Here is a 72,089-nt window from a genome sequence, read left to right on the forward strand (position 1 = left end):
CCATGCCGACACATTTCTCTCCCGTAACATCACAATTTTCTCTCACACACTGTCTTGCAATCCGAAATACTTCAGTTCTCTGGTCCTCACATCGCTGAATATTGGCAAACTTCCAATCTGCTTCTTCCTTGGCTATGTATCCCTGTTGCCCAGCCTTCCTTCTGGCTATCTTGTACAGTTTCCTGCTACCTCCACTTCTCCAGGATTTCCAGGCCTATTTCTTTGCTCTAATGGCTTTGTCTACTGTATTATTCCACCATCACATTACTCTAGGTCTGGGAGGGACTTTGCACCATCCGCAGATTTGGTCTGTGGCACTCCGTAAGCTGTCCTGTAGGAATTTCCAGCTACCCTCTATGTCCGAAGTCTGTAGCTCCTCCTCCCTCTCATCAAATTTCTTGATGAGCATGTCCCTAAATCTCTGACCATGTGAAGGGTTCTTTAGTTTCCAAATCCTTCTTTTCTGGCTTGGTCTGCTTCTTGGCATCCTTCTGGTCTCGAGTCTAAAGTCACTAATGATTAGTCTATGCTGGAGGGTACATTCCTCACCCAGGAGGGGCTTTGTACTTAAGAGCAACCATGCATCCTGCTGTTTGGTGAGGATGAAATCAATCTGACTAGCAGAGTCACCGGATTGATAGGTTATCAGGTGGCTGTCTGGCTTCCTAAAGTTAGTGTTGCAGATTAAAAGGTTACATGCATCACCAAACTCCAGTAACCTAGTTCCCTCTTTGTTTTGGGAACCAATTCCATGGTCCCCATGTACACCCATGAAGATACTGGATTGCTGTCTGACATGCCCATTGTAAAAAAGAAAAATTCAACTTTCATCAACACATTTGTAATCTAGATATTTAAACATATATTTGCAAAATTGTTTTGATAAGGACATTATCAAGAAACAAAATCAGTGGGTGAACAAAAGAACAAAAACTCTAGTTATGCCTCTCTCTCTCTCTCTCTCTCTCACACAGACACTCATGCACACACACACACACACACACACACACGCACATATCTGATCATTCATTCTTGCTCTCCCATTTCTTGCAGGGAAGAAACTTGTGCAGATTCTTCGGTGAGACAGTGGCAGAAGACGTCTGCATTTTCCAAGATTTTCAAAAGTAAAGGCAAATCTAACTCAATTCACATGAAAGTGATCCCAAGTAAACTACAGAACGAATCAAAAAATAAACTTATTGAGAAAGAGAAGATATCATCAGGAAAGGTAAGCGAGAAGAGATTTCAAGAAAGAATTTCCTATGCCAACATATCTCCTCCATTTCGTGTCTCTTTTGATTATTTTTACATGATATTCTAAGTCTTTTTAAGGATCTACATGTTGTCACCTGTAACAATAATCAGTCTCGAGCATGTATATCAGTCTTAATCAGTCTTGAGCAGTCTTGAGCATAAGCTGATATGTGTGAATTTATAAACTAGAGAAAAAGTGTTCTCTAAATGAAGTAGAATTTACGGCACACTGATATATTTCATAATTTGAATTGAATACTTTTACATCTTGTGATTTTAAGTTTAGTATTTCTGCTTGTTAGACAACATTAAATAGTTATATGTATATGTGGCTTTATGAAGCTGAAGCATGGGAGAAGATACCACTCTTTCTTCCTTATCTTTATAATGCATCAGTCACATATAACGAAGATACTGCACATCAAATCTACACTGTTTCTTGAACAGAGATCTTGGAAACATTTTTCAAGGAGAGTATGACAACCTAGCTACCTTGAAAACAAGAAGACATAACTAATGTTCATATCAATGAATCAGACTAGCACCTGTTTTAGTTTTCAATCTTACATCAACTAAAACACTCTGAGTTTCTACAAATACTAGGTTTCATGTTTTCTGATAATTCCACATAACACTGCAAAAGCTATATCCAAAAGACTATCTTTCCAGAAAATACTCTCTTTGCATCAATTCTTTTTTCTTTAATTTCACAAGTTTTAGCATCTTATACTCTCTCTTGCTCTTTCATTGTCTCCAACCTCTTTCATTGTCTCTCTCTCTCTCTCTTAATTACAGGTTCAGTTGAATGTCTTCAAGACATACATCATGTCTGTTGGTCTCCGGTCCACCATAGTGGGCCTTAGTTTCTACTTCGCCTTCCAGGTTTTTGTTATCTTTAGCAGTATCTGGTTGAGCTGGTGGTCTGAGGATGAAACTGATGTTAATGGCACTGACACAGCTGTTTTCAATATTGCTCCAGAAAATCGTGCCACGTTCTACCTGGGGGTCTATGGTGGTTTTGGAGCTCTGCAGTGTAAGTATTCAATTTTTGTGTGTGGAAATGCTGATGTTGTTATTGCTGTTGGTTAATTCTAGGTCAATCTTGATAGAGCAGGCAGACCTATGATCAAGGACATTCCAACTGTGACCACTTCATCTTGTTATATATATTAAGGACTAAATCATCAAGTGAAACCTTTATTTAACTCATAAAGCACTGGGATTTGCATTTACATAGCATGGACTGCTGAGCACATTTTATGAAAATGAGACTACCATGCACATATAAAAAACAAAAAATAATTAAAATATCTTCTTAGTATAATAATAGTGGCAAGTTTTACATCATCCGAAAAGTCATTAGTTGAACTATTAGTTCTCTTGCATTCTGGGGGTGGGGGTGGGGTATCAGAGCGTTTGAGTGACATTAGACCCTAACAAACACCCATAAATTAAATGCATCTATCTGAGCCACCATTGTAGCCTGTCGACTTGAACCTGGTTTATCAGCATCAAACTCACTTTCATCATTTGGAGTAATGGCGACTATGTCTAATGAATCTTCCATAAACTATTTTCTTAACAACTAATCCATCAACTCCTGTTGAATGGGTGATATTAGTTTTGTCTGTGTTTAGATTATTTTTCTTGTTTAACCATCACTACCATTTATAACTAATCCAAGCAAGATTACTTTCCAACATGCATTTAATGGGCTTTTCTTAATGTCATGAATTGCTATTACAATTATCTTCATTTGGTGAAGAATGTTAAATTTTTTCATGACCATTATAAAATTATTTTAAAGAATTGGAGCATTTTTTTATTTTAACTAATTGTGAACAATTTTTCTGTGGTTTTCTTATAAATTGATTTCCTTTTGCGATGCAATTTGATTTGTGCTGTTCAAAAATCCAAGCTTGTGTTGTGGCTTGCCAATAACCAGGAGTTCAAACATGGTTATGCCTGTCCTTTTATTTAGCTTGTTGTCCAAGTTCCATCAGTTTTCCATTAAAACACATATAAAAGGATACTCACAATAATTTATTGGTTAATGAATATCTACATGACCAAATATCAGATTGGTAATTTAAGTTTAAAAAAAAAAAAAAGCAGGAGAAATGAAATACTAGAAATAGCAGGCAGGACTCCCTCAGATCACTCTAACAGTTGGAAAAGCAAAGTTAGCATACATTGGATAATGTCATCCTCCTTTTTTTTTTCTAATGTTGTCCTGTGTATGCAAAAGGACAGATGATTAAAGTTGCTATGTCTTTCATTGTAAATCTACTTGATCATAGCTGACCTGGAGCTAAACAAGAATAAAGTTGTGGGTGATAAGTCAGTGAAGAAGGAGCCTATACTCAATCACTTGTCCTGAGAGAAATAGCTGTCAAATCTCCATCAAATCTCATCCAACTCACTTCAGAAATTGAGAGAAAAAAGACTTTGGACGTTGTGGTCCAAGATTTCTTTAAAAAGATTGGATGGTTCTTGATCATATAAGTCTACTTGAACTAGAGTTAACCCTAACAACAACATTGTATATTGTGTGAAATATTATATTGAAGAGAGGAAAAAAATGAAAGAAGTTAAAAAGATTTATCTCATTTGTGAAAATATTTGTTCTTACCAGATTTCTTCAACGATTTTTTCTTTCTTTTTTTCTTTTAATTTTCTCATAACCATTTTCTCTTCCCTCAGCATTCTGTGTCCTCTGCTACTCAATAATTGCTGCATTTTCACTTTTGGGTGGTGCTAAGAAATTACATACTCAACTCATTGCAAACATTATGCGATGTCCAATGAAATTCTTCGACACTACACCTCTAGGTCGCATCATCAACCGATTCTCAAAAGACATTGACACAGTTGATATGGTTATTCCGCTGATTGTGCGTCAGATTATTCGCACAATGTTCATTATCATCACTGCACTTTTCTTGATATGTTACACAACACCCATTGTACTAATAGCAATACTACCTCTAGCAGTTGTTTACTATATAATCCAGGTCAGTGCCTCTTTTTCCTCCCTGCCAACCCATGCTAGCAAGAAAGTTGTCATTCTCTCTCTTCTTTTGTTCTGTATACAAATTAAGATAAACATCTTATGCATGATGTCAAAAAATGTATTTATGTAATTTAGTCTTTAAATATAAATAACTTAAATTACAGAAAATTCTTAAATACTCACTTCGGTATTCAATAAATGAAGGAAAGTTAATGAGACTTCAAATTTAGAATTTTGGCGCGTATTTTTATTTTCTCATTTTTTTAAAATGCAAATTTAGAATTTTTTTTGTGCAACTTACTACATTTCACAGCATGCCAGTATGTCATGGCACACTATTTGGGAGCCACTTCTCTACATACTTCTTCATAGGGCTTTTAAAAGGAATTTTATCAGTGGCTACAAAACCTTTTGGAGTTCTTGTTCCCTTCTCTGAATGCTAGTCACCAATAAATGTAAACATACATCCCAGAAAATTTCCGGTCCCAAGTACACTGTACATTTTGCACCACCTCTTCATGGTCCCTGAATCCCTTCCTCTTTTGTCAGAAATCAAATTCTGTATTCATATCAAGAACAACTCATGTATCATTTAAGAACATCCTTATTTGCTTTTGTACTGTTGTACTACAAGACACTCTTCTATTTAAAGTCTAACTTTAGAATATGTTATCATTATTATTTATTCCTCACTGAATGATAACCAAAAGCATTCCAGCCATCTCTTCTTTTTGAATATTATGCAAATATTAGAAATATATTATTCAATATTTCTCTTTCTCAGTGTAACTTGAGGGAGATTTGGCTGTTATTTCTTGTGGCTTGAACAACTGTTCAGAGACTCCCTTGTCAGCTTATTGTAGACTATGCCAATTAATAAGAAAAAGATGAATAATAAGGGGTGATCTCTTGAGTTATTTCAAACTAATTTTTAAAATCTAATTTCAGTGTCAGATTCTTCAGACTGATATTCCAATTAGTTACAAGAGTCCCCCTGTCCTTTGATTTATATCCAGATTTGAACTCTGCTGCAAAATGTTCAAGTTATATCAAAAAGATTGAATGTTGTAATTGCTTTTTAGACACTAACATCACTAAGTGAGGTTACACTCCATTGTAGTGAAATTTGTTTATAAACAACTGAAAATATAGAGTTAAGTTGAGTGGGAAACTCACAAATTTAATTTAATGAGTTCCCATATTATGTTTAACTGGCAAAAAAATTATGCTTGCAGTCAAGAGAATGAATTATTAGCTTTAAGAATTAATTCTGGTTATGAAAGGAGACGTATCTAAAATTCAAATCAATTACAAATTGAATGAGTATATGTAATGAGAGGTGAATCTGATCTTTGGTACTTCTGATAACAGTCTGAACATATTTCAGTTTTATTATATACACTTGATTTGCCTTTTGATGTATTATAAAAATAGTGTCTTTGGAAGATAATCTGTGTTTTGGTGTGTTACAGAGATATTTTATACCAGCTTCCCGGCAACTAAAACGTATCGAGTCAGTGAGCCGTTCTCCCATATACAGCTTGTTTGGTGAGACTGTCCTTGGGGTCAACAGTATCCGAGCATATCGTATGCAGTCATACTTCATTAATCTCTTTGAAGATTTAATTAATGAAAATCTTCTTGCAAACAGTGCTTTACTGATCATCAACAGGTAAGCAGAGTTCTGGAATATTCTATAAATGATCCTATTCTCAATGCATCATCCTGTGCTTTACTTATCTTTTTTATATTTCTTCTGTCATCATTTGTATGAGTGGAAATTGAACTGGTGAGTGTGTTAGATACTAAGGCAATATGACTCTCCCCAAACACAACAAAATTTGTTTTAAGACATGAATTCACATAAAGAATCTTGCAAACCAGGTACAAGAACAAAGAAAAATGTTTTAATTAACTGGGAAACAAACAGGACACTGATCCCATTGGGAAAATGGCCCTGTTTCAAATGTAGACATGATGTAAAGGTGTAGATAGAAGTTCCATTCATTGTGCTCAGTGCAGACTGTGGGCAAGTTAGAGATGCAGTGGAATCGCCAGAAGACTAACAGAAAGTAGAATTTGTTTGTGTCAGATGTGCAGGAACAATAAATAAGAGTATACAGGAAGTGGGTGTTCTGAAATGCTCAGGAAGCTCCCTAGAAGTAGCAGGTACATTCTAGTATCTAGTTGACCTAATTAGCAGTGGAGGAGATGCTCTGAAAATATAGCTGCTAGAATATGAAATGGCTGTAGAAAATGCAGAGAACTTTTACCGCTTTTGGTACCAAAAACGTCAGAATGAGAAGCAGATCAAATGATGCCTGTGTATGAACAGCAATGCTACATAAAAAAAATCTACTGCAGAAAATTTTGTCTGACCAATACAAGTATGATAAAATAGTATATAAAACTATCAAGTACTGAGAAGTTTCATTGCACACTTATGACCTGATCACTGACAATTCCACTGCATTTGACAGTTTTTTTGACAAACCATGTATTAGAAATCTGTTATTCTCAAAACTAGAAATAAATACTTAATTTTTATTGTAATTTTATTTTATTATCTTTAAAACTTTTTTTCTTCAATGTTTTCTCTTCCTTCATTAAGGTGGTTGAGCATACGTATTGATCTCATTGGAAACACCAATATTGTTTGTTCAGCAATCTTTGCCATTGCATTTGGTGCTTCCCATGGAAATATTGGACTTTCCCTGAGCTATGCGTTAAGTGTAAGACAATTTTTTTATACTATCACCATTGTATATCCATCCTTCCAAGGCAAGTTTTTTTTTCATATCTTCAGTATTGTTTGTTCTCCCTTTCTTCCAAGACAAGTTTTTCAAGCCTTCAGCTTTATATTTCCTTCTTTCCTTCTAGTATGACATTTATATTTTTCTTAATGTTGTTGTTTAGTTCTTTGTTAGGTCTTTCCCTTTTTGTTAAAGACAGTATGGTAGGATTTGAGGGAGTTGACTGCTATTTCTAATAATTGAAGCAACTTTTGAAAGCAAGGGCAAACATCCTCTCACCACAGGTGAACTTTTCACCTTCATTCAAAAAATTTGAAATGGGTTGATAAAATCTCTAAAAATCCATACAAAAAAAACAGAAAGTTAATACAGTACATACCAATGAATTCTAAAATTGAAGATAATTTTTATCAACACATATGCATTCTCACCACTTTGTACATATTTAAAATTCATTTTTTCAACTAAAAAGCTTCCACCACTATTGACAAAGAAGCTTCCTTGTTTACTATTTTTTCCTTACAGTTTAATACAGTTGGGGATTTTTTCTGTCAGTCTTAGACTAGCATTAAACTCGTCTATGTTGCTCCAAGCATAACAACCAGGAACATGTGGTTCAAGCATTCAAAATGGCTTATATCCATCTTTCTATTTTGTCCATCCATTATTAAAGAATGACTGAGCAGGCCCACCCTTCCCTTGTTTCACATTCCTGATTCCAGGTTCAGTGCACTTTGCATAAGCCTCTTCTGCTGTAGTCTCAGTTTGATGAATACTTTATGAGCAGAATTTCTTAAATGGAAACTATACTGAAGCCCTTTGAATGTATAATTTATAACCCTTACTTTGGTAGATTGGTGAGATTGATGCAGCACCAAGGTTTAACCTGAACATTATTTGGTCAATGTATATAGGAACAATCATGGACAAAGTAAGAACAAAAAGGATTCCAGTATAAATCCTCCACTAAAGATACCCACTGACCACTACCTAATCACTGGGGCAAGGGATCATGTTGGACCTACCACCCAAACATTTTGGAATCATAAAAGTGATCATGATGATTTTTGTGGTTGTTTAACCCCAGGCTGCCATGACTGAATAAACCTATGATCAAAAGTATTTCACCTGTGACAATCTCGCATTATCCAACGTGTCCTTTTGTAACACAGCAGAGCAATTTGGCTGCTATTTCTAGATGCTTCCTTGGTCATAATAATAATTAATACTGAAATAGCAAGGAGGAGAAATAAAGTTGAATAATTACCAATAACTCTTTATGCTAAAGAACAATAGAAAATGATTTCTATTTGTTTTTTTCAGATAACTTTCTTCCTTGGATGGTTCATACGTGTTAGAAGTGACCTGGAGGCCAACATTGTGTCTGTTGAACGAATACAGGAATACTGCAATATAGAGAATGAGGTGAGTACACAATTGCTGTTAACTATGGCAACGTTGGTGGTGGCTGTAGCTTTTGTTGTACAGAATAGTTTGTAACGCTAACTTAGCTATTGTTTTCCAAGGAGACGGCATTTCTGAACCATTTTATTCTCTAAATCAGCCAATAAACAATCTCATACATTTATGTAATACTTCTTTCCTCACTACCTCAGCAAGTATGGTGAAGGATATGCTTTACTGCACGGGTCAGGATAAGACTGAAATATGTTTGCTGTTGTCTTTCATAATTTCTGCAACAATGACAATAGTATAAGTCATTGGTTAGTATTATTTCTTCTGATAAGGCAGTGAGCTGACAGAATCATTACTCTATGTTCTCAGTTCAAATGCCACCAAGGTTCACTTTTCTTTCCATCTTTTCGGGGTTGATAATATAGGTACCAGTTGAGCACCGAGTTCAAGGAAATCAACTTCCCCACCCCTTGAAATTGCTGGTCTTGTGCCAAAATAAGAAAGGATTGTTTCTGTCTCACCAAATAATTATCACTAATTAGATACTTTAATGCTCTAGACATTAAATATTTTAACATGAACTCAACCAACTACTCAGCAGGTTATAATTTGGGTTTAGGTGTGTTTACGCTATTATCCCATGTTATAGCTTAACCCTTTGCCAGCTCTGATCAGACAGACCAAATGGTGGCATTCAACTGAAATATATGTTAGACTCACCATCCAAATCCTAGTTGCCATGCCAGTTTCAGGATACTGAGAGCAGTGGTCTAAAGGTGTTGTGGGTGAGAGAGAGAACCATCCTGTCTATTATTCAAACACAATGGATCTTAAGACTGTGATTTGAGGAAGATGTTAACAGTTTTTCTAGCAAGCCAAGCAGCCATATTCAGACTCCTTTACTGGTTTGCAACGTGGCATTTAAATGTTACTCTCAGGTTCAGAGTTGCTGTTGTTTAGGGCCACTCACTACTTATGGTTGACATCAGGTAAACTAATGACATTCACCAACATATATACATAGTGAGCCACACATGCTCAGACTGTACCACACACACACACACACACACACACACACACACTCATACACTGAATCTCATACGCACACCTGAAGCACATACACACAACAACCAAACTCAAATCTACAAAACACACTCATAGTATACAACTAACCCAAAGCATCATTTCTGTTTCCAGGCAGCGTGGGTCACAGACCATCGTCCTGACCCTTCCTGGCCACAGGAAGGTAACATAGACTTTGAGAACTTCGATTTACGCTATCGGCCAGGGTTGGAGCTTGTCTTGAAGGGCATCACGTGTCACATTAAAGGAGGCGAGAGGGTAAATATCACCCACACACACGCTCACAACTCTCACCCACCTGATATATTGTCTCTTTGGTTAGTTATGTCTAACCATATCCACCTCCTAATCACTCATCCCTTCCCAAACCCACTGACATCAAATAAGTCCTTCATGCTGCATCCCAGTCACTTACATCTTACCCTGGAGCTAATGTGAGAGCCTCTACATGATCACTCTTCCAGCTAGAAATTGCAGCCAAATCTCCCTCCAATCACACCCTACTGTCAAATAAAAGAACTCATTGGAATACATGGTTCTGGATTCCCTACTCATTAAATGCTCACAGCTGGAGTTCATTTAATCGTGGATCGTTCCAACCATGACTAACTTGGTGCTAAACAAAAACATCTTACCCCAACTCATTGATACACCACTCACATCTCATCCCAGCTTCACTGAAACAGTCCCCTGTACACTCACCAGTACCCAGTTATTTATCTTTTGATCATTTGAAGCCCAACCCCCATCACCCCCATGTCACATTTTCACCCCAGCCTCATTTCAGTCCATCCTAGTTGTCTCATCTCACATTTTCTTCCCCACTAGTTCATCTGGATACAACTCCAGTCATTTCAAGTTTCTTTACCCTAAAATCATCTTAGATACTCTGCCAGTTTTTTAAGTTGCTCTACCTACAAGTCACGCCAGATATTACTCCAGTTGTTTCAAAATACACAACTGTAAAGCCAGTCTAGTCACTACCCTGATGTTTCAGGTTAGCCACCCTAAAGTCAGCCTTGACTTATTCTTGTTATATCGAATTGCCCCACCCTGATGTCAGACCAGATACTATTCCAGTCTTTTTCTAAGTCGTTCCAACTACTACTCCAGTTTGCTACCATACATTCGTATCCAAACACCCTAGCCTCTCATTAACCCCTGCCAGACCCTTCTTCAGCCATTTCATGTCATTCCACCCATGTCAGTCCATAGTATTTCAGCTTCATCCCTCACACTCACCTACATATCCACTCATCCTTCTCTCTACTTCTACCCTTTACCCCAATCACTTTCCAGACGTCTGCTCAATCACAGCTGACTGGAACTAAACAACAAAAACAACGACTGCTCTATTTACCAATTAATTGATGTCATCTGTTTATCTTATTTTTTTAAAATCCAGATTGGAATTGTTGGCCGTACAGGGGCTGGAAAATCTTCTCTCACTGTGTCTTTGTTCCGATTGATCGAGGGAGCTGGAGGAGCAATAGTCATTGATAATGAACCAATAGACAAACTTGGCCTCCATGATTTACGATCTCGAATTACCATCCTACCACAGGTATTGTGATTTTTCCTTTGTTGAGCGTCAGAAAATCCTTATATATTCTGCACACTTAATGATAACAGAAACCCTTTCTTAAATTTTTTTTTTTTATTATATAATTCATTGAGGTTTAATTTATTGGTATTTATCAATACTCGACTCATTGGCATTTAATGATAATTTATGGACATGTAATTGTTTATTCTTCACTGACATAAAGGTAGCAAGCTGGCAGAATCATTAGCATGCCAGGCAAAATGCTTAGCAGCATTTTGCCTGCTTTTTACTGTCTGAGTTCAAATTTCGCCAGGGCTAATTAACTTTGTCTTTTAATCTTTTCAGGGCCAATAAAATAAGTACCAGTTTAGTACTAGGGTTCATGTAATCAACTAGCCCCCTAAAATTCCAGGCCTTATGCCAATAGTAGAAAGGATTGTTTACTGGCATATAATTCATTACTATATAGTAATAGAAACAATATAAAAACAAACAAAAAAAAACCTACAGTTGTCACTTGCAAGTAAGTATAACTTGGAGGCATGTACTATGTTTCACACTTGTTTAGGTGTAGTGCTGAGCAAAGATGAACAGCCTCTTTGCTCTCCATTTGTGATTCTGCACAAGAACATAGGTCAAAGTATGTAGAAAGCTATTTTTGTGAAAATTCTTCTATTTGTCCCCAAAGAAATCTGGTCTCCTAGCTCACCACATCTGAATCTTTGTATTGTTGGATGTGGATGTTATTGAGAACAAGTCCAATGCAACATCCCAGGCCAGCATCAGTACACTGAAGACAATAGATGAGAAAAGCATTCAGGTCTATCAATATTAGACAAGAAAATGTGATCATACAGTCTGCTGCATCCATATTCAGTTGATTATAAGTGTTTTATGGTGGACACATTAAGTAATATCTTTCCTTGTGTTATAAGAAAGAAACTTTCAAGCTTTCATGGCTCTGTTTTTTTTTTTTTTTTCGTTTACCTTAGCTCCAAGCTTTGAGATGTCTCTATTTAGCTGCCTGACCCTGTACATGACAGTTGTCTGCTACTAAAACATTTCCATTTGTGTCTTTCAGGAACCTGTTCTCTTTTCTGGAAGTCTTCGCTCAAATCTCGATCCTTTGGATCAATTCCCAGATGCTGATCTCTGGAAAGCTCTAGAAGTGGTGCACTTAAAACCATTTGTTGAAGAACTTTCTACAAAATTGGATTACGAATGTGGAGAAAATGGTTCTAATCTCAGGTAAGGCAAGCAGTATGTCTCTGTGCTAGAAAGTGGTGGTGTGGGGGACAAGGTCAGAGGTACACAGAAGTTGATATAGTAAGGAACAAGGGTAGCAGGTTCTGTTGTGGACAGAGGGAGAGGGTGTACAGCAGAAAGAGTGGGATAAAAGGAGAATTCACTGGCAGATAAGGTGATAAGAGATGGTGTTGGGGAATGTGGTTGAGAAAAGGAAGTGGCTCCCAAGAAAATATTAATCTATCTAAGTCATCCCAGAGCATGTCCCAAGGCTGGTTCCACACGCTTTCCCCATTCATCTTGATCTTCCATAATGCTTCTCAGCTCCTATGCCCCTTCCATACCAGTCAGTATCCTCCAGCAAGTTGTCGATATAGGTCGTCTTCCTCCTTCCTCTCCTGGCTCTTCCTTCAGTCGGTTGCCAAAAAGGAGACCAACCGGGAAATAATAAGTCATAACACAAAAGCTGGGGTGCGATATGTGCAGTTGCATTCTCATATAGTTACAGCTGTTGAGTGAAGCGATGGACCATACTGGCTTCATTTCTCTCAAGCCTTTGCATGTTTTCTGCATTCACAGACCACATTTCACCACCATGTAGCACAGCTGTTCATACACAAGTTTTAAACAATTTACCTTTCTCTCTGAGAGAGGCTGTGTATTGTTGCCAAAAACAGGTAACAGCTCCCTGAATTTCTCCAGCTGGTTCTTATTCTTTTAAATTGTCTTTCATTCTTGTGAGGTTGAATTTTTTTGAAGGGTTCTTGGTTTATTGTGGTGTTGTTGTTTAAGTTATAGATTGCATTATTGTCTTTTATAGAGACCCTAATCATGACTATGATAATCCTTATTTCAAGGTTCCTAGTTTATGAAGGTTCGATGCATGTGTGTGTGTGTGTGTGTATCATTATCTGCTATCTTATTCATTATTATTGAGGAGACTAAGTTAACTTTTAAGGACTGTTTGTTTTAAAATGTAGGTGAGATTCCTCTTTGCCTGTTTTATAACTTCTACAGGTAATGTTGATCTCGAATTTTTAATGTGATTTTGTTATGTATTTTGTGTAGCGTTGGTCAACGCCAGTTAGTCTGCCTGGGAAGAAGTGTCCTGAAGAAGACCAAAATCCTTGTTCTTGATGAAGCAACTGCAGCTGTAGATATGGAAACAGATGACTTCATACAGAAAACTATCAGGAATGAATTTAAGAACACCACCATACTGACAATTGCTCACAGACTCAATACTATTTTAGACTATGACAAGTAAGTTATTATGATGTATGTAACGTATACCTACATTCACATCTCTCTCTCTCTCTCTCTCTCTCTCTCTCTCTCTCTCTCTCTCTCTCTCTCTCTCTCTCTCTCTCTCTCTCTTTCACTCAGTCCACACACACACACACATTTGAAAGTTTGCATAAAAGGAAAAGAAAAGTCAATATCTTATTCAAAAATTAATTTAAAAAGTCAAAAAATATCAACAAGTTTATAACTACAAAATAACAGTTTTTTCAAAGTAGTGGCCCACAGCTTCCAGCATGGCCTCAAGACAGCTCCAAAATCTGGTTCCTTACTGTATTCTTGGGAAGATCTTCAAATGCCTCTTTGATGATGCCCCACAAATAGTAATCCAGTTGGGAGAATTAGTAGGAGGCCAGAAATTGGGGCTAGGGAAGTCTCTAGAAATTCTCTGACAACTGCTTTTGACTCTTTCCAGAGGTATGGCAAGGAGTCCAATCCTGCTGCCACACATATGGCCTCTCAGCATCAACCCTCTTCAGTCAGGGTTTGACCACAGTTTCTAGCAGCTTCATACAACTGCCTGAATCAAGCCTGCTCAAAGATGTGGGGATCAATTCTGGCATACAGTTGCTCTCAGAACGGCTGTGATGTCCCTTCATGCTGGCCATGGCCTTGTAGTCTCCAATGCAGTTGTCCATGTAACTTAGTCTTTACAATGTTCATAGAGCGTTGAACAGCACTCATGATGTTGGCATTTTGATACCCAGCATCAATCATCAAGATACAGACAGCTCTTTTCCTATATTCAAATGGCTTCCAATGCCTTTTTTTTTCATTATTATTATTATTGTTACTTTTATTTTCTATTGTATTTTCACACATTTTATTGTTGTTATATTTGTTTTCTTCTATTTTCTTTTACCAGAATTATGGTTCTTGAACATGGAAGGGTTAAAGAGTTTGCTTCACCACAGACATTGAAGAAAAACAAACAATCTTTGTTCTACGCACTGCTGAAGGATGCCAAGTTGGTATAAAGGTTGTTTGTATTAAAACATTATATATGAAACCATTCAAAGTCTTCCTTTTATAACTGGTTTCTATCACTGTTTTTGTGCAAAAATTTTGGGATTGTGGGAAAACCTTTCATTCTAAATTGCTTGCAACAAGAAGTATGGTTTACAGATATTTTCCTTATTTAAAATAAAAAATAAATAAAACTCGTGTAAATAAAGGAAGGTAACTGCTTTTTTTTTTTTCGATTTCTCTCCAATTCGCTTTTACCTTCTTGCCCCTGCCACTTCTCACAAACAATTTCATTCTATTTCTTCACAGATACAGTTATCATCATATCATCATAAATATCATCTCAGTTTGTATTTTTGTATTTATGTTACACATACACACACACATACACATTATTCAAGTGTTCAAATGGGAGAAAAAACATGCAAAACTACAGTGAAGTCTATGAATCCATTTGAAAATGTTGCTTGTCATTGCTTGATATTTACCATCTGAAATGTATGGAGAGGGTGCCATAGCTGAAAGAACCACTCATGATTGGTATGCCAAGTTCAGAAATGGAAATTTTGACCTCAAAGACGCACCTTGTTCTGGCCGTCCAGTAGATTTCTTTGAAGAGCGATTAAACCAACTTTTGCACGAAAATTCTTGTCAAAAGACAAGGGAACTGGCAGAGAAAACAGAATGCTCCCACAGTGCTATAGAGAAGCATGTTCACTCGATGGGAAAGGTTCAGAAGTATGGAACATAGGTTCTGCATGCTTTAAGTGACAACAACAAAAATCAACGAGCCACAATCTCCGCTAGTTTGCTTGCTTGTCACCACTCAACTCATGGACACAGGCAATGATTTCTTTACTGAATCGTTACTGGCGATGAAAAATGGTGTTTGTACATCAATATGAAGCAGTGTAAGGAATGGCTTAGCCCCGGTAAACAAGCGACACTGCGTGTGAAACAAGATCATCCGCATAAAATGAAGTTGTGCGTATGGTGAGACTGGGAAGGGATTATCCATTATGAATTGCTTGAACGGAACCAAACGGTCAACGCGGAACTCTATGTTCAACAGCTGGAATGACTCAACACGGCTATTCAAGAGAAAAGACCTAATCGGCAACATGGAGTTCTTCTACTGCATGACAACGCCCACCCTCATATCGCCAATATGACCAAGGAAGCCATTCAAATGCATAGCTGGGAGGTGCTGCCACACCCTCCGTACTCTCCTGATTTGGCTATAACAGATTTCCACCTCTTTCGATCTCTTTTAAATGCTATGTGTGGAGTTTCACTCAATACTGATGCAGAATTGAGAGCTTGGCTGGATCAATTTTTCAAGTCAAAATCTGGTGATTTTTACCAACGAGGTATTGAAAATCTTGTAACAACAAGGGTGAATACATTATTGATTAATTAGTTGTTATTTTCTATTAAACCTTTTAAAAAATTTGAATTTTAAAAAATGGCAGGAACTTAGTTGCCAACCCAATACTTAACTAACTTCTTTTATTTCAATTGTTTTAAGGACTTCTTTGATATCACGAAGACTTTCCAGTCCTGTACTATGAATGCAGCACCTCTTCTATAATTGCATTCATTATTTTCTTTATAGTATAAGTTGTACCTAGTGTAAGCTATGGACACATAAGAGGTGCAGCAATATCAGAGGAAGGTTGACAGGGAAAATAGTTTTTGTGTGTGGAAGATGCACAGGTACAATAACCACCATAAATGTACCAAAAATAGACTCCATCAACTGTCAGGGAGGTAAGTTAGAGGTAGTTGGTAGCTTCCGTTATCTAGATGACTAAGTTAGTAGCAGAAGTGGATGCCCTGAGAGCATAGCTGTGAGAATAAGAACAGGCTGGGCAAAGTTCAGAGAGCTCCTATCTCTGCTGGCAACAAAGGGCCTCAAAGTGAAAGACAGATTATATGATGCCTGTGTGCAAACCGGTATGCTACATGGCAATGAAACATGGGTTGTGACAGCTGAGGACATGTATAGGCTTGAAAGACATGAAGTCAGTATGCTTTGTTGGATGTGCAATGTCAGTGTGCATGTATGACAGAGTGTAAGCATCTTGAGAGAAAAGCTGGGCATAAGAGGCATCAGATGTGGTGTGCAAGAGAGTCAGCTGTGCTGGTATGGTCATGTGATGCATATGGACGAGAACAGCTGTGTAAAGATGTGCCGATCTCTGTGGGAGGAACCTGTAAAAAGCACCTTTCGAGCATTGGGCCTCACAGAGGCAAAGTGGCTGATGCTGTGGCATGTGAAAAGCTCCTTTCGAGTGTTGGGTCTCACAGAGGCAATGACCGAGACATTTGGCATTGTGTTGTGCTTGAGAAGAAGACCCATCTTAAAAATAATGTGGTCCCAGTTTTACTGCACAACCCATGCCAGCATGGAAAGGAGATGTTAAACGACGATGACGATGACGAGGAGGAGGAGGAGGAGGGAAAAAAACCCCCAGAGTGATCACTGTTGAAATCTCTTTGATCACATTATCTGCTCAATAAAGATTGACATTTGCTTTTGTTTAACTCAAGTCACCCTATGTTACCTCTATGTTGTTTAACATAGGTAAATCATTCAATTTCTCTTTAATAAATCACACCTCTTTCTCTTCTTATTCTTTGGTAAACATGCTTGTTTCTTCATCTTTTCTTAATCCTTTTTTATCATTCTCATATCATTTCCATGCTTCTATCCTATACCCCTCTCTTTTTCCCTTCTTAATTCTGTCTCCCTTTTCTCTTTCCATCTCTGTCTTTATTGTGCTTTTTCATTCTCTTTTTACCTTTCTCAGTTTTCTTTTTCTCTCTTGATCTTTCTATCTCTTCTTTTGTCTTTTCTTCTATTTTTTCCACTCTTATCCCCTGCCTCTCTTTGCTTTTTCTGTTCCCCTTTTTCACCACATTTCCTTACATTTTCCCCCTTTTTACCTCTTATTTCTTTCCACTTTCTCTCTTACTGTTTTCTCGGATCCCAAAAGCCCCTTATTTATATCTTTTTCTTTACTTCTTTCTGTTCCTCTTTTTCTCTCTCTTCTGCCTTTCTATTCCCTATTCTTCCCCACACCTTTTCAATTCTTGCTCTTTCTCTTTAAACACCAACCCCATTTATTTATTTTTCATTTCACTCTTTCTCTCTCTCCTCATTTTCCAATATTGCACAATCTTCAACCTATTTTTTTTTTGTTCCATTTTTCCACACCCTCTACTCTCTTCTCATTTGTTCACTATTCTTTATCACTATTTCTCTCTCTCTCTCTCTCCTTCCTCCTCCCTCTCCCCCTCTCACCTCTCCATCCTCTCTCTTCTCTTTCAATTATGTCATTTGGGTGCTTTTCCTTACTGTCATTCACCTCATATTCTACAAGCTTATGGCAGGAGACAACTTTCAAGCATTCTGTGAGTCACCGCTTTGGGTAAATATTAGAGAGTTTGTTATTTTTTCTCTCACATTTACTTTAGTTCACCGTAACAAACCTCTAAGTGGTCTGTTTGTATTTTTTTTTTATCTGTATATCTAAATAGCCATTTAGAGGTCAGCTTGTAAATCTCTCTGTCATTTTAGATGTTGGCCTGTGTGTCTCTCTATCTAGTTAACTATCTTTCTAGCTACATGTCTCACTAGCTTACTGTCTATCTGTTTGTTTATCCGTCACCTTGTCTGTCCATCTATGTACTTCTCAAGCCGTAATCTGTCTGTATATTTGTTGAGCTAAAATATTTTATCCAATGTACTTATTTATCTGTATATCTTTCTATGAATTCATTTCTCTGAATATCTTGATTATCATATCTACCAGTCAATATTACATTCCGTTATTTTGATATGATTGTGTGTGTGTGTGTGTGTGTGTGTGTGTGTGCGCGTGTGTGCGTGCGTGCGTGTGTGTGTGTGAGAATTGTTGCTTGTGCCTGAAGGGAAGAAGGTTGATTCTCTTATGTTAAAAGCATTCATTGTTGATGTTATGGTATTCATACTTCAAAATTTCATGCATGATCCCCCACCCACTTTGCCACCACTCCAACCTGAATAAGTTTTTTTCTCTGGACACCAATTATATGCATTATATGAATATTGTGTATAAAAGACACATGCCTCCCTAAACTTATGCTGGATTCCTTCATTGAACAGATACATGTGCATTAAACATATTCATGACACCACATGGTTCACAGAATTCATGACAGCACATGATCCATGGAATACATATACACACAGACTTATGAATCTACCACCTCATAAACTTACAACACCATGGACTGAATTTTGGCATCAAAATATGTGAACCTCCACAATTATGTGCACATACTGTTGTGTAGAGAGTTAGGGAAAATCCCAGTTGATTCTTTCTTACTGGTGAATAAATATTATGATACCAAAAAAAATTTCCAATTTCCAGTGGCAGTGAGACACGGGCTGTGAATACTGAGAATATGCAAAGGCTTGAAAGAAATGAAGCCAGTATTCTCCACTGGATGGGTAATGTCAGTGTGCATAGGCAACAGTGTAAGTGATTTGAGAGATAAACTGGGTATATGAGGCATCAGATGTAGTCTGCAAGAGAGAAGACTGCACTGGAATGGTTGTGAGATGTTTATGGATGAGGACAGTTGCATCAAGAGGTGATGATCTCTAACTGTGGAGCGAACATGTGAAAGGAGTAGAACCAGAAAGACAAAGTGGTGAGAAAGGAACTTCAGACATAGGGCCTCACAGAGGGGCTGACAAGGGACCGAGTCTTCTGGCTATTTGCTGTGCTTGAAGAGACATGACAAGCTAAGTAAAATCATGGTTGTCCATGCATACAGGCATGTCCCCTACAACCCTCTTCAGGTGAGTGATCCTTAGCTTGCAGGCTCATGAGTGCTGGTGCCCCATAAAAGCACCCAGTACATTCTGTAAAACGGTTGGTGTTAGGAAGGGCATCTAGCCAGAGAAACCATGCCAAAACAGACATGGAGCCCGGGCAGTTCTTCAGCTGGCCAACTCCTGTCAAACCATTCAACCCATGCCAGTATTGGAAACAGACATTAGATCATGACAATGATGATGATGAGATATATATATATATATATAATATATATATATTTATATATATAATATATATATATTTATATATATTATATATATATATATATATATATATATATATATATATATATATATATATATATATATACATACATGTATAGGGACTTGAAGATAAATTGAGACAATTTTTACAATGCATTAAAATGGTTATAAATACTAAAATAATGGTAGTAGACATTTATTACAACAAGAACATTTATCACTCAATATGGCCACCCTTTTGGACAATTAGTGCATCTACACGAGAACGAAAGTTTTTTGCTGCTGTCACAACCAACCCCCACCTTTTTGATTTTGCATGTCACACATTTGATGCAGGTCTTCAAACTGGTGACACTCAGATGTGGTGAAAATCCTTGATAAGTGCAATGATCACCCAAAGAGGTTTAAATCAGTCTTGGCTATTATTGCATTGTCAGAAACAATAATCACATATTGCTCCATATGTATGTCAGGGTATGCATTTCTATTTATCTGTCTATCGTTTTGTTCACTCAGTCTACTTTCTGTTTTCCTCACCTTCATCACACCCTCTCTAGCTTTTTCTCTCTCTATTCTCTATTTTTCTCCTAATTAATCTCTTTCCCTCCCGCTGTCCCCTCTATCCTCTCATTCTTTTACCTCTTCTCATTTAATCACTGTTCTTTCTCCTCTCTTTAAACCTTATATTGCGCAATACTGACATGTTATAAAGGTCATTTAAAATTTTGAGGTTATCTGTTCTCAGCCTTGCATAATTTATGTTTAAATTATGCAACTATAACTTAGACACACCATCCAATAGGTTTGAAGGCTGATACCCTAATCAATGTTAACATATTAAATGCAGGGAGTATTTTAGTTAGCTTTTTTTAATGCTTCCCTGCATTAAATATGTTATCGTTAGCCTAACTAAATAGGATAATACTTTGTAGAATGTGTATAGTAACTGTAATGCTGATTCTGTCTCATGTGAAGAGTTTGTTATTATATCATCCATTGACTGGTTGGATTTATCTAAGCACGAAACTCTGAGCAACAATGTTTTAGGTTAGGAAAGGCATCCATTCACAGAACCCATAGCAAACGGGACATTGGAGCTTGACAGAGTTATCTGGCCTGTTGGACCCTGTCAAACTGTCCAACCCTTGACAACATGGAAAACGGACATGTATCATGATGATGATATCTATATGTACGGAACATGTGGGCTTGAAAAGGTTAAACAAAAGCACTCACACGCTAGAAACAAAAAACTTCCTTCTAAAAACGTTAGTAACATCCTCGTAATAGATTTCAGAGCATATTTTTTAAAAAATAATTAAAAAAAAAAATCATCTGTACACTTGAAAAACTGTATCAAGTAATTCTCATAGACTTTCAAGTATATATATATATATATATATATATATATATATATATATATATATATATATACATATACATATACATATATATATAAAACTTGATACAGTCTAATAGAGGGGAGAGTGAAAAATAGAACTTTCAAAATTGGTAACCAAGAATCGATATTTTGTTGTGAATTAGGGTTAAAAGAAAGGTGCATAAAGAACTTTGCGATTAAATATTATTTTCAGGCTCCGCAATGCAATTAAAAAATTTAAAGATTGCTATTTTTGGTCGAATTTGGGATGTCATGCATTATATGTTGTAATGAATACATATTTCTACATAGCAGAATGCAAAACTATTAAATATAGTATCTTTAAGAGGTTGCATGGCAAGTTTCAATACAATTGACTAATATCTTGAGGTTCTGCATTGACTATAAAAAGAATGGGAATGCAAAATTCTTTCCAGTGTTGCTGCAATGGTCATTGTGTGGACATATGTCGTATGTGTGTGAAGTTTTCTGCTTCCTACCTTGACTTTAGGCTATTGTATTAAAATTAATGATCATGTTAAATTTAGTGTTGTTTACATTTAGTGATGAGTCATAAGCCAATAAAGTCTCATGATAGTGAATGCCCAATATTTGGTACTCCATGTGATCTTAGCAAGCAAGTTTTGCCAGCTTACAAGGACGTACTAAAAATGCATTTTATTTGAACGAGAAAAAGAAAAGTATGCAATTAAGAAAGATCTTTTGATTAAACAAATTGTCAAGATTGTAGCAGAAAAGATAATTCTTCTTTGGCAAAAGGTATCCATCCTTTGTGTTATGATTCAGTCAGTTGAACCGAAAATCTTAAACTTTTATCTAAAGTACCAAGCATCACTAAAATCTGTGAAAAATAGGAAAAAGGTGCCATCATTTCAAACAGTGTAATGTGCTTAAAGTCTAAGTAGTTTCCAGAAACTTCATTAGAATGAAGGACAACTCAGAATAACAAGACTAAGACATTAAAAATTCACAAACAAACATAACAAATGTGTATTCCTGTCATCCTGTGATAAATAGATATCGCTCTGCTTTTGACACCTGGGTAGCACCTTTCAATCCAGTGGTGTCACTTGTTTTGAAAACATAAACACTGCTTGGGAATCAATTGTAACCAGCAAGTGTGAAACATTAGCATAAAAAGGGACAGCATTTTGTTCCTTTACTCATTGGTTTGCAGCCATCTTAAAAGATTATTAATTCATTCATATTGACTCCAAGTACTTAGTTCAGTCTTCATTTAAAAAATTTATTATTTAACAATGACTAGATTCACTTACTGAGTTATTTCCATTCAAAGACATAACTTACATCCCTTTACATTTTTCATATTTTTTGAAGGACGTGCTGGAATTTATTTATTTATTTATGTTTCCTCTTCAGAATTCCTCATTGACATGGAGTTCAAACAATGGTTCTTGGCCCCAGTTCACCGACTGCTTTCAAAAAACAGTTCTTGTATGGATACCTTGTGGTTGGTTGTTTCTCACACTGCCTTACTACTCATATTACCTCATCACAACTCGTGGAAAATCTAGGCATATCACATTTTTCAGCATTTTAAAAACTGTAAGTAAAAAGCTGTTTTTTTTTCCCATTTCCATGCTGATGCTGTTGTTGTTGTTCTTGTGGGTCATGGTGGTGGTGGTGGTGGTGGTAACAACCTCGATTGGAGGAATTGTATAGTTGAGACTAGTTATTGTTGTTGAAGGTGATTGTGGTAGAGTGAGGTATGTGAAAATAGTTGCTTTGGTCGAGAGTGGGGTGAAGGTAACTGTTGTGATTGCGTGGGGTTGAAGCTGGTTGTTTGGTTGAATCATGGAGGCACTGGTAGTGGAATAATAATAGCTGAAGCTGTTCCCTTTTCTTTTCTTTTTTTCCCTGTCCTTTTTCTGTTTTGCAAGCTACCTAGCAACCTAACAGGGGATTAAAAAAAAAAGGCACCCAGAACACACTGTGATATGGGTTAATATTAGGAAGAGTACCCTGCCATAAAAATCATGGCAAAGCTGACATTGGAACTCAGCATAGCCCTGCAACTTTCTGGATCTTGTAAATCCATCCAATCCAACCAATGCTTGCAAGGAAAACAGACGTTAAATGATGATGATGTAACACACACACACACATGCATCGTCATCTATATAGTATTGAGTTGTCTGAGTCCTGCTAACATCACAAGGATACTCCAATGTAGCAGGCCACTGTTGAACTTTGCTTGTATTAAGCACTTCAAACCCAGATCATTCTTACCAAATCAATGTCTGTGTGGGTGTGATATTATGCATCAAGATAAAGAGTCATTGGGGTTTGTTTATTTTCGCTTATCTATCACTGTTACCACCTCCCTCCACAACATGCCTATCCCTCATTTTGCCTGCTAATCTGCATAGTTACTTCTCTTTCAACCAATATTTTAATTCTCTCTCTCTCACTCACTCACTCCCTCTTCTCTCTCTCTCTCTCTCTCTCTCTCTCTCTCTCTCTCTCTCTCTCTCTCTCTCTCTCTCATAATATTCTTTTGTAACAAATATACAATATGTATTTTCTGGTTAGATCTTAATTTCTAAATTCACAAAATCAAGGTTTGTCAAAAACAATGTAAAACTTTCTAACTCTTTTTATTGTCCCAATATTGGATTGGCAGACTCAGGATGTCTATGACATTTAATTACAGCATTCTATGTTCTGAGTACAAATCTTGCTAAGGTCTGTCGATTAAAGTCGATAAAATAAAGTACCAACTAAGTACTAGTTCAAGTTATATTCTATAATATATTGATTCTGAATAAAGACTAAATTTACTGCCTTGGTGTATAAATTTCTGGGGTAGGGCATGAATATGTCTCCCCTAAAAATTAAGTATTCATTCTGAAATTCTTTCATGCTAAACCTTAGCAATAAAAGAGTTGTTCCCTTTTTTTCTGTACTTCTTTGCTAGCATTTCTTTTATATATGAATAAGGATGTGAATCAATCAAGGACGACCTGCAAAACTTTATGAATGGCATGCCTAAAAAAAATGAGTTGAATTTTATTAAGTGTGGCCCACCTGATGATGATCCATGTCTCATGTGGCCCTCTTCTCAAAAAAAAGGTTACCCGTGCCTGGTGTAAATAGCAAAATACATGAAGCTGAGGAGGAATTGAAAATCACTGCTATAAAATATCTTAATTGCAATTGGTTTTAGAATAAGATCATGTTTTCCAAATGCTAAAATATTTTCTTGATCAAATATCATATTTCAATCTCTTTAACTTATTTTTGTAGTTTTGTCCCTTTATTTTACAGCTTTTAAGCTTCCTCCTGGCTGTATTTGTCCTTTGTGATTTAATAATGAGTATTTACTATGAAAATGCTCACCTTACAGCAGTGGACTATATTGCAAGTATATTCCAGATTATTACTTATGTAAGTATTGTAATGGGTTTGTTAATTGTTTTTTTTTTTTATTTTGCATGTTCTTATTTCATTTACAAATAATTGGCAAGTAAGGCAACAACAAAATGTTAAATTGTTTTAAAACCTCCATCATAATTTTCTGTAAGATTGGGAGACTGGGAGAAATAGGATAGCAGAAAGTAATACCAAGTGGTGGGAAGAGAGAGACTAGGCATCAATGTGTCCTCCTCTACTGTGAAAACAGTAGAGGAGTAGGGGCCGAAACTGGTTCCTCCTGATGATGTCGTGAGCTAACTGGATCCTATAAAGGAGCTGTTGTGGTTGAAGACCACGAAACATGGTTGAAACCCCTCCTAGTGGGAAGAGAGACGAGGCATCGATGTGTACTTAACTAAGGGAAAAACAGAAAGTATGAGCTTCACACAGATTTTACTATATGGGAACCAGAAGCACAAGGGGTTTGGAATTGCAAGGCAGTTACCACGGAAAAAGCTGAGACGTTATCATGGACGAGTGTGTTTGGAAGGATGGTGATGCACTTTCCTTTAACAATACTGAAAAGAAAAGCATGGAAACAGCAGTATGAGTGATTGAGGAAAGAGGAAAAAGTATGAAAAAGAGAGCTTACCCGCAAGGGACCAGCTGATCAAGTTAACAATTCTATGGTAGGTAGAGCAATTAAGGATATGAAGGCAGGGAAAGTAACCGGTTCATTGGAAATAGTTACTGAGGTACCTTAAAACATCTGGGGAAGTAGGGTATGGGTTTGTCACCTGAATAGTTTATAGGAAAGTTGGTTATACATCATTAGATGTATACCTGACTTTCCTATATAAAATTAAAGAATATAACGATACGCTGAACTCCAGTCTATCAACTTATACAACATTTCTTCAGGTGGTAAATATATACATCTTTAGCTCTTGTTGTTACAGCTTCTGTGTGTGTGAGCATAGTTGTTGGGACGTTGATATGTAGATGTGAGCGAGCTGTCGAGTGTAAGTCCGAAAGATGGAGAGTGACAGCTATACACGTAAAGAGACTGTCTCCAGGTTGGAATGTTGGAGACACTGCTTGACATGTCCATGCTCTATTGCTGGCCAGCAAGAAAAAGATAGAATTAAGTGGGAAAGCTTGCTTGTTTAATTCCACGCATGCGCACGGCGTTACTACAAGTTAATCAGGCTGTAGAAGAAGGTATCATATTTGACTTGTATGACAGTCATAGTAAACACAAGGACAAAAGAGATGTTCTGAAGAGAGGAAACGACAGAAACATCAAACTGCCTGTGAAGGAAAGAATAATACTGGGCTTGTGCATATTTTACCACCACTCCTTTCTTATTTCTCCCCTATCAAGATGTCTGTGTTTCTGGAGTACCCCCTACTATCACTCTTTTTTGAGACCTTTTGCCTCCAAATCGATTCTCATTCAAGCCATAGTGGCATAGGAGAATAGCTGTTAAATGAATGATCAAACCACACACACACACACACACATATGCAAACACACATGCGTGCGTGCACACACACACACACATACATGCACACAGACACACGCACACACACCCACACACACACGCACACACACACGCTGGATACAGTGTGGATGACCAGATGGTTCAAAAGTTCACTTCACAATCATGATGCTCCAGGTTCAGTCTCACGGTATGGCATTTTAAGCAAGTGTCTTTTACAATAACTGTGAGTCAACCAAACTGTATGCTCACAAATATGGCCTTACATGAAAGACTTCAGGAGTTTCCTGGGTTAATTCACTTGTGGATGTTAATTATCTTCGATAATATAATGGAAGGGAGATAATTGGAGAATTGCATGTTTATGCATAAATGAAAAATGCATTCTCAGGGAAATGGAAAATGAAAAGGTCCAAAATATAGTATTAAAGGTTTATAGAGTCCAGGGCATAGCTAGAGTGTGTGATGCCAGAGACAGCCTTTGGGTTGATTCCATCCCACCTCACTAGGTCCCCTAAGGGTTATGTTATTTCATACAGCAGAAATTCAAGTGCTGCCCTCATAAGAGCATCATCCAGGGTGGACTGCGAATTCATCAGCTTTGCTACTGAAGGAGACAGCTCTAAACAAGTGTCCTTAGTTGTATGTTGTAAAGGAAATAAGAAAGAATTATTTTAATGTTTGCAATAAAATTACCTATAATTTATATGATCTCTGAGTGAATAAGAAAATCTATAATCCGTAACTCCTGAAAGGAAGGTCTTTTCAGAACTTATCAGTTGTTAATTTCCTCATTCATTTACTCTCTTCATTTCCCCCCATCTCTCTCTTATTCAATCATGTCAGCAACTAAACTTTATGCTTTTCTTCCTTCTTTATTTGTAGTTATCTGCAATGATTCTCATGCAACTTGAACGCCAGGCTGGTACTGTAACATCAGGAGTTCTGTTCATTTACTGGTTACTTTCTTTGTTGACCAGTACCATTCTATGTTACAACAAAGTCATATTAAAGGTAAGGTTCACCAAAAAGGCTCTTGCCCCAGAAGACATGTTTTATCTCAGATAAAGTTGGTCTTTAAAAAAATTGACAATGTCACTATCCTTATTATCATTAGCATATGTTGGACAGTTTGACTGAGGACTGGCAAGCCAGGAGACTGCACCAGGCTCCAATCTGATCTGACAAGATTTCTACAGCAAGATGCCCTTCCTAACACTAACCACTCTGAGAGTGTAGTGGGTACTTTTTATTTAACTGACCACTGGAGGTGGTGGATATCAAATTTCAACACCCTGATCTGATACAATAGTTTAAGAGAGATGAGCTAGCTCCTTTATAAATACAATGGCACCAACTTCTATCCCATTGGTTGACTCTCTCTCTCTCTTTGTTTCTCTCCTGTTTATTCTTTTTTTTTTGGTATTTTTCTTTCCTTTCTCCTCACTCCTCTTTCCATGTTTGTGTTGCTTTTGTTTTTGTTTTCATGTAACTTACTACTTGATGCATGGACTCCAAAGATGACAGTATTTGCTAAGGTCATTCGATTTTTTTCAATCAATTGACTGATTGAGTAAACAGAGCCATGAAAGCACCTATAATGCATATCAGAAACAGCTGTAAGTCAAAGATGCACAAATAAAGAAATAAGTCCAATATTTATTCCTTTTCTTATATATGTTTTATATATTCTTTTCTTGGACATGGATCCATGTTTCAAGCAGGAATGTGTATATATATATATATATACACACCTTGCCTTCATTAGTAGATGACAGAATGACCTGTCTGTTTATTTGTGTGTACATACATCTCCATCTGAGATTCTCATGTGAATAGATGCACACACTTTTATGTGTACATCAACAGTTCAACCAACACACCAACTCAACTGCATACTTACAAACACCAGGAACTCTCTTAACTCAGAAAATCTTGTCACTTTGTTAGCAACTGGCTTGGATTCTCTCAAGAAGACCTGAAATAAAACTCAAAGAAGAAACATACACACACGCACAAACATGCACACACACACACACGCACACCCACTAAAACACTGACACACAGGTAACCTAAATATGACCTTTCTCTCTGTCTCATGTTACAGCAATATGAAACTGATATTCTACACTTCAACGTATTCCTTGCACGCTATACATTCATAGTATTGGAGATTGTGTTCCATTGCTTTGCTGAAGTGCCACACAAATATGACAAGAAAGCATTACAAAGGGTTAGTTTATGTCATATTTTATATTTTTATATTTTTTAAAAATTTTCTTTAACCTTAGGATACTAAAGTGGACACTAACGTACTTAATGTAATAAACCAAGAAATTTCAAATAAATAAAATCGTTTTTTGTCTCATAAGTTCTTTAGCATTTTTGAAGATCAGCACTATACATTTTCTCTAAGACTTGTAGCACAAAATGAAAGGATGGGGATGGCTGGAATGTCAACACAATAAAGACTGACCAAAAGGAAGAGGGGGAAGCAAGATGACTATAACAAGAGCCAATGGGAAGGTATCACTTTACTTGCTAGAAATAACAACCAAATTTCTTTTATATCATCTTAAAGAATGGAACGGGATGTTAGCTAACTTAGTCCTAAATACATTATACCATCAAAAATAGATGGCTAGTCAGTACTGATCAAAGTTGACCCTAGGGCTAAATAACAAAAGCAACCAATATTTCAGATTTACCTACACTGAAAACCCTAAGTGTTTGTATAAATATCTTGTTTTATTGGAGATATTTTATACAGTAAAGGTGTTCATAATCATCATCATCATCATTTAACACCTGTTGTCCATGCTGGCATGGGTTGGACGGTTTGACTGGGCTTCAGTCTGATATATTGAAAAATGACTCAGAACATTGCCATTCCATCTCAACAAGACACCTAGTATTGCATTTATATGCATATCTATATCTATTTGTATATGTGTGTATTAACAGCTGAACTCAATTCCACATTACTTGAATTTTCATTGATGAAAATCAATGCCTTGGAACTGCCAGGCTTCGGATGAGTTACCATTTTACCATGGTACCTATTATTAGTGAATGAACAGAGACAACATAGAGCTGAGAGGACCCTTTAATCTGGCAGAAGATATGATGACCTTTCTAAAGCTGAAGGCACAATAAAATGCACCCTGTACCCTTTATAAACTAGTTGGTGTTAAGAAGGGCATCCAGGTATAGTAATCATATTAAAAATAGAACAGAAAAGGAAGACATGGTCCTTTGACCCATCAAGTAGCACAATAACTCAAATTAGGAACTGACTCAGAGGTGTGTGTGTGTGTGAATAGAGGTAATTAGGCTGCCCCTACTAATAGGACAAAAGACCGCATAGAAGCTTCCTTCTTTCTTGTGTTAAAGCAGTGTATGTGGAGTTGTCTTTAACACTTAGCTAAGTGATAAATAAAAATGATTGACTGAAATAAGAACCAGACTGAAATAAGACAATGTGTTGCTGGTGTCAATATAACTGAGTAAATCCCTTGAAAGTGCTCTGGCATGGCTACAATCCACTGACTGAAAAATGAGAGAATTTGTATGTAGATATTTTATTTGGCATTGGGAAAATGTGCACAGTTTTATAAACTTATACTTCTGTAAAAAGATAATATTTATTTGTCTGTATTTGCAGAAACCAAATCCAGAGCTGGAAGCATCTTTCCTATCCCTCATCACATATCATTGGATCACTCCGTAAGTATAAAAAACACATTATAAAATTGAGGCATAACCAATAATCTTTTTTGTGACTAGATTTCTTCTAAAAAACTATCATTGATTTTGAAAATAAAATAAAATTTATTAAGAATGAGTATAATTATTTTTTTCATTAAGCTGGAGTCTGAGGTATAACACCGTAAAATTATAATGAAATGTTTTAAAATATCTATGAACACTTTTCAGATATAATATATCAATTAGTATATTATCTGTTTTACTTCTTATTTAAGATAGTTGGATGTGATTTGTAGGAGATTTGGCTGCTATTCCTAGTAAGTGAAACAATTGCATAGAGGTTCTCTAGTTGGTATGTGTCTGATGTTTAGCCCCTGGTCAGCCCTGATTGAGCAGACCTTTAATCAAAGATTAAACCCTTTCCCTTAAAATTGCTTAGAACTGATATATATATATATATATATATATATATATATTGTTTCAGTGGGAGAGGAAGAGCAAGACAGGAGTAATCTGGGGGAGAAAGATGTTTGCTGATGTATCAATGGGGAAAATAATTTTATTTATAAAAATGTGAATTATTCATTAAGGTCTCCAGTTAAGATAATGGAAGAGGTGTCAATAAGTTGCTTTGTCTTTATGTTTGCAGAGCACGTTGGGGTTTGTAGTGTTTGGAACATCAAGAGAGTGAGAGGTGGTCAATGGAGTGCTCAGGTGAACTGGAATAGTCAGCCACTCGTTTGTCCCAGCAGCGACTATTATGAAGAGGTTCTCAGAAACAGTCTTCTAAACAGCATCCCATTTGTTTGTATCATATATTCAGAAGTGACACTTTTAATTATACCACACCTTTACAATAATTGTTATTATCAATTAGATAAGTTGAAGATGAAAAAATAAAATTGGACTATTCTATAAGATCTTTCTTTCCCTTTTTTTTTTTCGTTCCAGACTTATTAGCAAAGATCTTTCTTTCCCTTTTTTTTTTCGTTCCAGACTCATTACCAAAGATCTTTCTTTCCCTTTTTTTTTTCGTTCCAGACTCATTACCAAAGATCTTTCTTTCCCCTTTTTTTTCTCGTTCCAGACTCATTAGCAAAGCTTTTAAAAATACTTTGACTGAAGCTGACCTCTATCAACTGAATCCACGTGACAATATCAAATATTTTTCTACCAAATTTCTTACAGCCTGGAATCAAGAAAAAGTCAAATGTATTCAGTATGTTTGGCCTTATTTTTATTTGAAAATAAGCAACAAGGATATCCAGAGGTAATGCAGTACGATCGTTTCATGCAACTCCATTTAAATGAACAATGTAATCATTACATCAATTTAAAAATGCAGAGCAATCCTCAGCTGCACAAAGACATAGAATTTAATTAAATTAGAATAAATGGACACATTAGTATATTTATACCTAAAATCTCCAATATATAATTAGCATGTTCTTTTACCTCAATACTCCTTTATTAATACCACTACGTACCAATTAATCAATATTCACAGATACCATTTGATGAGTTAATATTTAAGTGTACAATCTGTATAAATATTAAACTATTTCTGGATAATTTTTTTTCATCCCTCTATTGTGGTTAAAGTTTTGTATATACCTAAAAGTATTCATACATTTCTATCCTTTTGTTATAATATTCTTCTTAATAACCCTCTGAATAGCTCTAAACTTTAACTGTATACAATATAGCAACATTGTTTAAATTATTTAACTATAGTACTACATGATAAGACTGCCCCTTGTTTCATTATCAATCGTCTGCTAGTGGGCGACCCCCTTAGTTGTCAGCTAACATCTTGATTTAAGTTTTTTTTTTTACCAAACCTCATGATATTTGCTTCTAATAAATCTCGATTTTTATGACTATACCAACTATGATTTCTGTCTGCTCCCTCAGCTCTACCCCTAATAGATACTACCCTTTATTCTCTCAGCCTTAGATATACAAGGATTTGATAAATTAGTCTATAAATTAAAACTGACCCCATAAAAACAAATAAAATCAGTGACAAGCAGAGTCTTCTTGATAATTTAGTAACTTCTATGCTGAAGTGGAGACAACATGTTCTTTGTCTGTCTCCTTAACTTCATGGAGATTTTAGGTATAATTATACTAATGTGTCCATCTATTCTAGTTTAATTAAATTTTATGTCTTTGTGCAGCTGAGGATTGCTCTGCATTTTAAATTGATGTAATGACTGCATTGTTCATTTAGATGAAGTTGCATGAAACGATCGTATGGCATTACCTCTGAATATCCTTGTTGCTAATTTTGATTCTAATACCTTATTTTGAAATTGTATGGATAATACCATACTAAATTCTGGTGCCTCAGCTTAAGTTCCATATTCATCTGAATCTAAATTTTTGCTTACATATATATATATATATGTGTGTGTGTGTGTGTGTGTGTGTGTGTGTGTGATGGTCGTCCACTCGTGACCGAGGAAGACCATTGTTAACCTTCAGGAACATTGTGCGCTCTAGGACTAACTTATATTTTGCTAACGAGCCCTGCTCTTGACAAGCATACACGACTGCAAACATTGCAGACCAAGCTTTCCCCATTCGCTACAACAGCAGTGCGCTTTCGAGCAGCACCCTGAAATTCTTCATGCAGAATACGTGCTCTCTCAAAGGTGCCAACCCCCCTCCTTAACCAGCTTCCTCCATCTGTGGTGATGACAGGCATTGTTCTCCCAGTCAGTGTCCTGCATATCACTGGCCTTTAATGAAGACTTGACACAGTCCTTAAATCGCAGCCTTGGTTTCTGCCATGTTTCACTGCTGGGTAGCATATGTATATATATATATATATATATATATATATATATATATATATATATACAGACAATAGTTTTGAGAGCTAGATATGCTCAGTATAGAAAACATGTAACAATGCTCAAATGAATTTGAACTTAAACTCTGAATTCTTCATCTAGGACTAGGTCCATGGTGTCAAGAGTGGCTACACATACATGCATATACATATGCTACTAACTATCTATTTGTCTGTCTGTCTGTCTGTCTGTCTGTCTGTCTGTCTGTCTGCCTGCCTGCCTGCCTGTCTGTCAGTCTGTCTGTCCATCTATCCATCCATCTATCTATCCATCCATCTATCTATCTATCTCTCTATCTATCTCTCTCTCTATCTATCTATCTATCTATCTGTCATCTCTCTCTCTCTTTCCATATATATATACACACACACACACAAACACACACAAACACACACACATCTGTCTATCTGTTTCTCTATCTGTCTGTTTCTCTATCTGTCTGTTTGTCTGTCTATCCAGCCAGCCTCTTTTTGTAATGCTTTTCTTTGCCTCTCTTCCACCTCTCTCATCACTGTCACTACCTTGTCCTTTCTCATTTCTATAGCAAAAAATCAGCAAACAACAAGAAAATTACATGTGGCTTGACCTTTTATCATATTGATGACTACTTCTCATGTCTCTTTATGTCCAGACAAAATATTGAAACAAAAGTGCCCGAAGATGTGACAGCTTACAAAATGAAGAACAAAAAGCCTGTATCTCTGAAGAAAGTTCTCCTGAGAGTCTACTTCAGCGAACTGGGCTGTGCATGGCTACTGAAGATAGGCTTTGATATTGCACTCTTTGCTGGACCTGTCATACTTGAGTTTGTATTCTTTCTTCTCTTGCACTGTATATTTATTTATTTTCTTTGTTTCTTTTCCTTTTATGAGTGGTTGGTGTTAGGAAGGGCATCCAGCTTTAAGACTCCTGCTAAAACAGTCACAGGAGTCTGGTGCAGGCTTCTGTCTGGCCGGCTCTTGTGAAGGTGGACATTAAACGACAGCGACAGCGACGCAGAATAAAAGCTGTGTGGTTAAGATCTGAACTGCTTGCCACCAATCACATCTTAGTCATGAGTTCAAAATCTTACTTCATTCAGTTTACAAGAAACAGTAATTATAAATTTCTTACTCCAGTTTACCTGTTTAACAAAGCCCAGCTACCACTCTTTATTTTATGGCTGGTTGAATGCTTTATAGGAAGAAAGTACACTCAATTAAACATTTGGTTGTGTGTGTCAGAGGTAGAAAGTGTATCCAAATAAATTTAAAAAGATATAAGCTCATATAAGCACCTATTCTATGCTTTTTTGCTGGAAAAATGAAAATGGGCTTTACACACTCATTATTTTATGCTAACACAGATCAGAGGGAATATGTTGATTTTTATTTCCATGTTTGTTATACACTCATTTAATTATATTCAAACATGCACTTACACACACACACACACACACACACACACACACACACACACACACACACACACACACAATGTTGTGTGGTGATTTAAGATGGATTTTGCTGCTATTTATAATAGGTCAAATGACTTGAGGCATCTTCATTTTTTTTGAAGAAGTACAGTAAAGCTGAGAAGTGTGTGTGTGTGTGTGTGTGTGGACTTTGTTGGTGAGGATCAAATTGCTTGACTTCTAAGTATCTCAACTGAACCTCTTTCATGTGAGAGTATGCACTGGTTTTAGATTCTAAGATTATGAGCCAATAAAGGTACTGCTACAGTGTCTCTTTGCCTGCTAGAAATAGCAGCCAAATTCCCCTCAAATCACACCTTATCATCTTTATAAAAACAATCACATTGGCTAATATAGTCTTGAGTACACCTTCAGAAAATAAGGTTGGATGGTCATGGCTAGAATGCTTTTAATCATAGGTCTATTTGAGTAGTGCTGACCAGGGGCTAAGCCCTATCAACAATTCTAACATTCCAATCTGTGGACAAATTAAACAACTTGGAACTTAACAACAGTATTATTGGGATGACAGATTGTGACTTCATGATTCTTGAATCCAAAGAAATTTTGTTTTTAGCATATATACTCAAATTAGTAAATATAATACCCATGTGTTGGCATAATTGTTGATCTTTTAACCTAAAAAATTTGCCAAAAAATAAGATGCTGTTTTATACTTCAGGCATAAGGTATGTTTTAAACCTTGTGATGTTCAGTAAGTTGTTAGCATGGGTGATGGTTGATGTTAGGCTAATCCTTATTTTGTTAAATACTGTCTTGAACATTAACATATATGTTAACTGCTGTGTGATATATTACCGACCTGTTATTTTGATGTTTTCAGTAAGCTGATAGTATATACAAGCAATGAGGAACCAAAATGGAAAAGCTATGTACTGGCAGTGACATTATTCTTTCTGTCAGTTTTATACAAACTTTTCTACCAGGGATCATTCTTCATGTCAACCCTTCTGGCAGCAAGAATTAAAGGGTTGTTGACATCAGTTGCATTTCGCAAGGTAAATAAATACCCCAAGCGCTCTTCAATAGCAGAATGTAGAATTGGTAGAGTGACAGATTAAAGACATTACAGTGTTTTGTTACACCCTTTTTAATATTGACAGTTGAAATCCTTGTTTTTCAAAAATCTCTCCTAAATCACAAAATAAGGTGGGGAAATGTGCCCTATTTCCCAAATCCCACAACATCAATTATACTGCAGATGTAATTTACTTTGTCCACCACCACTAAGTCTGGTTTGTTGTGCTCAGGCACCTGGTCCATTTCGATTAGGAAATCACACACAATTTTGCAAGTGTCTGGCTCAGTCACTCTCTGTGGTCTGTGCTCATACCATGTCCTGTCTTTCTCTAACCCCCACTTTTCACTCAGTTTCCAAAGCAGCACTTTTCTTATCTCATCATATTGCCACAACTTATAATGGTTTGGGGAAAGTCGAGGGGCATTCACTCATCTTTTAGGCAACAGTTTCAACAAATCCATTACAAATTCAGCACAATGGAAACACTTGCTCATTTCTAAGATTGACCCTAAAATTTGTGGCCAAAGCATGGTCTTGCATTGCTCATATAGTACTCTCCATCTTCTTTTTAAGTGTTCCTTTCTTCAACCAGTCCCACCTATGTTCTCTAGCAGCTTCAGTTGTAGCTGCATGGAAATGATTGTGTAGTCCCTTGTTGAGTACTGCTTCTTCATGTCCTTCTCATACTTCTTGTTTTGTTCCTTTCTTTTTTCCTGCTTTTAATATGCCCTCTCCCCTAACTGCCCTAACAAGGTTTCCTCACTTTGATCACCATCGTATCCCCACTACTTTCCTTGCATTTACACTTTGCTCTACATCTTCACTGCCACCATTTATTTTTCTATCCTCAATAGGCACACTCTCTGCTGGTGCACCACCATCATTGTTTTCTACTTTCCTTTATATTTCTTCAATTTCTATGCTATTTCTGGTCGGCCCAGCAATGCCCTAGATATACTTTTGGTGGGTCTTGGAAGTTCTTTCAGTAGATCATGTTGAGACTCGCTCAGAGACTCATGGACATGCTATCCATGTGACTTTTCTAATGGCTTCCTCAGTGTCTCCTTAGTCTTGCTCTATTGTTGTTCTTTACAATGTTTATTCTTGTTTAACTCTTGTTTACAGACGCTGACCCTTAGCAATGCCTGCCGTCAAACATTGTCCATGGGGCAGATTGTGAACCTCATGTCCATTGACTGTTCACGCATCTCAGAAGCAATTCCTTTCCTCTTTGTAATGATCTCCTCACCAATCCAGATTTCTCTGTCCCTTTATTTACTTTATCAACAACTCGGAACTTCTGTTTTCGTTGGAATTGCTCTCCTTCTACTCTATATACCAGTCAATGGTACTTTGATGGGGAAAATTAAAATGTACCAGGCACAACAGATGAAAAGTAAAGACATCCGTATTAAATTAATGAATGAAGTTCTCAATGGAATCAAGGTTGGTTACTACATTAAATTTTTCATTTTTGATGGGCTTTTGTTTTAGTTTTGATTGTTGTTGTTGTCGTCGTCGTCGAGGATGATGTCCTTTAGCTTGAGGTCATGAACTCTGATTGAATAGGCAGTCCCATGATCAAAATTTTCTAGCCAAGGCTTTCCCATTTTTTAGGGATGTCTTGTACAGTCGACCTTGGTGGAATTTGTTGTTGTTGTTGTTGTTGTTGTTGTTGTTGTTGTTGTTGTTGTTGTTGTTGTTGTTGTTGTTGTTGTTGTTGTTGTTATTGTTATTATTATTGTTATCGTCATCGTCATCATCATCATCATCATCATCATCATCATCATCATCATCATCATCATTATTATTATTATTATTATTATTATTATTATTATTATTATTAAGGCGACAAGCTGGCAGAATCGTTAGCATGCCAGGCAAAATATTTTGTGGCATTTTGTCCATTTTTATGCTCTGAGTTCAAATTCATCCTTTCAGGATCAATAAAAACAAGGACCAATTGAACACTGAGATCGATGTGATTTACTACTCCCTTCCCTCAAAATTTCTGGTCTTGTACCTATAGTAGAAAGGATTATTATTTTAATGTAAACTCACAGCTTATTTTGCTGGTCATGATGGAAAATATCAGCTGTCCACAGCCAGCAAACTAAGGTGACGCTTGTTTACTGGTCATGCTTCAAGAACCCTGCAAAGAATCCTTGCATTTCTAAGCAATGCTAATCTTTGTAGGTGTTCTGTCTTTACGTTTGTACCAATATTTTTGAGCCATGTTGGTAGTTGAGGGCTAATACTTCTGGGTGCACCAGTTAATTTCTGATAATAAAATGAATAGTCTGGCAACTAGTAATCTTATTAATAACTCTTTTCAGTTATTTAGGCATTGAATAACTGTTTTGTTTGTTTTGTTTTATTCTATTATTTTTCAGGTAATCAAATTGTATGCCTGGGAAGAGTCACTTCAAAAGAAAATCAATGAGATACGAATGAAAGAAATAGTACTGCTTCGTAGAGCAGCATACATCACATCTATCAGTATGTTTTTAAATGCAGTTACTCCATATCTGGTAAGAAACAAACTCTTAAAATGTTTAAACCCCTTTCAATGATAGAATAGTCAACAACAGTTCAGTTCCCAAAATTTGGTCTTGAATAAAATAAAAAGACAAAGAAAGAGTTAAACACATTTTTAATGACCAGTTACAACCGTTTCAGTGCCACTCTGTTTTTAACGCCATTACACACAAAAGTTCCATGGAAAAAGTTACGCAATATTTGCAGTTTTATACAAGACATGCATATACGTATCTCTCATCAGTTATCAACCTAAAGTCCTCACAATTTCCTGCTACACACACACACACACATATATATATATATATATATATATATATATATATATATATATATATATATATATATATATATATATATATATATATATACATACACCATGTGCAGCAGATTCACAGCAGGTAACCAGGTAAAACCTGCCCTGTGTTCCTAGTTGTTATCTTAATTAGTTTATAGTTCCGACTGGTGATGAGGTAGCAGACATGTTTGTATAAGAAAAAGTAAAATAAAAAAAAACATACTCAAGAAGGTTGTTCAAATAAGACAAAGGTTAAGGATGTTTGGGCTGTTGCCATTCACTTGACCTTAGAACACACACTTACTTCTAGACATATACATTAGATTATAATGTTTTTATTCATGAGGATACGTGTACATATGCTTACGCACCCTCCATCAAGTTTGTATACATACATATGTGAGGACATTGGTATACCCCAACATACACACACATTATCGTATAGACCCTCTCAGTCACGTACACACATATATATACCCATATATTCATGAATGGTGACCAAAAGTGATAAGAGACAAATGTATTTGCTGAACCCTGTTGGAGGTGGTATATAACTAATTCAAAAGAACAGAGGGTAGCTGCAAGATGCATAGGTTAGGGCACCAGTAGTAACCACCAGATTTTATAGCAGATACATTCTAATCTTGACTGACAGAACTAGTAGCCCATCTCTCCTAGAATAGTCTTATAGCACACTGATTTAACATCTTGTGTATTTGTACGTCCATGTACATAATTGCTAAACGGTTGTTGACTCCATACTAAGTTCATCCAGCCTTTTGCTAGATCTTGCTTTTTGTCTTTGCTGCCTTTCTAACCACCCTGCTGGTGGGAGGTGGGCAGTTTAGTGTAATGCATTGCATTGGAATTATGTATTATCAAGTTGTTAGAGAAGTGGTGGGTTCAATAAATAAATCCAATGACAAAATTACTTGAGCAGCAAATGAGATAACTTGCAGTATCCATTCTGTGTCTTTGTGTTCTGAGTTCAAATTCAACCAAGGGATTTCAGTCCTACTGATGGCTATAACATCACTCTAAATGCATTTTGGATATAATGGTAGATGACCAGTTTCTCTCTACAATTGGATATTTTTTTCCTGTCATCTCAGCACAGTTGTGTCACAGATGTAGGGATGTTGAAGGCCATGCATCTTGGAGATCAAATTCACTCAGAGATCTTGGATACATTCTCAGATCCAACGATAATGTAAATGGAATGATTACCTGACATTTTGAAAAACACAAGAAATTGACTATAATGTGGCATTGTTATTTGTTTTCCTTTTTCTTTTTTTTTTGTCTATTTTTCAGTCTTTTGTAACATTTGAATGTTGTGGCATTTATCTGTCTCTGACTTTCTTTCAGGTTACCTTTGTCACTTTTGCAACATACACTCTATCCTCAACCAATCATCACCTCACTGCACAGAAGGCTTTTGTTTCACTTTCTTTGTTCAATGTATTCTATGGGCCAATTGATATGATTCCACTGTTTATAACATACACAATGCAGGTGAGTCCTTCATACAGCTTGTAGTTTTATGTGATGGGTCCAAGAGTACAAGTTGTTGTTATTTAGTCCCAAGTCATCTCTGAACTGAATGGACCTGTGATCAAAGGTGTTTCAGATGTGACCATCACCCTTTATTTTTGTATGTCAAGGACATCATTATTCGATATTTCTGTTTATGCAAGGTGGTTGGGTGTGATTTGAGAGAATTTAACTGCTACTTTTAGTAGAGTAAGAGACTACCAAGAGGCTTGCTGGCAATGATAACACCGGTTGTAGTGGTGGTAATGCTGTAAATAGTTAGTGCATTGGTTTTAATTACTGGTGGTGGTGGTGGTGTTTGTTACTGTAAATGGTAATGATTACGATGATGATGATATTGGTGGTGATGGAGGTTGTTACTGCTGTGTTGATGGTAGAGGTGGTGTTGATTATGACAATTATAATGGTTGCATTGGTAGTTGTTACTGTGGTGTTGTGTTGTTCATTATATAAAAGACATCCAAAGTATTCTAATAATTTATCTTTCTGATTTTTTTTGATTTTTTCCTTCTAGCTCTCTGTTTCAATAAAACGACTTGGCAAGTTTCTGAATAGCCCTGACTTGTCTTCAAATTATGTAAAATATGTGACAAGAAGTGGTAAGATTAATTTGTGTTTAATTTTAAATCTGTGCATTTGTGCTGGTGTGTGTGTGTGTGTGCATGTACACACATGCATGTGTGTGCCATTCATTTTATATTTGGCTTATTTTTTTCTGACATGCTTGTTTTTATGTTTGTTTACTTGATTAATTGATTAATTAGAAAAATTGGTGCTAATATATGTAATATAGGAAACAGAACATTTCAATTAATTAAAATTTTATCCATAGTGAGAAAGGAAAACCCATTATTTTAGTGATTAATTCAGATTAAGAAAGGCAAGGGAGGCAACCTTGAAATGTAGTTGGTAGATAACACCATTCTGGTTTTGTTTTGTAAGAGTATTCAATATATTACTAAGTATCAAAATCTTACACCACACATCTATAATTCTGATCCCTTCACACCCTCTTTCACAGCAGTTGTAGCATTATTACATTTAGAATTAAATAATCCAAACACTATATGGGGGACTGTTTACTCCCAAAAGTTAATTACCATTCTCTATTTATGTATATTTGCCACAGATTTTGCTATTGCTGTGAAAGATGGAACATTTTCTTGGAATGTAGAGAATGAAGACAGTTTCATCTTGAAGGAGTAAGTTTTCTTTTTCATAATTCAAGCATCCTGTGAAACCAACCAACCCATGCCGGCTTGGAACTGTCCTCCTTTTATTGGCCTTATAGTGCTGCTGGGGAATTTGCCTGTGCAGGATAAACTCTGTAGGCATGGCCAGGCTGGAGCAATAGCAGTTAAACTTGTCCAAAATGTACAAAGTGTGACAAAGTCATTTGGCATGCACTCATTCAGGTGCTTTCAGATTTTGAGGCTTATATCAAATGGTTGTTATCACATGTGGGATAAATCCAGTTATCAAACAATCTTTAGTCATGAAAATCAGATACTTTTCCTCTGCCTGGTTGCTATGCAAAAAGAAGTTGTGTGGTGGATGTATTTGGAAGGCTTAATCATTGAACTTATCTTCCTTGGCCAAAGAAAGTGAAGAGAGAAGGTCTTGTACTCTCTCTCTCTGTCTCTCTCTATCTTCCTATTACTAATTAATGTAGCCATCACCCACTACTAATTAGTCTTACCACCTTCTCTAATTTCTTATGATTCCAACCATCACACTGTTCTGTTATGTAACATTTTTATTGATTTTTTTTCTCTTTTCAGTATCAATATAGAAATAAAACCTGGTCAGCTATTGTCTGTTGTTGGCATTGTTGGATCAGGCAAAAGCTCTTTGATATCTACCATCTTAGGGGAAATGGAGAAATTAAAAGGTTCAGTTGAAATTCAGGTATTATTTCTTTTGTCTATCTCCTGAAAATGACACTCCCCCTCCCCACATTATAATGTTATTATTATTATTATTATAGTGCTGTATTATACCCTTCAGTAACAAATTATAATTAATAGCTTCTCTGTCTCTTATTGAATAAAGATATATTCATACATTTGTATGTGTGTGCTTCTGTGCCACCATCGTTGTAAAATGGTGGCCTATGTTGTATCTGTTTGAGTTGCTTTTATTTCCATCAAAATGTGACTTAGCCATTTGATAAATAGGGAACAATAAAGCAAGTACCAAACCTAAATAAATACTGGTGTCAGTGCACTCATTTAAGACCTTTGACCGTGATTTCTGTGCATTGCCATAGTTGAAGAAACGCTTCAGCCAGTGAAAGTCCAGTGTCTAATTGTGAAGTAGTGAAACAGAATTTAACTTTTATTCTCAACAGGGATCAGTGGCCTTTGTTCCTCAAGAAGCATGGATACAGAATGACACCCTTAAGAACAATATTCTGTTTGGGAAAGAGTATGACCAGCCTCTGTATGATAGAGTCATTGAAGCATGTGCTTTGTTAGCTGACATTGCTCTCTTACCGGATGGTAGTGAGTCTGAGATAGGAGACAAGGTGAGTTAGCAGGCAGCGAACAGGTGTATTACTTTGATACCCATCATCATCATCATCATTACCATTAACATCACTATTATCATCATTACCATTATTGTCCTCACCATCCTGCTCCTCATCATCATCACCACTGTCGTTATCGTTTTCATCAGTGTCACCAACTTCAATACCACTATTATCATCATCACCATCGTCATTGTTATCAATCTTGCCATTATCATCATCATCATCATCACTACCGTACTCATATTAATACCTGGTGCATACACTGACCAGTATTCTGCTTATTATTCAGAAGCTGCCTCAAATGACCATCACTCAGTTTCTCACTTTACATCCATTTCTTTCTTTAGGGTGTCAACCTTAGTGGAGGTCAACGTCAGCGTGTCTCCCTGGCACGAGCTGTCTACAATGATGCTGACATTTACATCCTTGATGACCCTCTAAGTGCTGTTGACTCCCATGTCGGGAAACACATCTTCAACAAAGTCATTGGACCTAATGGATTGCTTAAGAATAAGGTAAGATATTGAGCTAATAAGGCTTCTTTGGACTATCAATAAACCAATAAAATGTATTGAGGATTATTGAAAGACACCGAATTAATAAAATTGTTAAGGAGCAAGGTGATATGTTAAACCAATAAAGTTTCTTTATAGTATCTAAAAATGATACACTCAAGCGATTCCCAAGAATTCATTAAAAAACAGTCCCAATCACTGCTAGAATCCATAACGAGCCACTTTTAGGTCACTAGATCATTTAACACCTTACTACTATCATACTACCTACATTCCTTGTTATTTTCCCTTCTTCTCCACCTCCTCCTCCTCCTCCTCCTCCTCCTCCTCCTTCTTCTTTCATTCGTTCATTCATTCATAAATATAATATTTTTCTTTTCATATTTTTCTATCCCCTTATCTGCTGTGTAGACACGCATCCTTGTTACTCATGGCATACATTGGTTGCCTGAAGTGGACAATATCATAGTCATGAACGGTGGGCAAATATCAGAAATGGGGACTTACAATGAGCTGGTCGATCATAACGGACCATTTGCCCACTTTCTTCAAACTCATCTCACTCAAAGACAGGTATCAACTGAATCAGTGGAAGGTAAGTCCAAATGTTAGTCTTTCCTCCCCTTCCCCCACTCTCTCTTTCTCACTCTCTTTCTCTCTCTCTCTCTCTCTCTCTCTCATTCTCTCTTTTTCCTCTCTTTCTCTCTCATATATACACTCATACATACAATGCTCCTCTTTCTGTTTCTGTCTACCAAACCCACTCACAAAGCTTTGGTCAGCCTGGATCTACATGTAGTACATGTACCATGTAGTGGGACATAACCTGAAACTGTGTGATAGGGAGGTGAACTTTGTAACCTCACACACACACACACACACACACACACACACATACATATAGCTAAAAGAGAGTGAAGCAGAATAAGCTGACTGGAAATTCTGCATCGATCTGAAGGGAGAGCAAGTTAACAAAGATTTTCTCATTGAATCTTGTTTATATTCAATGATATTCAGACTTATCTTTTCCATATATAGTTGCTGAGCTGAATATGAAAATACCACAGAGGTCTAACTCAAGGAGTGACTCGACTAACAGTGTTCAGAATGACAATGAGATTGAAACAGCCTATGAAAATGAAAAGTCAATGTGAGTATTTTGCAGTCTGTAGAAGAGGAACAATATATTGGAGGAAGGTCAGTCTCAAAGTGGACTAACAGTTGTTGCTTTACCCCTAGATCATCCTGGACCAGAGTACTGCCTATCCAGATAGCTGGTCCCTCTACTGGGTCACCATTTGGCAGGCTCTCCTCCTCCCAGTCATTCTCCACATTCACCAACCTTTCATAATGGCTTCTCCAAGCCTCTTTCTTTTCTGAATCATTAAAAGCGAGTGCCCCATCACCCATGCTGACACATTTCTCTCCCGTAACATCACAATTTTCTCTCACACACTGTCTTGCAATCCGAAATACTTCAGTTCTCTGGTCCTCACATCGCTGAATATTGGCAAACTTCCAATCTGCTTCTTCCTTGGCTATGTATCCCTGTTGCCCAGCCTTCCTTCTGGCTATCTTGTACAGTTTCCTGCTACCTCCACTTCTCCAGGATTTCCAGGCCTATTTCTTTGCTCTAATGGCTTTGTCTACTGTATTATTCCACCATCACATTACTCTAGGTCTGGGAGGGACTTTGCACCATCTGCAGATTTGGTCTGTGGCACTCCGTAAGCTGTCCTGTAGGAATTTCCAGCTACCCTCTATGTCCGAAGTCTGTAGCTCCTCCTCCCTCTCATAAAATTTCTTGATGAGCATGTCCCTAAATCTCTGACCATGTGAAGGGTTCTTTAGTTTCCAAATCCTTCTTTTCTGGCTTGGTCTGCTTCTTGGCATCCTTCTGGTCTCGAGTCTAAAGTCACTAATGATTAGTCTATGCTGGAGGGTACATTCCTCACCCAGGAGGGGCTTTGTACTTAAGAGCAACCATGCATCCTGCTGTTTGGTGAGGATGAAATCAATCTGACTAGCAGAGTCACCGGATTGATAGGTTATCAGGTGGCTGTCTGGCTTCCTAAAGTTAGTGTTGCAGATTAAAAGGTTACATGCATCACCAAACTCCAGTAACCTAGTTCCCTCTTTGTTTTGGGAACCAATTCCATGGTCCCCATGTACACCCATGAAGATACTGGATTGCTGTCTGACATGCCCATTGTAAAAAAGAAAAATTCAACTTTCATCAACACATTTGTAATCTAGATATTTAAACATATATTTGCAAAATTGTTTTGATAAGGACATTATCAAGAAACAAAATCAGTGGGTGAACAAAAGAACAAAAACTCTAGTTATGCCTCTCTCTCTCTCTCTCTCTCTCACACAGACACTCATGCACACACACACACACACACACACACACACGCACATATCTGATCATTCATTCTTGCTCTCCCATTTCTTGCAGGGAAGAAACTTGTGCAGATTCTTCGGTGAGACAGTGGCAGAAGACGTCTGCATTTTCCAAGATTTTCAAAAGTAAAGGCAAATCTAACTCAATTCACATGAAAGTGATCCCAAGTAAACTACAGAACGAATCAAAAAATAAACTTATTGAGAAAGAGAAGATATCATCAGGAAAGGTAAGCGAGAAGAGATTTCAAGAAAGAATTTCCTATGCCAACATATCTCCTCCATTTCGTGTCTCTTTTGATTATTTTTACATGATATTCTAAGTCTTTTTAAGGATCTACATGTTGTCACCTGTAACAATAATCAGTCTCGAGCATGTATATCAGTCTTAATCAGTCTTGAGCAGTCTTGAGCATAAGCTGATATGTGTGAATTTATAAACTAGAGAAAAAGTGTTCTCTAAATGAAGTAGAATTTACGGCACACTGATATATTTCATAATTTGAATTGAATACTTTTACATCTTGTGATTTTAAGTTTAGTATTTCTGCTTGTTAGACAACATTAAATAGTTATATGTATATGTGGCTTTATGAAGCTGAAGCATGGGAGAAGATACCACTCTTTCTTCCTTATCTTTATAATGCATCAGTCACATATAACGAAGATACTGCACATCAAATCTACACTGTTTCTTGAACAGAGATCTTGGAAACATTTTTCAAGGAGAGTATGACAACCTAGCTACCTTGAAAACAAGAAGACATAACTAATGTTCATATCAATGAATCAGACTAGCACCTGTTTTAGTTTTCAATCTTACATCAACTAAAACACTCTGAGTTTCTACAAATACTAGGTTTCATGTTTTCTGATAATTCCACATAACACTGCAAAAGCTATATCCAAAAGACTATCTTTCCAGAAAATACTCTCTTTGCATCAATTCTTTTTTCTTTAATTTCACAAGTTTTAGCATCTTATACTCTCTCTTGCTCTTTCATTGTCTCCAACCTCTTTCATTGTCTCTCTCTCTCTCTCTTAATTACAGGTTCAGTTGAATGTCTTCAAGACATACATCATGTCTGTTGGTCTCCGGTCCACCATAGTGGGCCTTAGTTTCTACTTCGCCTTCCAGGTTTTTGTTATCTTTAGCAGTATCTGGTTGAGCTGGTGGTCTGAGGATGAAACTGATGTTAATGGCACTGGCACAGCTGTTTTCAATATTGCTCCAGAAAATCGTGCCACGTTCTACCTGGGGGTCTATGGTGGTTTTGGAGCTCTGCAGTGTAAGTATTCAATTTTTGTGTGTGGAAATGCTGATGTTGTTATTGCTGTTGGTTAATTCTAGGTCAATCTTGATAGAGCAAGCAGACCTATGATCAAGGACGTTCCAACTGTGACCACTTCATCTTGTTATATATATTAAGGACTAAATCATCCAAAGCAACCCTCTATAAGTTAGAAGGTTGTGATTAGAATGAGATTTTATGGTTGAGCAACCATGGAGATGCTCCATCTTTGACTGATGTACTGGTGTTTAGTGTTTAGTGTTTAGTGTTTAGTGTTGAGCGGTCGATGGTGTTTAGTGTTGAGCGGGTATTGGTAGTGTTGGTAATATCAATGTAGTGATATAAAAATGATGATAACATATATATGCTTATATATAAGAACAATGGGAAATGGAGAGAGAGGAAGAGATGAGAGAGAAGATAGTGAACATATGGTGGTGGTGGGGGTACACTCAAGTTACAGGGAGGAGGTGTATATAAGTGAAGTAGGACCAAGGATTGGTGAGAGGGTGAGAGGGTGAAGGTTGAGCCTCTTCCTTAGGACCCTCTCTGTAACTTTCATGGCCTGATTCAACAATTTGGTACAATCTGAAATTACTTCTCCCCTCCACCTTACTTCTTGTACACAACACACATGTTCAGACTACCTTCCAGTGTACCTACATTGACTGTGCCAACTATAAGGATGTGGATGGGTAAGAGTGAACATGGAAATGGGGGATTCAGCACCTGAAAAGGTGAAGGATTGCATGAACATTTGCCAAAGTAGATATTAGATATTGCTGCTCACCTGAACCACCATTTTCCCAACTCCTCAAACATTCAGGGTCAAGTAGACATAGAGACCACGTGTGTGTGTGTGTGTGTGTGTGTGTGTGTGTGTGTGTGTGTGTGTGTGTGTGTGCGTGCGTGTGTGTGTGTGTGTGTGTGCGTGTGCGCGTGTGCGTGCGTGTGTAACAAAATAGTCACTAGAGTTACTTGCTAGGGAATGTCTATATGGGCACAAATGAGATGGTTATTTAAAAGGAAACCAACAAAGAAAACAGTTGTGATGGAAAATGAACAAATGAATTACTGATTCTTACTGCAATAGACAGTGGGTGGGCGGGCATCTTACAGCAGGGGTCACTTTCCCTATAGTTATATTAAAGATAAGAGAAGAGTGTGATAAATTTAATTGCTAAGATATGTGAAGAATCAAATGCTTTGGACTCTTCACCTCTGTCTGAGAGTGAGCAAGAAAGAGAAACAGTTGTTGCTTTGGTTACAAGCCAACAAATCATTTGTTATGAGCTACCTGGTTTTACTGAGGAAGGTCTATACAGTGGAGATTAGCACACACTTAGATACAATGATTGAAGTCCATAGATTACTATAGAATATAGACTATCATGCCCTCTATATTTAGAGATGGAAGTCCATAGTTTACTACATCTAATTATAGTGAGAGGAATCTATAGTTTGTTATAGAATAAGGACTCCTTCCAATAGCTGTATTGTGTGTAATGTGCAGATGAAGAATATCTTTGTGGTTGCTCAATCTGCTAGAAATAGCAATCAAGTTTCCTTCACATCACAGTCTAGCATCTTGGAAAGAAAAGGAAGGACACACTGGATAACGTAGTCCTTTATATAAAGGACAGGTTGATGTAGCTTTGATTATAAGTCTACTTGAACTAGGTTAAACAACAACATTGTATATTGTGTGAAATATTATATTGAAGAGAGGAAAAGATGGAAGGAGTTAAAAAGATTTATCTCATTTGTGAAAATATTTGTTCTTACCAGATTTCTTCACCGATTTTTTCTTTTAATTTTCTCTTAACCATTTTCTCTTCCCTCAGCATTCTGTGTCCTCTGCTACTCAATAATTGCTGCATTTTCACTTTTGAGTGGTGCTAAGAAATTACATACTCAACTCATTGCAAACATTATGCGATGTCCAATGAAATTCTTCGACACTACACCTCTAGGTCGCATCATCAACCGATTCTCAAAAGACACTGACACAGTTGATATGGTTATACCAACAATTATACCACAAGTTATCCGTTCAATGTTCTTTATTGTCACCATAGTTGTCTTGATTTGTTATACAACTCCTACCTTTTTAGCTGCATTACTACCTCTCGTAGTTGTTTATTATTTAATACAGGTCAGTACCTTTTTTTGTCTCTGTCAACTCATATTAACAGGGAAGCTCCCGCTTCTGATGTCCTATATACAAATTAAGATTATTGTTGTTATGTTTATGTATTTACTTTTTCAAACTTCCTGATGTGAAATTGTGTGTTGAAACAGTTATTGTTATATTTGGGGATAGTCACATTGTTTTGTCAGTTAAACACACACACTGTGTACTTGGTCTTCACTTCAGCTTTGTTTTTATTCTTATATTACATGGGTAGTTTATCCTGTTCATGCTATATCATTAGCATTATCCTGTGTTTGAGAATAAAATTATTTCCTTTCAATAAAGCTGAAGTGAAGACCAATATATAGGGCATGTGGTTAATTGGCAAAAAATATGACCATCCCCAAAAATAACAGTATTATTATTGTTATTGAGCCCCAAGTGACCTCTCTCTGTGTTGATGGTCCCAAAGGTTTTTTTTTTTTTTACTTGTGGTTCATTTTGTTTATAAAATCTTAAAATATATTTCAAAAATGTATCTATATACTTTGGCCCATAATAATTTAAACTGGAGAAAATTGTTAAGTATTCACTTTATTTAATAAACAAGGCTTCATATTTAGAATTTCAAATCAGAATTTTATATTAACATTCCTAACAGTTATAAGATAAGATTTTAACCGTTCTTTGATTGAAACATCATTAAGGGAAGAGGGTTTAATGAGATTAATACAATGAGTCCTCAAACAGTATTCAGTTGATTAAAATTATGTTAGACAACTGTGAAATCCAAATTAATTAAATGTTTGATCAGGGTATAAAGTAAGGAGTGAGTGTGGTCTTTGGTAAGTAGTGACAACTCTAGACATGTTTCAGTCTTATTAGATCTCCTCAGCAAAGTATAATTTTAACATTACGTGCCACATCTTAGATGACAGAGATAAGAAGATATTGAATGAATGAATATTGATTTCAAACTCTAGCACAAGGCCAGCAATTTCGGGGAAAGATGTAAGTTGATTACATCAATTGCAGTGTGCCACTGGTACGTATTTTATCAACCCTGAAAAGATGAGAGGCAAAGTCAACCTTGGCAGAATTTGAACTCAGAACATAAAGACAAACAAAATACCACTAAGCATGTCTGCCAACATGCTAACAATTCTGCCAGCTCTCTCCCTTCAACCAATGAATATTGACTGGCAGACATGACATGTACATTATTTTGTAATTTGTTTTGTATTGTATTGATAATTGTGATTATTACCACATATTTGATTTGCTTTTTTGATGTATTATAAGAATAGTGTCTTGGGAAGATAATCTGTGTTTTGATCTATTCCAGAGATATTTTATACCAACTTCCCGGCAACTAAAACGTATCGAGTCTGTGAGTAATTCTCCCATATACAGTTTGTTTAGCGAGACTGTCCTTGGGGTCAACAGTATCCGAGCATATTGTATGCAGTCATACTTCATTAATCTCTTTGAAGATTTAATTAATGAAAATCTTCTTGCACTTTGCCTTCTGAAGGTTGTCAACAGGTAAACACAGTCCTGGCATATTCCATATTTCCTTTACCAGCACATCATTCCAGTGTTTTACTAATCTCTCTCTCTCTCTCTCTCTCTCTCTCTTTGCTATTACTGTCTCCCATTAAAGGCTATCTGTTCAGTCAGATTTTGGTCTAAACAATAACAGCAACCATTGCCTGCATATACATCAAAGCTTGCTTCCTCCTCCTCGTTGCCGACGTTGACATCATCATCATCATCATCATTAATACTTTGTCATTGAATCTAGATGGAAGTTCACTGAAGTGTTTAGTCATCTCTCAAGTCACAACAAGGTAATACTCAAACAGATGATACTTTCTTTAGAATGCAGATATAAACGTCTCTTTGAAAATCAAAGAAAAAAGAGGATATCTATGGACAACTGCTTCAAAACCTGCAGCTTCTCTATCCAGGCTATGAATTCATATTCATACCAATAATAATTGGAGCACTAGGTTTTGTTAGTAAATGCTTAAAGGAGACTCTGGATAAAGAGAAATTGACCAGCTGATTCATACATTACAAGTGCAATCTGTGAGTGGAACAATAAAAATATGCAAGACTTTTCTCAAGTTCCAAATTTTCTCAAGTTCCCAAAGATGGAGCCTTATATCTTTGTTGGAAACTGGCTCCCTCCTCAGTGGAAGATTTATAATAATCAAAAAAATAGAAGAGACATACATGCTACTGACTTCTTTCAGTTTCCATCTGTCAAATCCACTCAAGGCTTTGGTTGTTCAGTGCTATAACGGAAGACACTTGCCAATGGTGCCATGCAATGGGACTGAACCTGGAACCATGTGGTTGGAAAGCAAACTTCTTACCACATAGTCATGTTTGCACCCATTCCATGCAGCCACAACCCATACACACATACAATTATATTTATTTTTGCTTTTATTTCATAATAGTATCTTATAAGATAATTATAAAGTACAAAGACTTTCTTTTACATGTCTAAGACCAAATCACTAACAATTTCACTTCAATTTGCATTGAAATCTCTTATTCTCAAAACTGGAAGAAAAAGAAATCACTTTGTTTTTTATATTTTGATATTTTTATTTTGCTATTAGTCTTGCTTTGTTTTATATTTTCTTGTATGTTTTCTCTTCCTTAAGGTGGTTGGGTATACGTATTGATCTTATTGGAAGCGCCACTATTCTTTGTTCAGCAGTTTTTGCCATTGCATATGGTGCTTCCCATGGCAATATTGGACTTTCCCTGAGTTATGCCTTTAGTGTAAGACATGTTTTTTTTCTTCACATCTTCAGCTTTATATATCCTTCTCCTTTCATTCCAGGACAAGCCTCATATCTTCAGCAATGTTGGTACAGGCATGGCTGTGTGGTTAAGAAGCTTGTTTGATAACCACACAGTTTGGGGTTCAGTCTCATTTCACGGTGCCTTGAGTAAATGCCTTCTACTATAACCTCAGGCCACACAATGCTTTGAAGGTGAACTTGGTGGGCAGAAACTATAGAAACCTATCTTATATGAAGTGTTGGTTTGTGTTTGTGTTTGTCCTCATCTACTGCTTGACGACCAGTGTTGGTTTGTGTACACCTCATAATATAGCAGTTGAACAAAAGGAGGCTGGGAAAATAAGTACAAGACTTGAAACTAAGGCCTTGGATCAGTATGGGGGACTAAACCCTTCAAGGCATTGCCCCAGCATGGCCACAGTCCAATGAATGAAATCTGTAAGCAATAAAAGATAAAGATCATACATCCTTCATACAACCATGCCAAATCAGACTGGAATTTTGGTGCAGCCTTCCAGTGTACCAGCCCAGTCAAACCTTCCAACCATGCCAGCATGGACAATGGATGTTAAATGATGATGAAGATGATGATCCTTCCTTTCTTCTGTCTCATACAATTTTTCCTCATATTTCTTTAGTTTTCTCTCAGCTGATTTCTTTTTATGTTTTCCCTAAATGTAACAACTGGGAATATGTTAGTTCAAGTATTCAGACCTGTGCAAATGTCCTATTTTTTATATCATTGCATCTATTACTAACAAGCTTTTATTGAAGTTCAAAGTTCAATACTAAGAATGTTTCCAGCAGAGTGAACTCGTTGCTAAAGACACCCAACAGAGCTGATATTGGTGTTAAATTAGGGAGGGACATATCAGATCCTCTGCTCGACTTCTGATTCATGCTAATAACAGGATCATGAAGATGGAGATGATGATTGCTGTTGTTGTTGTCTCACCACAGATCAGCCTTGTTTGAGAAGACCAATGATGAAAGGCATTCCAGCTATGACATTCCTGCAAGGAAACTAGCATCACATTATCCTACTTGCCCTTTTCTAAGATGGTGGCGTGTAACTTGAGGGAGATTTGGTTGTTATTTCTAGACGGCTTTGTTGGTCTTGATTATTGTAGTGAAAGAGAGATGGGGAGAAATAAAATTGAATAATTGCCAATTGCTGTCAATACTGAAAAAACAACAATAATTGGTTTCTGCTTGTTTCCTTCCAGATATCATTCGACCTTGGATGGTTCATATGTGTTAGAAGTGACCTGGAGGCCAACATTGTGTCTGTTGAACGAATACAGGAATACTGCAATATAGAGAATGAGGTGAGTACACAATTGCTGTTAACTATGGCAACGTTGGTGGTGGCTGTAGCTTTTGTTGTACAGAATAGTTTGTAACGCTAACTTAGCTATTGTTTTCCAAGGAGACGGCATTTCTGAATCATTTTATTCTCTAAATCAGCCAATAAACAATCTCATACATTTATGTAATACTTCTTTCCTCACTACCTCAGCAAGTATGGTGAAGGATATGCTTTACTGCACGGGTCAGGATAAGACTGAAATATGTTTGCTGTTGTCTTTCATAATTTCTGCAACAATGACAATAGTATAAGTCATTGGTTAGTATTATTTCTTCTGATAAGGCAGTGAGCTGACAGAATCATTACTCTATGTTCTCAGTTCAAATGCCACCAAGGTTCACTTTTCTTTCCATCTTTTCGGGGTTGATAATATAGGTACCAGTTGAGCACCGAGTTCAAGGAAATCAACTTCCCCACCCCTTGAAATTGCTGGTCTTGTGCCAAAATAAGAAAGGATTGTTTCTGTCTCACCAAATAATTATCACTAATTAGATACTTTAATGCTCTAGACATTAAATATTTTAACATGAACTCAACCAACTACTCAGCAGGTTATAATTTGGGTTTAGGTGTGTTTACGCTATTATCCCATGTTATAGCTTAACCCTTTGCCAGCTCTGATCAGACAGACCAAATGGTGGCATTCAACTGAAAGATATGTTAGACTCACCATCCAAATCCTAGTTGCCATGCCAGTTTCAGGATACTGAGAGCAGTGGTCTAAAGGTGTTGTGGGTGAGAGAGAGAACCATCCTGTCTATTATTCAAACACAATGGATCTTAAGACTGTGATTTGAGGAAGATGTTAACAGTTTTTCTAGCAAGCCAAGCAGCCATATTCAGACTCCTTTACTGGTTTGCAACGTGGCATTTAAATGTTACTCTCAGGTTCAGAGTTGCTGTTGTTTAGGGCCACTCACTACTTATGGTTGACATCAGGTAAACTAATGACATTCACCAACATATATACATAGTGAGCCACACATGCTCAGACTGTACCACACACACACACACACACACACACACACACACACACACACACTCATACACTGAATCTCATACGCACACCTGAAGCACATACACACAACAACCAAACTCAAATCTACAAAACACACTCATAGTATACAACTAACCCAAAGCATCATTTCTGTTTCCAGGCAGCGTGGGTCACAGACCATCGTCCTGACCCTTCCTGGCCACAGGAAGGTAACATAGACTTTGAGAACTTCGATTTACGCTATCGGCCAGGGTTGGAGCTTGTCTTGAAGGGCATCACGTGTCACATTAAAGGAGGCGAGAGGGTAAATATCACCCACACACACGCTCACAACTCTCACCCACCTGATATATTGTCTCTTTGGTTAGTTATGTCTAACCATATCCACCTCCTAATCACTCATCCCTTCCCAAACCCACTGACATCAAATAAGTCCTTCATGCTGCATCCCAGTCACTTACATCTTACCCTGGAGCTAATGTGAGAGCCTCTACATGATCACTCTTCCAGCTAGAAATTGCAGCCAAATCTCCCTCCAATCACACCCTACTGTCAAATAAAAGAACTCATTGGAATACATGGTTCTGGATTCCCTACTCATTAAATGCTCACAGCTGGAGTTCATTTAATCGTGGATCGTTCCAACCATGACTAACTTGGTGCTAAACAAAAACATCTTACCCCAACTCATTGATACACCACTCACATCTCATCCCAGCTTCACTGAAACAGTCCCCTGTACACTCACCAGTACCCAGTTATTTATCTTTTGATCATTTGAAGCCCAACCCCCATCACCCCCATGTCACATTTTCACCCCAGCCTCATTTCAGTCCATCCTAGTTGTCTCATCTCACATTTTCTTCCCCACTAGTTCATCTGGATACAACTCCAGTCATTTCAAGTTTCTTTACCCTAAAATCATCTTAGATACTCTGCCAGTTTTTTAAGTTGCTCTACCTACAAGTCACGCCAGATATTACTCCAGTTGTTTCAAAATACACAACTGTAAAGCCAGTCTAGTCACTACCCTGATGTTTCAGGTTAGCCACCCTAAAGTCAGCCTTGACTTATTCTTGTTATATCGAATTGCCCCACCCTGATGTCAGACCAGATACTATTCCAGTCTTTTTCTAAGTCGTTCCAACTACTACTCCAGTTTGCTACCATACATTCGTATCCAAACACCCTAGCCTCTCATTAACCCCTGCCAGACCCTTCTTCAGCCATTTCATGTCATTCCACCCATGTCAGTCCATAGTATTTCAGCTTCATCCCTCACACTCACCTACATATCCACTCATCCTTCTCTCTACTTCTACCCTTTACCCCAATCACTTTCCAGACGTCTGCTCAATCACAGCTGACTGGAACTAAACAACAAAAACAACGACTGCTCTATTTACCAATTAATTGATGTCATCTGTTTATCTTATTTTTTTAAAATCCAGATTGGAATTGTTGGCCGTACAGGGGCTGGAAAATCTTCTCTCACTGTGTCTTTGTTCCGATTGATCGAGGGAGCTGGAGGAGCAATAGTCATTGATAATGAACCAATAGACAAACTTGGCCTCCATGATTTACGATCTCGAATTACCATCCTTCCACAGGTATTGTGATTTTTCCTTTGTTGAGCGTCAGAAAATCCTTATATATTCTGCACACTTAATGATAACAGAAACCCTTTCTTAAATTTTTTTTTTTTATTATATAATTCATTGAGGTTTAATTTATTGGTATTTATCAATACTCGACTCATTGGCATTTAATGATAATTTATGGACATGTAATTGTTTATTCTTCACTGACATAAAGGTAGCAAGCTGGCAGAATCATTAGCATGCCAGGCAAAATGCTTAGCAGCATTTTGCCTGCTTTTTACTTTCTGAGTTCAAATTTCGCCAGGGCTAATTAACTTTGTCTTTTAATCTTTTCAGGGCCAATAAAATAAGTACCAGTTTAGTACTAGGGTTCATGTAATCAACTAGCCCCCTAAAATTCCAGGCCTTATGCCAATAGTAGAAAGGATTGTTTACTGGCATATAATTCATTACTATATAGTAATAGAAACAATATAAAAACAAACAAAAAAAAACCTACAGTTGTCACTTGCAAGTAAGTATAACTTGGAGGCATGTACTATGTTTCACACTTGTTTAGGTGTAGTGCTGAGCAAAGATGAACAGCCTCTTTGCTCTCCATTTGTGATTCTGCACAAGAACATAGGTCAAAGTATGTAGAAAGCTATTTTTGTGAAAATTCTTCTATTTGTCCCCAAAGAAATCTGGTCTCCTAGCTCACCACATCTGAATCTTTGTATTGTTGGATGTGGATGTTATTGAGAACAAGTCCAATGCAACATCCCAGGCCAGCATCAGTACACTGAAGAAAATAGATGAGAAAAGCATTCAGGTCTATCAATATTAGACAAGAAAATGTGATCATACAGTCTGCTGCATCCATATTCAGTTGATTATAAGTGTTTTATGGTGGACACATTAAGTAATATCTTTCCTTGTGTTATAAGAAAGAAACTTTCAAGCTTTCATGGCTCTGTTTTGTTTTGTCTTTTTCGTTTACCTTAGCTCCAAGCTTTGAGATGTCTCTATTTAGCTGCCTGACCCTGTACATGACAGTTGTCTGCTACTAAAACATTTCCATTTGTGTCTTTCAGGAACCTGTTCTCTTTTCTGGAAGTCTTCGCTCAAATCTCGATCCTTTGGATCAATTTCCAGATGCTGATCTCTGGAAAGCTCTAGAAGTGGTGCACTTAAAACCATTTGTTGAAGAACTTTCTACAAAATTGGATTACGAATGTGGAGAAAATGGTTCTAATCTCAGGTAAGGCAAGCAGTATGTCTCTGTGCTAGAAAGTGGTGGTGTGGGGGACAAGGTCAGAGGTACACAGAGGTTGATATAGTAAGGAACAAGGGTAGCAGGTTCTGTTGTGGACAGAGGGAGAGGGTGTACAGCAGAAAGAGTGGGATAAAAGGAGAATTCACTGGCAGATAAGGTGATAAGAGATGGTGTTGGGGAATGTGGTTGAGAAAAGGAAGTGGCTCCCAAGAAAATATTAATCTATCTAAGTCATCCCAGAGCATGTCCCAAGGCTGGTTCCACACGCTTTCCCCATTCATCTTGATCTTCCATAATGCTTCTCAGCTCCTATGCCCCTTCCATACCAGTCAGTATCCTCCAGCAAGTTGTCGATATAGGTCGTCTTCCTCCTTCTTCTCCTGGCTCTTCCTTCAGTCGGTTGCCAAAAAGGAGACCAACCGGGAAATAATAAGTCATAGCACAAAAGCTGGGGTGCGATATGTGCAGTTGCATTCTCATATAGTTACAGCTGTTGAGTGAAGCGATGGACCATACTGGCTTCATTTCTCTCAAGCCTTTGCATGTTTTCTGCATTCACAGACCACATTTCACCACCATGTAGCACAGCTGTTCATACACAAGTTTTAAACAATTTACCTTTCTCTCTGAGAGAGGCTGTGTATTGTTGCCAAAAACAGGTAACAGCTCCCTGAATTTCTCCAGCTGGTTCTTATTCTTTTAAATTGTCTTTCATTCTTGTGAGGTTGAATTTTTTTGAAGGGTTCTTGGTTTATTGTGGTGTTGTTGTTTAAGTTATAGATTGCATTATTGTCTTTTATAGAGACCCTAATCATGACTATGATAATCCTTATTTCAAGGTTCCTAGTTTATGAAGGTTTGATGCATGTGTGTGTGTGTGTGTGTATCATTATCTGCTATCTTATTCATTATTATTGAGGAGACTAAGTTAACTTTTAAGGACTGTTTGTTTTAAAATGCAGGTGAGATTCCTCTTTGCCTGTTTTATAACTTCTACAGGTAATGTTGATCTTGAAATTTTAATGTGATTTTGTTATGTATTTTGTGTAGTGTTGGTCAACGCCAGTTAGTCTGCCTGGGAAGAAGTGTCCTGAAGAAGACCAAAATCCTTGTTCTTGATGAAGCAACTGCAGCTGTAGATATGGAAACAGATGACTTCATACAGAAAACTATCAGGAATGAATTTAAGAACACCACCATACTGACAATTGCTCACAGACTCAATACTATTTTAGACTATGACAAGTAAGTTATTATGATGTATGTAACGTATACCTACATTCACATCTCTCTCTCTCTCTCTCTCTCTCTCTTTCTCTCTCTCTCTTTCTCTCTCTCTCTCTCTCTCTTTCACTCAGTCCACACACACACACACATTTGAAAATTTGCATAAAAGGAAAAGAAAAGTCAATATCTTATTCAAAAATAAAATTAATTTAAAAAGTCAAAAAATATCAACAAGTTTATAACTACAAAATAACAGTTTTTTCAAAGTAGTGGCCCACAGCTTCCAGCATGACCTCAAGACAACTCCAAAACCTGGTTCCTTACTGTATTCTTGGGAAGATCTTCAAATGCCTCTTTGATGATGCCCCACAAATAGTAATCCAGTTGGGAGAATTAGTAGGAGGCCAGAAATTGGGGCTAGGGAAGTCTCTAGAAATTCTCTGACAACTGCTTTTGACTCTTTCCAGAGGTATGGCAAGGAGTCCAATCCTGCTGCCACACATATGGCCTCTCAGCATCAACCCTCTTCAGTCAGGGTTTGACCACAGTTTCTAGCAGCTTCATACAACTGCCTGAATCAAGCCTGCTCAAAGATGTGGGGATCAATTCTGGCATACAGTTGCTCTCAGAACGGCTGTGATGTCCCTTCATGCTGGCCATGGCCTTGTAGTCTCCAATGCAGTTGTCCATGTAACTTAGTCTTTACAATGTTCATAGAGCGTTGAACAGCACTCATGATGTTGGCATTTTGATACCCAGCATCAATCATCAAGATACAGACAGCTCTTTTCCTATATTCAAATGGCTTCCAATGCCTTTTTTTTTCATTATTATTATTATTGTTACTTTTATTTTCTATTGTATTTTCACACATTTTATTGTTGTTATATTTGTTTTCTTCTATTTTCTTTTACCAGAATTATGGTTCTTGAACATGGAAGGGTTAAAGAGTTTGCTTCACCACAGACATTGAAGAAAAACAAACAATCTTTGTTCTACGCACTGCTGAAGGATGCCAAGTTGGTATAAAGGTTGTTTGTATTAAAACATTATATATGAAACCATTCAAAGTTTTCCTTTTATAACTGGTTTCTATCACTGTTTTTGTGCAAAAATTTTGGGATTGTGGGAAAACACTTCAAATTACTTGCAGAATGATAAAGAAAGGAGATAAATGTCTTAGTACAATGTCTTTGTACAGACTTCTTAAAGGTAGTTTTTGTTGCATTTCTCTCTTTTTCTCTCTCTCTCACACGCACGCACACACACACACACACACACACACACAAACGCACACATCCATGCATGTGTATATGTATGTATGCAAACTTTTAGTGTAGTTGTGCCTAATGGGGCTTTGATGACATTGACAAACATTCCAACACTAATCCTTGCAGAGTTTCCACATACAACAACAGCTGACCAACAGTCAATGGCAGATGCTTGCAGTTTAAGATATTTTAGAAGTCATCTTGATAAATGTAATAGAAATTGGAGAAAAAAGCCTCAGTTTCTCATTTTTTCCCCTCTTATTTGTACATGCAAATGCGTGTGTGTGTGTGTGTGTGTGTGTGGATGGATACATGGACGTGTGCATTATCATTATCATCATCGTCATCATTTGACGTCCACTTTTCCAATGTTGGCATGAGTTGAGTGGGCTGTCACAGTTTGAATTAGTTTTAATTGGAGATACTGCCCTTCCAGATGGTTTGGGGGTCCATGCAAGTTTCTACAGCGTTGTACATCCTTCCTGATGGCTGCTACTTTCAGCATTTCAATCATTTTACTGTGGTACCAATACCAGAAGAGCTGTCCTGCCATTGTCCTTCATTTATTTACCAACCAGTGCATAGATTGCATTGAACACACTCCATTACAATGGAGTGTTGTTTTATTTTGAAGATGTGTTGATATGATTTGAGATTAGAGATGCTTCAGTCAATGCCAGTTGTATCCCTTAACAAGAAAATTGAGCTGTCATCCTGCTGCTGTAAGCAAGGCATTCTATTGGCCAGCTTTAAACTATTAGCTCGCTAATCTTCCTTTACATGAGTTCTTCACAATCACCTTCTATCCATAATACTTCTTTAGGTTCGCTCATAACAGTGTAAGCTCTAATGAGATCAAGGGAGGCTACTTCTGGGGACTTCGCAAAATTTTCCTCCTATATGACATCAGTTATTACCAACTACAAGCAATTTGCGTCGAAATACTTAATAAAACATGTTTACGTTTACCTCTGATTTTTTTTCTCACTCTTTTATGTCCGCTTATTCTATCGTAATTTCTGAAGTAATCTACAGCCAGACGCACCTCCTAACATCAACACATATTTCTGTGCAAGGAAGATATTCTATTTAACCTCTTCAGCGTTTTTATTTAAGGGAGACACAAACAACCTCGCTGCTGTCAGCAGGGCCGGATTTGAGAAGTTCCCTCCTACTTTTTTGAACTGCAAAGTCTTTGATCAGATCCTCAAAATTAATCTTAGGTAACACATCTGCATCTATACTTAGTAGAAATAAAGGCATCCCGAATATTATTTTAGCAAGTTTAAAGTGATTTCTTTTGTGCCGTAAATCATTTACCATTTCTGTGGTGCCCCCTCCTTCCCTTGATGCCCTTAGCATGTGCTTATTTTGCTTAATGGTTAATCCATTGTCAATACAAAGGCACATGGAAGCAAACACACACACATGATAAGCTGCTGTGCAGCCTATGTCCGATGTCACCTCCACTGTAGCAGTCAGCCTTAGGCCATAGCATATGTCACTCGTCCAAGGTACTCAATAGCGGAGATCAAACATGAAACCATGCAGGTGTTGTGGTATAACCACACATCCATGCCTCTCTGTGTGTGTATTTAACTATTTAAAAAACAAAATTACACATATATATATGAAGTAAGTTTTTCAAGTTATCAACTGTTTTAAGAAATATTTAATGACTTCTTTTAAGTAGTTAAAAACTTTAATAACAAAAGCTTTCGTTAAGTATTGTGATTGCATCAAGTATTTTTTGTAAACACTTATATATATTATACATATATAATATGGTACATGTTTTTGTATGTATACCTTTTTTTGTGAGTAACCCTTTAGCATTTGAAGCAGTTGAATTTGTTCTGTTTTATAAGATCTTCTTTCTAAATCGTCCAATGCAAGCTGGAATCGTTTTGTTTATTTTTTTTGTATTTGTCTCATAATTCTTAATGAAACAGTTTGAAGTTTTCTGTATTAACCAACGGCATTTCTGTTTTCTTACTGCAACACCATCTTCATTTAGTTGTTCTGTTTGTCTTTTGTATTTGAAAATTCATTCTGCTTTCTTAATGCTTAACTAATGTTTTAATTACTCACAACAAGAGGTATTCAACAACAGTACTTTGGAGTTCAAATTGTTTGCCAATATAATATGGCAGTCCTGGTTTAGGACGAATGTTGCTGTAATTTAGCCCCAGGAATAGTAATTTTCTAATTTATAGATCAGTGACTAATTGTCACTTTGAAAACTATATATTTTGAATGGGAATTTGACAGTGCCACCTCTAGCCGAACATGACGAAGGGAAATAACCCAGAAATTGTGATACACTGATATTGTTTTGACCTGAGTTGGGGTGCTAGATTCCCTTGTTCGAAAATATAAGGACACAGATCGTGTTGTGTAGTCAGCTGGAGACAATGTCTCCTGGGGCTAAATTACAGCAACATTTGTCCTAAACCAGGACTGCCATGTTATGTTGGCAAACAATCTTTACTCGTTTTAATATTCATAAATTTTAATGACTTGCCATGCATTGCAACCTTCATAAGAGATTTCTTCATCATTCTTGTAGCTTGAACAGTTCTTTTGAGGTAAGTTGCTGCCATGCTATAGAACAATATCATTTAAGTTTGATTTAATTTTTTTCCCCCCCAAAACCAAGAAAAATCTTTCTAAGTTTCCAAATTAGGTCCCCACTTATTTGTTGCAGTTGTTCTATTTATTTTTGTTGTTGTTGTTGTTGGAAATTGATTCTGCTATCTTCATTGTCTCATAATGTTTTATACACTCTTGGAGTGGTTGGCATTAGGAAGGGCATCCATCTGCAGAAACCTTGCCAGATCAAACTGGAGCCTGGTGCAGCCTCCTGGCTTGCCAGTCCTCAGTCAAACTGTCCAACCCATGCCAGCATGGAAAACGGATATTAAAACGATGATGATGATGATGATGATGAAATACAGATTATTTGCCCTGCCTTGCAACAGTAATAAGAAATTTCGATGCTACTTTATAGCATACAGTTTATTGCAGTATCTCTAGTCTATGCTGTGAAATTACTTGATCTGGGTTAAGGTTGGGGTTAGAAACCTTTTGAAATTACAGACTGAAAATTCAGAAGGCCAAGGTGTACCAGTTCCTTCTCATTTCTATACAAGGAATGTTATTCTTCATGAACTTCTACAGTGAATTATACCTATAGAGTATTTTGGGAGTGATAAATATAATTTCCTGGGTCTTCCTGTTACCTTGACATTTTTATTTACTTCCTCTTCCTCTTTTCATCAATTTTCATTGGATAGCTTTGTCATTATTGACAGCCCAGGTCCTCCAGCACCTATGAAATGTCCTGGACATGACTTTAAGCTGCGTCCAGTGGAGGGACTCCGGTTCAGGCGTTCCAGGGTTTTGAGGAGTGTGCCCCCACTTCTTAGCCACTGTTGTTCCCAGATCTACTCTGACCCAGAGTAGTAGCACCTGTGACGGTCCCAGCTATGGGTTAATTAGCATAAACCAATGGGAGTGAGGAACCCCTAGCTGCTGTCACAACATCCTTCTGGGAGATGAACATTCTGATGCAAAATATACTTTTATGTCAACAGCTTCAACATCTCACTTTGACTTGCCGTTAGGTATTAATTACAGAGACCCACACAGTTGTACTTGTGTCTTACAAACGTTTATCACTATAATCCAATGACACACAGGTATCTCTTTATGGTAACCTCATTTGTCTTTCCATTTACTTATGGTGATAGAAGAATGGCAACATCTACAGGCCTAACCAATTGGAGGTGCACAATTGCAAATCTGCACATAAACAGGAGGAGTCTTATACAAATATTGTTGATATATATATCATCATCATCATCATCATCGTTTAACGTCCGCTTTCCATGCTAGCATGGGTTGGACGATTTGACTGAGGACTGGTGGACCAGGTGGCTACACCAGGCTCCAATCTGATTTGGCAGAGTTTCTACAGCTGCATGCCCTTCCTAACATATATATATATATATATATATATATATATATATATATATATAATATATTAGAGGAAAAGAACATCAAAAACCAAAGCAGGACAAGTATCTCAAGTTATTTATAGTAATTTAATCAAGGTAAGGTCAATTTGAAGTCTTACAGCTGTTTCTGGGATATCCCAAGTGATAGGTTAGCATCTCCGTACACTGGGTATTCCGTCATCAGAGACAAGGTGAGTATGTATGAAAGTTCCAGACAGGGAAATTCACAGTTTATAAAGAATAAAATAGAAGAATAAAGAGTAAAAGCAGATACAAGAATACAGACAGGATAATAAAAGGTCACAATTCATCTTTTTCCAGAGAGTATGGAGGTTGGTCCATACTTCCATGAAGGTATAGGCCTTTAGGTTTAATCCGAGGTAAATCCAGGCAGTATTTTGAATGATATGTTCATGTTGAAGAGGTTAGCGAATATCTGTGAACTTGGAACCTAGCGGATGACCAATTATAGCATTTACTCAGTGTACCTATTTGTTTAGGTCACCAGTGAACTAAACTTCTCATATTTCCTAAATTCATGCTACGTTATATTCTAATCACCCAGAATTCATTGATCTTTTAAAAATTACGATTTATGCATTGTTGTCTCTCAAATATTTAAAATCTACAATTAAGAGCCCTATCTACTCGCTGGCGGTAACCCGCCCTCCCACCCCCTCCACCGGAAGTTCATCCCTCTGTCATCCCACCCCCTCCACCGGAAGTTCATTCCTCTGTCATCCCACCCCCTCCACCGGAAGTTCATTCCTCTGTCATCCCACCCCCTCCACCGGAAGTTCATTCCTCTGTCATCCCACCCCCTCCACCGGAAGTTCATTCCTCTGTCATCCCACCCCCTCCACCGGAAGTTCATTCCTCTGTCATCCCACCCCCTCCACCGGAAGTTCATTTCTCTGTCATCCCACCCCCTCCACCGGAAGTTCATTCCTCTGTCATCCCGCCCCCTCCACCGGAAGTTCATTCCTCTGTCATCCTGTCAACCTCGGCTGTCTCCCGGAACCCATCTAGTGGCCTTGGCCATCCTCTCCCCTACCTTTGGGTAGCGCATTAAGGTTGAGAAATGTTTGCAGGTTGTAGGTACTGTTTTGCTTATGAATTCTTCCAATTGCAAGTTTTCTTTTCAGGTACACGACACTGCTTTTCCCCTTCCCAAGCTACAGGCCCACACCCCCAACACCCATACTGTTAGGATTGGCACTCTCAACGTCGGCACGCTGAAAGGTAGATCTGGTGAAATTGTTGAGATGCTTGAACGGAGATGCGTAGATATGTGCTGCATCCAGGAAGTAAGATGGAGAGGAGGTTCTGCAAGGTTCCTCACAGGCAAAGAACACAGGTACAAGATTTTCTGGGCAGGGAACACTGACGGGGTCGGGGGCGTAGGAATACTTCTAGCGGAGAAATGGGTGGATAAGGTAATCGAGGTCGTTAGAGTAAGTGACAGAGTACTTAAGATCAGACTAGTGCTTCATCATAGATTAGCTACTGTCATCTCAGCCTATGCACCTCAACCTGGGCTACCAGATGGTCTGAAAGACCAATTCTATGACACCCTCTTGCAAACTACCTCGTCGACGAGTGACAGGGACCTTCTCTTTGTGGCTGGAGACTTCAACGGTCATGTCGGACGTCGTGCTGGGGGCTTCCATGGCATACATGGAGGCTATGGCTTCGGTTCCCGCAACGAGGAGGGAACCAGACTGCTGGAGTTCTGTGATGCAACCAATCTTATGGTCTGCAATACCAACTTCAGGAAACCTGCCAGTCACCTAGTCACCTACCGCTCCGGCAGACACTCTAGCCAAATCGACTACATCCTCGCCAGAAATAGGGAAAGAGGGCGGCTTATAAATGCCAAAACCTACCCTGGCGAAGAATGTACCCCACAACATAGATTAGTAGTTAGCGACTTTGGGATCAAGGCAAAATGGGTGCCCAGAATTAGACAGGCTTGGAGAAGAAGGGTGTGGAAGCTTAAAGACCCTGCAAACGGACAGAGACTTAGAGACAAGTTACTTGAAGCATTTAACGAAATAGAAGGGGATATAGCATCATACAACGTGGAAGACAATTGGAGATTTCTGCGGGACAACCTGTTGAAAGCCACCGACCAGATTTGTGGGTGGTGTAAGGTCCCCTCCCAACCCAGAGTAACGTGGTGGTGGAACAAGGAGGTAGACAGGGCTATTAGACAAAAGAAACAGGCTTGGAAGGACTGGAAGAACGGTGGTAGCAGGGAATTGTACCAATGTGCCAGAAGGGAGGCTAGGCGACAGGTTTATTTAGCCAGAGGGGAAGCAGATAAGGAAAGATTTGCCAATGTTCTGCGCCGTGAGGACCAAAGACTCGAGGTATTTCGTGTTGCAAGACAGTGTAGGAGAGAGAATAGTGATGTTGTAGGAGAGAAATGTGTTCGCATGGATGATGGTACGCTTGCATTAAATGAGGATGCAAAGAAAGAGGTCTGGAGATGCCACTACGATAGATTGCTTAATAAAGAGAATGAATGGGAGAAAGAGAGCCTGCCTTATGTCGACCCAATAGAGGGACCAGCTATCCGAGTTGATAGTACCAGGGTAGATAAAGCAATTAAGAGTATGAAGACCGGGAAAGCCCCCGGCCCATCAGGAATCACTGCAGAGATGCTCAAAATATCTGGCAGTGTTGGCTATAGCCTAGTCACCCGTATTACGAACCAGGTGATACACGAAGGAGTCATACCCTATGACTGGTGTAGCAGCATCATAGTCAACTGCTACAAAGGTAAAGGGGACGCTTTAGATACAAATAATTACAGAGGCATCAAGCTGTTAGATCAGGTTATGAAAGTTACAGAGAGGGTCATAGCCCAACTAATTAGGGAGCGAATCAATTTAGATGAGATGCAGTTTGGGTTCGTGCCAGGTAAAAGCACTACTGATGCCTTATTTCTAGTGAGACAGTTGCAAGAGAAATACCTAGCTAAGGATAAACCTCTGTACCTGGCTTTCGTTGACATGGAGAAAGCCTTTGACAGGGTCCCCCGATCCCTTATCTGGTGGTCAATGAGGAAACTTGGGATAGAAGAATGGTTAGTGAGAGCTGTGCGAGCCATGTACAGAGATGCTGCCAGTAAGGTGAGGGTTGGAAATGAGTACAGCAATGAATTCCGGGTAGAGGTAGGGGTCCACCAAGGTTCCGTCCTCAGCCCCCTATTATTTACCATAGTCCTCCAGGCAATCACAGAGGAGTTCAAGACAGGTTGCCCCTGGGAGCTCCTCTATGCTGATGACCTTGCCCTAATTGCGGAGTCACTATCAGAACTAGAGGAGAAGTTTCAGGTGTGGAAGCAAGGTCTAGAATTGAAGGGCCTTAGAGTCAACCTAGCTAAAACCAAAATCCTAATAAGTAGGAAGGTAGATAAAACACAAACCCCTTCAGGTAGATGGCCCTGCTCAGTATGTAGAAAAGGAGTAGGTAGTAACTCTATAAGATGTACCCGGTGCAAGCTATGGACACATAAGAGGTGCAGCAACATCAAAGGCAGGTTAACTAGCAAGTTAGTTTTTGTTTGTGGCAGATGTTCAGGTGCAATAAAGACTGCAAACAAACAGGAAACAACTTCTATCTCATTCCAGGGTGAAAAACTAGAGGTAGTCGATAGCTTCCGCTATCTGGGCGACCAAGTTAGTAGTGGGGGTGGGTGCGCTGAAAGTGTAGCTGCTAGAATAAGAATAGCCTGGGCAAAGTTTAGAGAGCTCTTACCCCTGCTGGCGACAAAGGGACTCTCACTCAGAGTAAAAGGCAGACTGTATGACGCATGCGTACGAACAACCATGCTACATGGCAGTGAAACATGGGCTGTAACTGCTGAGGACATACGTAAGCTCGCAAGGAATGAAGCCAGTATGCTCCGTTGGATGTGTAATGTCAATGTGAATACCCGTCAGAGTGTAAGTATCTTGAGAGAAAAGCTGAACATTAGAAGCATCAGTTGTGGCGTGCAAGAGAGACGATTGCGCTGGTATGGACATGTGGTGAGAATGGAGGAGGATAGCTGCGTGAAAAAGTGCCACACCCTAACAGTTGAGGGAACCCGTGGAAGAGGTAGGCCCAGGAAGACCTGGGCTGAGGTGGTGAGGCAAGACCTTCGTACATTGGGCCTCACCGAGGCGATGACTACGGACCGAGACCTTTGGAAATGGGCTGTGCGTGAGAAGACCCGGCAAGCCAAGTAAGATCGTTGCCAGTGCCCCTGGACTGGTTCTTGTGCGGGTGGCACATGAGATGCACCATTTTGAGCGTGGCCGTTGCCAGTACCGCCTGACTGGCTCCTGTAGGATTTTCGAGCGAGATCGTTGCCAGTGCCCCTGGACTGGCTTGTGCGGGTGGCACATAAAAGACACCATTTCGAGCGTGGCCGTTTTCGTGCGGGTGACACGTAAAAGCACCCACTACACTCTCTGAGTGGTTGGCGTTAGGAAGGGCATCCAGCTGTAGAAACTCTGCCAAATCAGACTGGAGCCTGGTGTTGCCATCCGGTTTCACCAGTCCTCAGTCAAATCGTCCAACCCATGCTAGCATGGAAAGCGGACGTTAAACGATGATGATGATGATGATGATATATATATATATATATATATATATTTATATATTTTTTTTTAATTATCACACCTACCATAGGATCTTCCAAGGAAGCTAGAATGGATACTGTTTTTCTCCTTCTAACTTTCTTCCTTTCTCTTGACTTTCAATCCTTCTGTCATTCATACTTTTATAGACAGCCATATACACACTAAGGGTTTTCAGAACCAAGGGAAACCACCACCCTTTTTTGTAAATCCAGCTGAGTGCATTCCCTTTGACCATAGTTCAACTGAGACTCTGGAGTGGTTAATTTTTCTCTATAAAACTCAGAAGCTTTCCATGTCAAAAGTTATTCAGATTCACAACTTTTAACAGACAATCCTAAATGCCACCCCACATTGAGTAGAAACTCGTAGTAAATGTCATGTAGGTGATTATATTGTTAATATATAACTTAACTGTATATCCTGTATATTGACTGCTCTGCGTTTTGGGGTTTATAACTTCTTTAATCAATTGACACACTCCAATTGCACCTTCTATATTGTATAAGATACCAAGAGACCTCTCCAAGGCTTGTAATATATATATAGGTACAGTCTGTGTGGTTTGAACACTCTTTCCAGCAAAAAAATAAATAAATAAACAATACACTAGCCATGGATTTGTACAACCTCGACTACTCCACATCACCGAATGAGTGAGACCCTGACCCTAGAAAATTACCTGAGAAGACAGTAGATCTTGTTAGGCAAATGAGATAAAAAGCATGTTTGTATTGCTCTGGACAGCAGTCAAAAATGGAGAATCTAGAAAAATTCAAGTTTAGAAGGAAGCCTCAAACTTCATCAATCCTTTAATCATTCAAAGATTGGAGTTCAAAAAGTCCAATCATTTTCAGACAAAACAGAGAACTTCAACAGTGGGGATGACAGATTTTATGTGTAATTCCTAAATGACAGAATTACACTAAATGTAATGTTATGATAAGTTCCTAAGGTTACCATAGCATTGGGAACTTATAAACAAAGGAATGAAATTAAGTATTGATGATTAGGCGGAGACACTAGCTAAGTGCAATGTCTTTGTCATGATTAAGGATCATGAAAGTAATTTTGCATCCAATCCAAAGCATTGGTTAATAAACCCAGCAAAAATCTAATTTCAGTTTCATTTCTAAGAATATACTTTGACAAAAGAATAGCTACCAATCTCATGCAATGGAATAATACTTGTGAGATCATTGCCTGCTTTCAAGAAAGTAAGAAATAAAAACAATGCAAAGTTCATCCAATTTAACAAGATGGATTTTGAACCATTGATGTCTAAAGAATTACTAAGACACTAAATCTTGCCAGATCATACAATATGATTAGTAATAGTGGCACAGAAGTGATGTTCCATGCTAGAAAGACCATCCTCTTTTACTCTGTGCTGGTTCAAAGATCCAAACCCAGGCAGATCCTTAGGCATGAGATCATTTGATCATTTGATATAATACAGACAGCTTTCATCTTGAATGGTTATTTGTTCAGCTTTGGTTCGTGCAGAAATGATGTTTTGGCTGTCCTAGGCCAATAAACGTACATACATTAATCAGGCTATGAAAAGATCTTATCCAGACATTCAGGTCTTTCAGCTTGAAAATCCCTTTTGAAGCTAACCCAACAAGAATTAATTTCCTACATGTCTTACTCGATCTCTAAGTATGAACCTTTTAGGAAACCTAAATACAGGGTCATACCTCTACCCTTTTATCTGTAAGAACCTTGAAAAAGGTGTAACCAAAAGGATTCTTTTAAGAAATATTTCACAAATCATGGGAGTATGGCCTAGAGGTGTATGCTTGTCTTCTTTCACCATTTAAAAATTATTCTTGAATTTTTTTTTTTTCTTTTTCAGTCAATTTCTCTATTTTCCTGTTTGTTTTCATAAAACCCCTTCAGTTATTAAAGTCCTACCAATAATTATGAAGCTTATGTTTCAGGTCTGCTTATGATATTCCTTTCCTTTTGTGTATTTACATTTTCATTGTTTTCTCCCTTTCAATACACAATGTCATTTCGTCTATAATCCAAGGTTGAACAATTAGCCCACCAGGTAAATAAACTTTCAATATTTCATTCTCTGCTCTATGTTTACATCACTATTTCATAACTTCTATAAATTGTTGTTGCACAAAACTGTTCAACAGATTGGTCACACATCACATCCAATATAGTAGCTACGTCCTCAACTGATATCATCTGACCCTGTCACACCAATCAGACTTTCTTTCATTTCATGTTTCACATTCTAAATACTTTGCTGCTTTACCTCATCATTTAACGTCCACTTCTCCATGATTGCATGGGTCAGACAGGCTTTGTCGAGGCAGATTTTTCAATGGCTTGAGAGGCAGAAACAGGTGTCTTGCTGTAGAGGAGGTCCATGGTTACCCAGCCAGAGAGAGAGGAAGAGAAAGAGTGGGAGAGAAAGAGAGTGAGAGTTAACAAGAATGAGGGCAGAAACAGTTTCCTAGAAAGAGAGAGTGAGAGTTATGTATGTATGTATACACACACACACACACACACACACACACGAGGGAATGGACAAATAAGTTGTATGGGGCTGAATAAAGTATTTTAAACAATAGTAATAACATATTTATAATTATAAACAAGAAGAATGGAGTGAGGCAGCCCTTTTATTCTCTCAATTTACAACTGTTTCATTGAAATTCAATCTCGTGAATATCACAATATTATGCAATAATATGAGCAGAGGTGTGATTTTCATGACACATGTGCAAATTCACCTCATCAGAATTAGGCATAAAATTCATGTGCAAATGAATTTTAGACAGATACTTGTGGATTTTCAGGCATGTGTTTAAAACAACCTCAGATTATCTGACAGCCTGTACCGTTGGATGAACTTAGTAGGGTACACACCAGGGTTAATACTCAAATGTAATTATGTGGCTAATAAAAGAAAGTTGTATATATATATATATATATATATATATATATATATATATATATAATTTCATATATACATACATACATACAAACATACATACATATATATATATATATATATATATATATATATATATATATATATATATATATATATATTCATGTATATGTATATATATACATTTATACATGTATATATATAATGTATGTGCATACATACACACTCACACACATGTATATATATATAAAAATACATAGACACGCACACAAACATTCATATACACGTATATATATATATATATATAGATACACATACATAGATATGTATGTGTATGTATTTATCAATACGTGAGAGAGAGAGAGAGAGAGAGAGAGAGAAAGAGAGAGAGAGAGAGAGAGAGAGCTACAGAGAGAGAGTGAAGGCGTATGCCAGAAGTTTGTCATGCAGAGGCAATTTAATTTTAAAAGCTTATTTACTGTTGTGGCAAGTAGGATAAAATGGCGGTGGGGAGGCAGGCAGACGTGCAGATAAAAGAAAGAAAGGAAATTCTGAGGAGAAGAAAGAGGTGAGTAAAGAACAGAGAGAGGGGAAACTGGAGTAGGTAGCAGTAAGAGGAGACAATAGCGTCCCTGAAAGCAGGGAGGAGAAAGGGAGAAAAAATATAGAGGAAGGATATGGAAGAAGGGAAGGAAAGAAGAGGAGCAGGGGGAAGAAAGATGAAGCGAAGGAGGAAGGGGACAAAAAGAGAAAAGAAAAAAGAAAAAAGAAAATAGCCGTGTTGTTCATGAAGGTTTCTCCTTAAACGAACGTTGTCTCACGTTTATTGGCGTCGTTGGCAGGTGGTCGGATGACAGTCACACATACAACGCCCATCTCTCTTTACACATTTATCTCTCTATCTCTTTCCTTTTCCTCCACACATACATCTATTTCTCTTTAGGCATCTCTCTCTCTCCTTCTCTTTATATATACACACACACACGTGTGTGGTGTGTGTATGTGAACATACACACGCATGTATATGTGTACACATACACACCTTTCAATCTACAGCAAATCATATTTGTCTTTCCTGTCTTGGGGTTTTTTTTTGTTTCCGAAATTTATTTGTCTCTTTTCTTTTGACTTTCTTTGATTTCTCTCCCTCTGGGTGTGGGTGTGGGTGCGGGTGTGTATATTCTTTTATCTTTTTACTTGTTTCAGTCATTTGACTGCGGCCATGCTGGGGTACCGCCTTTAGTCGAACAAATCTACCCCAGGACTTATTCTTTGTAAACCTAGTATTTATTCTATCAGTCCCTTTTACCGAACCTCTACGTTACGGGGATGTAACCAAACCAGCATCGGTTGTCAAGCGATGGCGGGGGGGGGGGAGACAAACACACACATATATGACGAGATTCTTTCGGTTTCCGTCAACCAAATCCACTCACAAACCTTTCGTTGGCCCGCGGCTATAGTAGAAGACACTTGTCCTAGGTGCTATGCAGTAGGACTGAACCCAGGACCATGTGGTTGGAAAGCAAATTACTTACCACACAGCCACTCCTGCTTCTTATTTATATATATATATATATATATATATATATATATATATATATATATATATATATATATATATATATATATATATATATACATATATATATATATATACATATATATATATATATACATATATATATATATATACATATATA

General features: G+C 37.5%; 2 protein-coding genes across 10 annotated transcripts in view; both read left to right on the forward strand.

Moving 5' to 3' along the window:
• LOC128250368 (multidrug resistance-associated protein 1-like) overlaps nt 1-14,786 on the forward strand; it is a 44,277-nt gene extending 29,491 nt beyond the window's left edge. For all 4 annotated transcript variants that reach the window (XM_089338688.1, XM_089338686.1, XM_089338685.1 and 1 more), the window contains 11 exons: nt 1,054-1,228; nt 2,050-2,287; nt 3,958-4,268; nt 5,740-5,939; nt 6,879-6,999; nt 8,344-8,445; nt 9,634-9,777; nt 10,925-11,083; nt 12,147-12,313; nt 13,379-13,573; nt 14,478-14,786. In XM_089338688.1, the coding sequence (XP_089194814.1) occupies nt 1,054-1,228; nt 2,050-2,287; nt 3,958-4,268; nt 5,740-5,939; nt 6,879-6,999; nt 8,344-8,445; nt 9,634-9,777; nt 10,925-11,083; nt 12,147-12,313; nt 13,379-13,573; nt 14,478-14,589 (1,924 nt within the window). In that variant the 3' untranslated portion in view covers nt 14,590-14,786. The remainder of the gene's footprint in view (nt 1-1,053; nt 1,229-2,049; nt 2,288-3,957; nt 4,269-5,739; nt 5,940-6,878; nt 7,000-8,343; nt 8,446-9,633; nt 9,778-10,924; nt 11,084-12,146; nt 12,314-13,378; nt 13,574-14,477) is intronic.
• A 3,016-nt stretch (nt 14,787-17,802) lies between these two features.
• On the forward strand, nt 17,803-58,762 carry LOC106867121 (multidrug resistance-associated protein 1). Of its 6 annotated transcripts, none has more exons than XM_089338689.1 (30): nt 17,803-18,012; nt 22,453-22,638; nt 24,361-24,480; nt 26,835-26,963; nt 28,057-28,182; nt 29,614-29,675; nt 30,745-30,876; nt 33,147-33,320; nt 34,813-34,987; nt 36,136-36,456; nt 37,404-37,541; nt 39,215-39,361; nt 39,915-39,999; nt 40,530-40,602; nt 41,182-41,308; nt 41,751-41,927; nt 42,281-42,448; nt 42,860-43,043; nt 43,487-43,598; nt 44,910-45,084; nt 45,906-46,143; nt 47,991-48,301; nt 49,626-49,825; nt 50,959-51,079; nt 52,329-52,430; nt 53,629-53,772; nt 54,920-55,078; nt 56,143-56,309; nt 57,375-57,569; nt 58,469-58,762. In XM_089338689.1, exons 1-30 carry the CDS (start codon nt 17,968-17,970, stop codon nt 58,578-58,580), a joined length of 4,605 nt encoding a protein of 1,534 aa, XP_089194815.1. In that variant the 5' UTR covers nt 17,803-17,967; the 3' UTR covers nt 58,581-58,762. The 6 variants fall into 6 exon arrangements, 4 of the variants coding, with proteins under 4 accessions (XP_089194815.1, XP_089194818.1, XP_089194816.1 ...); XM_089338692.1 differs by having other exon boundaries at nt 17,862-18,012; nt 33,060-33,320; XR_016237706.1 differs by lacking the exon at nt 50,959-51,079 and having other exon boundaries at nt 17,863-18,012; nt 33,060-33,320; nt 58,469-58,615.
• The last annotated feature ends 13,327 nt before the right edge of the window (nt 58,763-72,089 follow it).

This window comes from Octopus bimaculoides, chromosome 20, assembly GCF_046866305.1.
Source record: "Octopus bimaculoides isolate indiv1 chromosome 20, ASM4686630v1, whole genome shotgun sequence".
NCBI classification, from domain to species: Eukaryota; Metazoa; Mollusca; class Cephalopoda; order Octopoda; family Octopodidae; genus Octopus; species Octopus bimaculoides.

Excerpts from the sequence above, each read along its gene's own strand:
- LOC106867121 (XM_089338692.1), top strand. The coding sequence starts at position 17,968 with ATGGCAGGAGACAACTTTCAAGCATTCTGTGAGTCACCGCTTTGG. Across the intron at positions 28,183-29,613 it reads ACAAGAAAGCATTACAAAGG|AAACCAAATCCAGAGCTGGA; the intron begins GTTAGTTTATGT and ends CTGTATTTGCAG. Across the intron at positions 56,310-57,374 it reads GAAAATGGTTCTAATCTCAG|TGTTGGTCAACGCCAGTTAG; the intron begins GTAAGGCAAGCA and ends TATTTTGTGTAG.